We start from the raw sequence: 72,089 nt of genomic DNA on the forward strand, positions 1-72,089 counted from the left end.
AGACCCATTGATAGCCTTGAGCTGTTTTCTGCTCTTTGGTCGAGTTGTTGTCTCTTTGACACATTTCCCATTTCCATTCTCAATTTTATTTATCAGGATGCGTTTTGGTTACATACATACTCAAAAACTAATTACATACATGTGGCCAATGTCATCTGAAGCAAAAGCTATCCATATCTTTAAAACATAAGTCAAAAATTATGACTTTCATCATACAAGTGTACAATAATGATGTGACAACGATATCCTCCAAAGCGGATTTTGTTTAAACTTTTTGCCCGGCATTATAACTTTTTAATTATACTAATTAATAATAACAATTAGAAGGTTAAGAAAACATCTACTCAGGAATAGATTACCCAAGATGTTTTTGGCAAAACTTTTCTGAATTTTGGGTTCGCAATGCTCTTCAACTTTTACTTTATTTGGCCTATTTAACTTTTTTGATTCGAGCGTCATTAATGAGTCTTTTGTAGACGGAACGCGTTTGGCATACACACTCTTAAGACTGGTATATATGATGAGTTTATTGACTCTTGTTGGATCACTTCTCTATCTTATCATTTAAACTGTCATCTATTTTGAAGATGTTTTTGATTTATTTAGTGCATAAATGCATAATTTTATTTAAAATCTAGAAATGTGAAATGTCACAAAAATGTGTTTTCTTAATAACTGCTGTATATGTCTTGCATGTATATAAGTTCTTTTTAAAAGAATTATAATAATTCAAAAAATCAAAATTCGTTTAGACTTAGAAACTGGAGTATATGATTTATTGAGAGCTATCTTCTCATATTTTGTTTTATGTCGGTTAGGTTAAACTTTCTTTTCTATCGATATAAAATTGCCTTTTCCACTACAAAAACTAACAATTTTGCACAACTAATTTGGTGATTTTATTCGATAATAACTAAAAATAATACCATAAAAACTTCATTTGGCAAAGTATGAAAAAAATCCTATCTTGTATCAATAAATAATGCTACATTGTAGGTTATATCCTATTGTGAGATTAACTTGTGGTTTGGCACAAGTAAGCATTATAAGGTCTTTGCTATTTTGGACTAATGTGTAAATGAGTATAGATGAAAATTGTTGATACCATACGTTTTATACATTAAATCCTATTGTCATTTCGCCATTTCACCCAAATTACTTCGTGCACCTGAAAAGTGTTCATGTTGATAATAAATCATCTCTTCGGCGCATAATTTTCGGAAAAGTGTGTAAAGTTCTTAAGTCCTGAAATTTAATTTAATACAATATAGTGTTTCAGATTATAGATTTTTATTGTTTTCATTTGTTAATAATATAGTGCTAGAAATTATTTTATATTTTTATTAAAATGTTTGTGGATTTGTTTTGTTTTTTGCATATTGTAATGTGACTACTATAGCTTCATTTGCGCTAAAAATGAAATACATTTTATTTTATTTTATGTACACCTAAATATTATACTTTTATTAGTTTTCATGTAAAAAAAAGGGTGGATATTGGATCATTATAAACTAATATAAAGGCTATATAAAATGTAGTTTTAAAAAATCATTTACCAGGGATCTGACCTTATTAAATATCTGAAACATTTAATTGTACATTCAACCCATGCAAACATTTTAAAATATAGGTATAAAATGTTTAAAGATATGTTTGAATATAGGTTTAAGTTGAGTTTAATATTCAATGAACAAATCAAGTATTCTGAAAACAGTGAGTTAATCAATTTACACTCAGTTTAAGATAAGGACAACATACTGACACACGAACACACACACATTTAAACTAACGTGTGTATGTTACAATATTAGAGAATGTTTTTTGTTAAGCTTACCTTTTCAACCCTTTTGAAATTGTGAATTTTTCTTTCCGAATTTGTAGAAAATTCTGTACAATCTCATGCTAATTGTAGTATACATATTGAAAGCAACTTTTTTTTATTTAGACAGTGATATAACTAGTGAAGAAATTTTAAGTAGAATAAAAAGTCAAAAAAATAATAAATTGCCAGATGAAAATGGTTTACCTATGGCACTTTATAAAAGAATATCATCACAATCATCACAATCACTGCCAGTGTTATAAAAATTATTTAATAGAAATGTTCATACTGGTGATTTTCCAGAATGTAGCACAACAGTATATAAATAACACATAGCTGAAAAGGTGACAGAGCAGATTGTTACCCCGAGAAAACATTTTCAACTGAGGCGAAGCCAAGGTTGACAATGTCTTTTCGAGGGGTAACAATCTGCTCTCTCACCCTCTCAGATACGTGTTATTTAATTTATTATACTGAATGTTATAGGATTAAACGCCTTTTTAAAGGAATGTATTGGTGTATAAACTCGACCAATGCACTCACAAACAAATAATAGTCCGAAGGACTTTTATGACATGTTTGTGAGTGACTTGGTCCAGTTTATACACCAATAAATTCCTTTAAAAAGGCGTTTAATCCTTATAATTCTTTAAAATTGGAGATAAGGAATTTATTTTTCTACACTCGTAATATCTTTCACACATAAATTGTATATTTGTGTCATTGAATTAGCCTCGCGCACGAACATTTTTGTTGGTTAACGCAAAAAATATGTATTCCATGAAATTTGCTATCTGATAAAATATAAACTACAAAAACTCTTATTATCATTCAAATGAATGTTTTGTGTTTATTATTTGATTTAACGATTAACGCGAAGTGAAAATAAATGTGGTCAACGTCGAGCCGGATTGTGTTATTATCGCCGCCATCTTGTTTACATTGGTTACGAAAAGAAGTTCGGTCAACGTCGTCTATCGAAAAATAAACAACGTCAAGAACAACTTCCGGAAGTTCTCTCGACCAATCATATCAACGTATTCCCAAAAATGCAAATCATATAAGAATTATTTCAGGAATGACTGTAATATTTTTTCTGTCTATTCGAAATAACATCAAAAATGTGGTGCACACTGAATAACCCGCTGCTATTAATTTAATTCTAAATTCCATTTTAAACCGGAGTAAATAAACCATGAAAAAACGTTGATGACGTCACGGTCACATGACAAAATTATGTCTGAGCCGATAAACATAACAACGTCAGCCAATCAGAAGACGCGTTACATCCAAAATTGAATTATTCTGTTATAATTCTTATATGATTTGCATATTAGAGAATACGTTGATATGATTGGTTGAGAGGACTTCCGGTAGTTGTTCTTGACGTTGTTTATTTTTCGATAGACGATGTTGACCGAACTTCTTTTCGCTACTAATGTAAACAAGATGGCGGCGATAATGACACAACCCGGATCGACGTTAACAAAATTTATTTTCACTTCGCGTTAATCGTTAAATTAAATTATAAACACAAAACATTAATTCGTTTGAATAATGATAAGAGTTTTTGTAGTTTATTTTTTATCGGATTGAAATTTCACGGAGTACATACTTTTGCATTAACCAACAAATATATTCATGCGCCAGGCCTATTCAATGACACACGTATACAATTTACGTGTGATAGAGGTTACAAGTGTGGAAATACATTCCTTATCGCCAATTTTAAAGAATTATAAGGATTAAACGCCTTTTTAAAGGAATTTATTGGTGTATAAACTGTACCAAGTCACTCACAAACATGTCATAAAAGTCCTTCGGACTTTGTTTGTGAGTGAATTGGTACAGTTTATACACCAATAAATTCCTTTAAAAAGGCGTTTAATCCTATAATAACTGTCTATTAAATTTCAAATTCAAAGTAATAAACAGTCGTCTTGTACATAATCATCCGTATTTATTAAAACGCACACTTGAGCAAGCGTCTCCGTGAAGGGTAATAGAGTATTTGGCATGGGATAGAGTAAATTGTCTCCCTCGTATTAACCAATCAAAATCTGGCATTTTGGCATATTATTACATTGTTTAACAGATGTGATAGAAATGAAAGTAGAAATTACCGTCCTATCTCACTTTTATGTGTTATAAGTAGAATTTGTATGGGTATTATTTGTAATTTTAGATTAAATTATGGTCAGAATTAATTGAACATATAATAGAAGAGGAAGCAAGTTTTCGCAGTGGTTACTCCACAATAGATAATATCATTCCGTAGTATATTTATAAATATTTAATTTAGAAAAAGTTTGTCCTGTTTTGTGCATTCATTGATTTTTTTTTTTTTTTTGATGGAATCAATCGATCAGGTACAAATTTGTAGGAGTGGTACTTTTAAAATGACCTATCAAAATTTGTAAGCTATTTCAAATATTTCGTAATTTATTTTTCCAATAGCCCGGAACAGACAAACCATTAAGCATGCATTGTGAAAAGCTCTAAACAAGAGTCTCTTTAAAGCTAATGACTGTTAAATATTGAAAATCTTTCTAGATCTACATAGAAAAATAGATGCCTTTTTTTAAGATGAAGTATTGTCTTGGTGACTTTATGAATAATTATAGTATATTTGGTGAATTATTACAAGTATAATATTTTACATATTAATATTTGTGTGTGTATTTATTGTTTGTTTGTTTGTTTCTATTTATCTGTAGATGGCATTATAATTATAAATTGTGAATTTGGTAATTGTAACTTAGGCTGGAGGCCTGTTTTGCAAAATAAACTTGATTTGATTTGATTTATTCCAAATTTTGTTATAATTCAAATTATTTACATAGAAATATTTCAGATTTTGTTGAGTGGCTCCCAGGTTTAATCGGGCGAATAAACCCGATTCCGACTGGTTAAAATGTGATCTATTCATAATAAAATTTACAGTAGAAAAATAATGAGTTATTCCTGTAGGTTAAAATAACGTACTTTTTTAAAAAAAATAGAAAGACTTTTAAAGATATTATTGCATACAACACTCACAACACAGAAATCACACAGTTTAATAACAACTTTTGGTTTCGAATTTAATGTACTTTTCAAACTTAATGCTCCTTGGGTTTTTTCCTTTGACAAGCGGTCACCGTGGTGCTATAAAAGTTCAATAACATAAAAATCCTCCTGTTAATGTGCTACTCTTTAGACAACAACAGTCAATCATTCGAAGGTCAAAGGAAAAATGACCATTCAATTAATAATAATTACAAAAACTTATTATTTTGAGCGTCAATATTTATAATATTATCTAACTGTTTTGTCCGACTACATCATACACGGAAATTTATTTTCCTATTTTTTAATGTAAAAAAACTCTTTATCAAATAATAATTAATTTAATATAAAAAAAAGATGTTTTTATATGAAATAAAATACTCCGCTGGAAGCAGCTTGATATGACCGCAAAGGTTGAACCATGAACAGTTGGGGCAAGTATGGATACTACACATTCAAGCTTGACACCGCTCTGAATTTGGATTGTGATTAAATATTTGACACAGCATACGTTTCTGACACAGAATGAATGTGGTCAAAGAACTGAAAAATTTGAAATTGGACTTTTACCTATTATGGTCCAATATCCATAATCTAGATACACAGTCAGATTCAGCATATCCAAGAACACCAAAAATTAAATTAATCTATTTATAAATGGACAATATTAGCTACCTTTTTATTGGGGTTCCCTTCATCAAAAATATATTTATATATGCATTCTGAAAATTATTTATACAGAATAACAAACAAACCTACCACGAAGTCCAAAACATTTTCAAAATAAAGGGAAAAACAACATTTCCAAAATATCAATCATCATTAATACAATGTCTTTCAAAAATCTATAAAAACTTACCTTGAATTATTTTTCAAAATATCTAATAATGAACAGTAAATTTCAAACTATATCTATACATAATTTCTTCTCTGAAAATAGAATTTGATGCTATATCTATTTCTAACTATGAATCTACTTACAATTTCTATTAATTGTGCAATACAGCTCTGAATTTGGATTGTGATCAAATATTTGACATAGCATGGGTTTCTGACACAGAATGAATGTGGTCTAAGAATTAAAAAAAATTTGAAATTGGACATTTACCTATTATGGTCCAATATCAAAAATCTAAATGTATGGTTAGATTCAGCATATCAAAGAACCCCAAGAATTCAATTTTTGATGAAATCAAATAGAGTCTAATTTTGGACCCATTGGACCTCAATAAGGACCAATTTGATGACGGGGCCTAAAAATTTAAAATCTAAATACACGGTTAGATTCAGCACATCAAAGAACCCCATGTTTTCAGTTTTTGTTGAAATCAAACAAAAAAAGTTCAATTTTGGTCCCTGATTTGGACCAACTGGATAACTGGGCCCAAAATCAAATATAAATACATGTTTAGATCTAGCATATCAAAGGACCCCAATAATACAATTTTTGTTAAAACCAAACTAAGTTTAATTTTGGACCTTAATGTGGACCAATAAAAAAATGGGCCCATAATCAAAAATCTCAATACAGTTAGATTCAGCATATCAAAGAACCCCAAGAATTCAATTTTTGTTGAAATCAAACAAAGATTAATTTTGGACCCTTTGGACCTAGATGTGGCCCAATTTGAAAACGGGCCATAAAATTAAAAACCTAAATACATGGTTAAAATTGGCATATCAAAGAGACCCAATAATTCAATTTTGATGAAACCAAACGAAGTTTTATTTAGGATCCTGAAGACCTGAATGTGGAACAATTTAAAAACGGGACCCAAAATCTATAATCTAAATACATGGTTAGATTCAGCAGATTAAAGATCCCTAAGGATTCAAGACTCCGAATAAACCCTATTGAAATTGGTCAAGAAATAAGCAATTTATACAAAGTATTAAAAATTTATTGTTGTTGGCCCCTTTTTTCCTAAACAGTTAGGGGCATAACCCTCAAAATCAATCCCAACCTTCTTTTTTTGTATGAAACCTTATGGTACAATTTCATAGAAACCCATATACTTTTACACAAGTTATTGTCCTGAAACAAGAAAAAAACTTGTTTTTGACCCCTTTTTGGCCCCTAATTCCTAAACAGTTCAGACAATAATCCCCGAAATCAACCCCAACCTTCCTCTTGAGGTATGGAACTTTGTGGTACAATTTCATAGAGATCCATACACTCAAAAACAAGTTATTGTCCTGAAACAAGATAAACGCTTGTTTTTGACTTCTCATTCCTAAACAGTTAGGACAATAACCCCCAAAATCAATTCCAACGTTCCTTTTGTGGTATGACAGAATGACACAAAAATTTTGCGGTCGTATAAAAATATATTTTTTTAACAGCTTTCAGTAACTGTGAATACTCTTATATTGTTGCTTTGTATCTATTGTTTTTATGTTAGTTGTTTTTTCTTTCCCCTTCCTATTGATCTATTTAGGTTAGCCAATTGCAAATGATTTTTACAGTTTGTTCTTATGTTGAGCTGTTACACCACTGTCCCATGTAAGGGAAGGATGGAGCGCACTCAAACAAGTTTAAACCAGACATGTTCTTGGGGTGCTTGTCCCAAGGCAGGAGCCTGTCATTCAGCGGTTTCTGTTGGTTCATGTCTGTCATATTTGTTTTTCGTAAATTGTTTTGTACAAAAAAGGCTGTTTATTTTCTCATTTGAATTGGACAAAATCGTCCCACATTTTTCATGACAGGGCCGTTTATAGCTGGCTATATGATATAGGTTTTTCTTATTGCTGAAGGCCATACGGTGACCTATAATTGCTTATATCTTCATTATTTGAACTCTGGTTTCATTGGCAATCATACCACATCTCCTTATTTTTATACTAACAACAACACATGGTCCACATTTGGAACATACACACCATGTGGTGCTGTTAAATCAGTTTTACATGCATATATAGAAACATTTCTCTATTGTCTATCTACACCATAAGATGTACAACAAAAAATAAACAATGTAAATCTGCACATCTCAGCTGCATGTACCAATAGGATGACCACTATCTTGAACAAGGAAATACTAAACAGCACATAATTTTGAAAACAGTGTCAAACTGTGTTTGCTACAGACATCTAGCTAAAGTGAATCATATTTAAGTCACTGTGCAACACATTTAACCTACTGAGAAATGAAGCCTATTGAATATTACAATCAAGAAAGGAAAGTCTACAATAGTGAAATTGTCTTGTTTATCAGTAATTGCGTGAGGATTATACTGCCTGAGAAATTAAAATTCTTATGTCTAAAATTTGGGCTCCAGGGAGCATCTATTGCTCACCTGGCATTTTGCACAAAGTTAATAAAAAGGCAAACAAAAATATTGGTGTAGAATGGAAACTGTGAGGGCTTAAATATTGCCTTGTTTGTCATTTTTGCTGGACAGTTTCCATTTTAGTTTTTAATGTACTAAGCAAAAAAGGGGGGGAAATGTATATATTGTGATTACTGATAATTTGCTGTTTAAAGTTTCAGTCTATCTATGATAGGTTTCAATCCTTAGGTAAACACAGTAAAATTGGTCAAAATAATCGATAATAAATGTCTGGGAAAGAACATCGTTTTAAGTAAAAAATATTTTATTATGAACTGAAAAAAATGCAGCATGTACAATACAAATACACAAAATCACAATTAAGTTTCAGAAACAAACATCTAATGCTTAAATTATTGTTAAGTTATCTTTTATCAAAGTGGTCCATTAATAGCTGAAATTAATCATGTTAATATGCAAAATTATAGTATAATTTAATAAAATTTCACAATTTAAATATACAACAAATTTCAAGTATGTGTGTGTTCAAAAATTATCAGGTCAGCATATGAAATTTCAAACATAACAAGCATTCTGAGAGTATTGCATGGCAATACATATTCCCCTACCGGTTAAAAATTAATTGTACTGGAACAAAATGCTAACTTGATCTATAACTTGTCATGGTGTAAACTATATAACAAATATCAAGTCAATATCTTCAAGCATGACGAAAAAAAGTGTGGAAAACTGATAATTTAAGTGAATTTTCTAAGTCCAAGGACCATAACTCAGCACAAAATCATCAAACCGAAACAAAATTCAAACTTGGTCTGTAACTTGTCATGATAAAACTATATACCAATTATCAAATCAATATCTTCAATCATGACGAAAAAAAGTGCTGAAAACTGATTATTTGAGTGAATTTTCTAAGTCCAAGGACCATAACTCTGCACAAAATCATCAGACCGGAACAAAATTCAAACTTGGTCTGTAACTTGTCATGATCAAACAATGTACCAATTATTAAATCAATATCTTTAAGAATGACGAAAAAAAATGTGGAAAACTGAATATTTGAGTAAATTTTCCAAGTCCAAGGACCATAACTCTGCACAAAATTATCAGACCGGAACAAAATTCGAAATAGATCTGTAACTTGTCATGATAAAACAATATACCAAATATCAAATCAATATCTTCAAGCATGCAGAAAAAAAGTGTGGAAAACTGATTTGCCGGACTGACAGAAGGACAGACAGACAAACAGACAGACGGACGGAGTGCAAACCTTAAGTCCCCTTCGACTTCGTCGGTAGGGGACTAATAAAAACAAATCTCATTATGCTGCAGTTTAATTTGTTGTTTCAGAATCTAATGCACTCTGGGTAATATTTTCAAAAATGTACACCAAAGCATTGTGATTGGTTAAAAACGTTCTAAACAATTGAAATTCAACCAGTGAAGTGACGTTATTTTCATTTTGGGGTACGAACAATAAAATTACCCATAGTCCTTTAGATTCTTAAACAGCCTTTTGGATAGCCTTACATTCAGTCCAATAGTTCAGTGAAAAAATACTATAGCACTAACTATCACAGAGCTGAAATTGTCTTAGGAAAACACTAAGCTCATTTATATCTTTTAGACAACAGTCAAAAAAGGATTTTTCAAAGAAAGCTCTATCCAACTTAAGGATGTTCGCTACTCTTGTTTTTGAAATTTTGCCAGATATTCGGTATCCTCTGGTTTTATCCATCTATTGCCAATAACAAATTTTGCCTGCTAACCCCTACTTTTCTTTTCATAATATTATTGCATATAGTTTTAAAAGCCATATTTGAAAATCTTATAAAATCCTTGTTATTTTTTCAAAGTTTTTTAAAAAGAACAAGCATTCTGTGAGTATTGCCTGGCAATACATAGTCCCCTACCAATTGAAAATTCATTGTACTGGAACAAAATGCTAACTTGATCTATAACTTGTCATGGTTTATAAGTCCAAGGACCATAACTCTGCACAAAATCAACAGACCAAAACAAAATTCGAACTTGATCTGTTACTTGTTATGATAAAACTATATATCAATTATCAAATCAATATCTTCAAGTATGACAAAAAAAAAGTGTGGAAAACTGATTATTTGAGTGAATTTTCTAAGTTCAAGGACCATAACTCTGCACAAAATCGTCAGACCAGAACAAAATTCGAATTTGATCTGTAACTTGTCACGATAAAACAATACACCAAATATCAAATCAATATCTTCAAGCACGAAGAAAAAAAGTGTGGAAAACTGACTGACAGACAGACAGACAGACAGACGGAGTGCAAACCTAAAGTCCCCTTTGACTTCGTCGGTAGGGGACTAAAAAAGGTGCCAATGTTAAATGTATGAAAAATCTAGAGAGAATCATTTCCCGCTAAATTTTCAATGGCTTATATCTCGAAAACAAGCACACGGATCCTTCATTTTTTTCTGCTTTTTCAGTTCCTTTATTTATAAACTATTGATTTATAAAAGTCTTTTAAAAAGCTTGTTAGTTTGAAACAGAATAGCGAACATCCTTCAAGGCCAAAAAAATCAAGTAAAACACATGATTATGTTCATAGAACATACAAATGTATACACTAATTATTTAATCTCATCACTGACTGAATCAGAGCATTTCTATCATCTTTAACTAATATGTCTTTTGGTTCTGAATAATACACCGTTGCTTTTTGCTTTCTTACTTCTTTCATATTTATAACCCCAGGTCCAAGAAGAGCAACATGGTCAGAATTTATGTGAAGCAATGTGAAATATATCTGAAATAAAAAGAGTAAAATTAGCATGACTGACACACCCAGTTTTATAATTACTGATCATAGAGAGGTTATACAATTGACAAATCAGCAAAACATTCTTATCTTTTAAATTACACTTATCTACTTAAAAACTTCTATTTTTGTCGAGCCTGCGACTTTTGTCACAGAAAGCTCGACATAGGGATAGTGATCCGGCAGCGTTACCTAACTTCTTAAAAGCTTAATATTTCAGAAGGTAGAAGACCTTGATGCTTCATACTTTGTATATAGATGCCTTATGATATGAAGTTTCCGTCTGTCATATGTCCATTGTCCTTGACCTCATTTTCATGGTTCAGTAACTACTTGAAAAAAAAGTTAACATATTTTGTAATGTTAATTTCTCTCTTATTATGAGTAATAGGATAACTATATTTGGTATGTGCGTACCTTGCAAGGTCCTCATGTCTGTCAGACAGTTTTCACTTGACCTCGACCTCATTTCATGGATCAGTGAACAAGGTTAAGTTTTGGTGGTCAAGTCTATATCTCAGATACTATAAGCAATAGGTCTACTATATTTGGTGTATATAATGATTGTAAGGTGTACATGTCCAACTGGCAGGTGTCATCTGACCTTGACCTCATTTACATGGTTCAGTGGTAATAGTTTAGTTTTTGTGTTTTGGTCTGTTTCTCTAATCCTGTATGCAGTAGGTCAACTATATTTGGTGTATAGAAATATTTTACGATGTACATGTCAGTCTGGCAGGTTTTATTTGACCTTGACCTCATTTTTACTGTTCATTGCTCAATGTTGAGTTTTTGTGTTTTGGTCTGTTTTTCTAATACTGTATGCAGTAAGTCAACTTTATTTGGTGTATGGAAATATTTTACGATGTACATGTCAGTCTGGCAGGTTTTTATTTGACCTTGACCTCATTTTCACAGTTCATTGCTCAATGTTAAGTTTTTGTGTTTTGGTCTGTTTTTCTTAAACTTAAAGCAATAGGTCAACTATATTTGGTGTACGGAATGATTGTAAGGTGTATATGTCTGTCTGACCTTCACTTCATTTTCATGGTTCATTGGTCAATGTTCAGTTTTCCTGGTTAACTTTGTTTCTTAGATACTATAAGCAATAGGTCAACTATATTTGATGGATGGAATGATTTTAAGGTGTACATGTCTGTCTGGCAGGGTTCATCTGACCTTGACTTCATTTTCATGGTTCATTGGTCAATATAGAATTTCCACGGTTTGGTCTTTCTGTTATACTATATGCAATAGGTCATCTATATTCTGTGTATGGAATGATTGTATTAAAGGTGTACATGTATTTCAACCTTGGTTTATCTGACCTTGACCTTATTTTCTTGGATCATAAATGTTAATGTGGTACTTGTAGTAAAACTTTATATGTAGGACTATCAACATAAAATCAATGGTCAGTATAGTAGGCTAGGCATTTCAGTGTGTGCACTCTTGTTTATGAAGGAGAAGGTCCGGTAAGGGCTAGTTTTGACCTATTATTCGAAGTACATCTAATGAAAGATTTTTGACATTTTTTTAAACACTTAAGTGTCTACGTCAGTCGATTCAATTAGTTTATGTAAAAGATTTGGACTGATTTGGTCATTAAAGACGCTCATATTCAAGCTTAATTATGAAAAATCTATCAAATATGCCATAAAACGTCACTTTTCAGATGGTTTTTGTCTAAAATGTGAGTAGCCGCATTTGTGTTCAGTCTCAACCTTTATATATGTTATGTATTATCATCAAATACAACATATATTTAAATATTAAGACTGAACACATGCAACCACTTCAATTTTGGACAAAAACAGTCTTAAAATTAGCACAAATGCTAAAATTGTGAAGGTTTCAGTAATATTGCATGAATTTATGATGCTATTATCTGATGCATGTGCATTATATTGTCAAAAACAGCCCATATTTATATTTCTTTCCAATAAATAGCTAAAAGTTTACATTTTAACAAATTGGTAAAAATGCTTTAATTGGGATTAAAGAATCTGCCAAAATTTTTCATATACTTTGTTGCCCCTTAATCGCGAAATTTTACACCCGCCAAAATAACCCGCTATACGGCATGCTGCACATTTTTATGTAGTGAAGTATGACATCTTCTTCTCTAATAAACTTGTTCACCAGTAACAAATATAAGTTGAACTAATCCAAGGATATGGGACAATTCAGCCCCCCTTCCCATTACAATCTCAAAAAAATCTTCTTTAGACATAAAACACATCAAAAAAGGTTTTTGCCCCACAAATTTGTTCAGCTTTAGCTCCCTCTAATCTCAAATCCTGAATCTGTGCCTAAATGATCCCTAAAATTTGTTTTATTTTTATTTTTTCAAATTCACCTTAAAGGGCCATTAGCTGTCAAATTCACCTCTGAAGACTGCCGACAGTCATATAACCCGATATAAACATAAACATAGATATAAACAGATAGCGAACTCGTGCAATTGGATTTTTCTAGGTCTTTTTGATTTCAAATTTTAGGTTAAAATAATATGTTAACCCTTTCGCCAATGAGTCCCGGTTTACCGGGATTCACGCTTCAGACAGCTGACGATGAGTCCCGTTTTACCGGGATCGGAATACCTCTTTTATATTTCCCGCTCAAAACAGTGCAAACATGAGTTATCTTTCTTTGTTGAATACCCGGATGAAAGTGTAAACATGGCGCTTCCGTTTGTTGAAAACCGTGTCAAAATCAGAGAAAATTTACGGAATTAACGAGAATTTAAAATGAGGGAACATTTTTTTTGAAAGAATATGGAAGAATTGAAGCCAAACTAGTATACTTTTTTGACATAAAATGTCGTTTTATGTACAAAACACTTAGAATGGACATCGTTCAGTGTAAGGAATTTGTACAGCCTCATTAAATTTTTCAAAATTTTGCCGTTTTGGGTTAAAAAAATTACGATTTTGGGTCAAAAAGTAGAATTTTGAGAATTTCACCTAGATAAAGCTGAAAATTTGAAAATTTGAATATTTTATGAAGAAAAAATTAACAAACATGAACAAAACTGTGAACATGGTGTTAGTGAATTAAATAAAGACACAAAATACTACAGACAAGTTTTTGTTGACATTTATTATGAAGATCTCCCACTTGAGTAATAGTAGCCAGGGAAGCCATGGTCTCAGAGTAGCTTCTGTCTGGGCAGCTATCGGTGAAAGGGTTAATCATCGTTTTAACCTGTATAAAAATGAGTTTTGCTAGATCGAATCAGTCAACCAAATGGTTTACCCTTGTTTCACTTCCAATTTTTACATTCATTTCTTTTTAATAACTGCCTAGTTCATGCGTAACCCATCTCTATCTATAGGGATCAATTAAAGTTCACATGAATACGGATTCAATGAGGTCGAATTATTCACTTGCAAGTGAATAATTCATTAGCGATGTTTTTTTGCTTATTTTGACAAAACTGAACGAAACTGGCTGTTAAAAGCGAATTATTGTTTCACTATTTCACTTTCATTAATGATTGAACCAAAAAAAAAAAATCATATTTCATTTTTTTTATATCTCGTAGCTTATGCCCCTTTAATTCAAACACTGCATAAATGTGTCAACTGATGAACTCAACTGGACAATGAATGACATGTTCATACAAATATTAGCAGGACATTTTCTGGAGTCATATACAGATGCTATCTCTGAAAATTGCAAGTCTTCTAATTTAGACTGGCTGTAGCGAAATCCCACATCCCAAAAACTGTAAAAATGATAGGTTAAATGGTTTATTGAAAATTAAGGGTATGTAGGTATGGCGAAAATTTATTAATAAAACTTCACATGCATGTTGCAGTTTTGCTAAAATATATTACTGGTCAACATAGATCTACATGTAAATGTTTCTTCAAAATTCTACCTTTGTTCCTACTGAGATCATCCCTGGAACAAATTCTGTTTCCAAAGAATTCCATGCTAAAAGAAGTTCTCCTCCATGTTGTCCAAGCACTTTATCACTTAGCCAGTGTTGGATGTTTGCTTTTTTGTCTTCTTCATTTCCTTCTCTTTCGTCTGTTTTTGCTGTAACAGAAGCTTTCTTAACCTATGAAGTTTAAAAATAGAAGACTGATATGTTATCCAATCTTTCTTGAATGACAAAAGCTTACCAATAAATCAATTTGCTATTTCTTCATGCAGTTCATGATCATGTTCATTAATCTTTTCTGTTATGGTTATGGATCAACTAAAAAATCTAATGATTTGTGTTTGAAAACCCTATCAACCCTGCAAATATGGAAGCAACTGTTACAGTACACCTTTTGTTGGAGATGTAATCAATTGCTGCCATATGATATGGTGAGTATAAGTTATTCTTATAATGGTCATCGGACACATTTTTTAAACTAGAAACCCCAATGAAGTTAGGTTATATCTATTGATATATAGGCCACTTCAAATAGAATACTTGTTCTTCTGACTTTATATACAAAAATTGGAGCCTTGCTAGCAAAATACTTATTTTTAATTTTTTTCTGAAATGAATATTTAAGCAAGATATCTTAGTCTTGAATGCATGATTTTTTTTATTAGTTGTTATTGGCTTTGAACTAGCTGTCAGTAACTGCAAGTACTCTCAGATCTGTACTTAGTGTTTTTTTTGTTGGAGGGATGTATAAGTACCCTGCCATGTCCGGTCTTTGTTTTTGTTAGATGTATTTCTGATTTGTATCGATCTGATGAGTTAATCCTTTTCAACTGATTTTTAAAGTTTGTTCATTTGTTGTACTGTTACACCACTGTCCCAGGTTAGGGGAAGGATTGACGCCTTCAAACTAGTTTAACCCCACTACATTCTGTATGTGCCTGTCCCAAGTCAGAAGCCTGTAATTCAATTGTTGTCATTTCTTGCTGTATATCATATTTGTTTTTCGTTCATTATTTTGTACATAAATCAGGCCATTAGTTTTCTCGTTTGAATCGTTTTACATTTGTCATTTCGGGGCCTATTATAGCTGACTATGCGGTATGGGTGTTGCTCATTGTTGAAGACCTACGGTGACCTAAAGTTGTTAACTTCTATGTCATTCGGTCTGGTAGAAGGTTGTTTCATTGGCAATTATACCACATCTTCTTATTTTTATATATATACCTGAAATTTGGTGAGAGGATGGTGGATTCAAAATTGCCTTCTAAAAATAATTATTTTAAGGAGGGAGAAATGACATTTTAAAAATGAAACTGAAATTTCATTTCATATAAACGGGTAAATATTCAGAAAATACAAATTATGTGTAGTCGATGATCCAAATTAGTTTAAATGTGTGAAAATGAATCATATACATGTATTTTAAAATTACATCTCATCAACATCTTCATGATCTTGCTAAATGCAAAATTTAAACCTTTATATTGAAGCATAGCTCAGATGAGAAATCTGTCACAAAAAGTATCCTACATGTATATGATATACAGTGAAAATATTCAATAGATGTTGTTAAAGTTAACAATATACATAATCATGTATTAACAAATTTGTCCAAGTTTACCTCTTCAATGGTCACAATTGATGATACAGAATGAGAAGTGATATCCTCATTTTTCTCTAATACAAGATCAGGAGTTGATGTTACTTTCACGCCTGCAATTTGTAGTGTGGTTTCATATAGTTGTCCTGGCCTGAAATTTTAAAAGTGAAAACTATCACAATCTTGAGTGACATCATGATCATAAAAACATTATATAAATAACACATAGCTGAGAGGGTGATAGAGCAGATTGTTACCCTGAAAAAACATTGTCAACTGAGGGGAAGCCAGTGTTGACTGTGAATGTCTTTTCGAGGGGTAACAATCTGCTCTATCACACTCCCAGATATGTGTTATCTAATTTATTATACTGAATGTTCTGCTATTACTGTCGATTAAATTTCAAATTCAAAGTAATAAACTATGTCGTCTTGTACATAACAATCATCCGTATTTATTAAAGCGCACACTTGAGCAAGCGTTTCCGTGAAGGGTAATAGAGTATTTGCCATGGGATAGAGTAAATTGTCTCCCTCGTATTAACCAATCAAAATCTGGCATTTTAACATGAAGTATAATAAATTTAAAATAATAAACAGTTAAGAAATTTACAACTAGAGCAAAATTATTTTTAATAATCCATGCTTCTTTATGAACAGTTTAAACATAGCTTACTACCAAATGTCATCATTACAGGCCTCATTAACTGGTCAATGCAATTTTTTATAAAATGCTCTTACAACAGGTCATTTAAATAAATTAGATCCCACCAAATATGATTCCCTTACAACAGACACATTAAAATATGCACTAAACCAATGAATGCATTTTTCTAAGACTGTGGTATGTGAAACATGGATTTATTATCCTCACCCTGCATGTATGTCATGATGACAAATTTAATTCATACATAAAAATGCCATAGTAATTAGAGGACTGTACCACAGAAATGTCATTGGTATATATCATACTTGGTTTCTGAAAAATTAATCAAAGTGCAAAGATATTCAAACGTGAAATTAAGGTCATGATGACAAACATGTTGCCTAGTACTTACTTGTGCATTGTACATGTTGTACTGTCACTGACGTACATGTAGGTATATGAGAAATAATCATGAAATCCAAAATCTAATCAGATACAAGGGATCAAGTCAGTCAAATAAGGTATGGACCTGTATTGTAAAATGCAGGAATAACATTGTCATAAAATATCATAAATTAAGACCACGACTTATAGAGAAATGAACCAAATAAATAAACTTTCACATATCAAAATTGAAAATTAATATTTACTGATGCATTATAAAAGATGTATTAAATATAAAAGTTTTGTTTTTATAACTGTTTTCTTACACAGGTGTTAAATGACAAAGTCTTGCAAAACTGGACATTAATGATGTATAAAATGCTTCTGGAAGTGTTCCTCTTCCTAAATTGTTGTAATCTGCCATCTTGTAAACCAAACGTGTTACTTCTTTTATAAAGTCTAATGCATGTCTGTAAATCACTGACCTGAAGAAGAAAAAACAATGTGTGTTAATGAGTTGAATTATCAGATTGTATTATATTCATCCTCCATCTAACCTACCTTTCCAAATAATTTAATTTACTCAATGTAAAATTGCCCCAAAGTGAAGATTTACCTTCAGCATTAGGCATCCACCATTTTTTTTTTAGGGGGGGGGATGGGTTTATTCTCCTGACAAATAATTTTGTTCAAATTTAATCAACTTACCTAGGTCTATGTACATATTCAACAATGGATGGACTCTCCAACATTGTAGACAAGAATAGAATTCATGACAATAATCTCTTTTTTGTTAATCTTATATCACTGATCATTTTGTCTGTTTATTTTCTCTTTATCTTCTTTAGGTTTTGCTCAAAACACAAAAGAGGGTATCAAAATTTCTCATTTCAGGGCAATCACTCCTATAAAGAGTGACAGTCTACTAACTATATCTGCTGATCATTTTTGCTTATTTAAGTTTCTTTCTATCTATTATAATTTTGAAGATAGTAGACAAATACGCAAAAAAAATGGTAAAAATCTTCATCAAAGGGCAATAACTCTAATAAGGAGTCGACTCACGATTTTAACAATGCGAAACATATTTGTAGATCATGTCTTGCTGATCATTTTTTCAACTTAAAGTTTCTATCTATTATAGTTTTCAAGATAATAGGCAAACATGGTAAAATTTGTTATTTAAGGGCAATAACTCCTACAAAGTCGCCTGACAGTTTTGACGTCAATGAACAAATGGTAGAGCTCAACATTCTGAACATTTTTTCCTCCGTCAGATTTTCTCTATTTATAATGGTTCTCAAAATTATAGACAAAACTTGCATTTTACCCTTATGTTCAACTTTTAGCCATGTGGGCAATCTTGGTTGGCAGGCAGGGTCATCGGACACATTTTTTAAACTAGATACCCCAATGAAGTTCGGTTAAATTTGGTCCAGTAGTTTCAGAGGAGAAAATTTTGTAAAAGTTAACAGATGATGACACCCGACGTTGGACGCTGGATGCCAAGTGATGAGAAAATAAACTCGATGATGAATATATTTTTTTTTCTAGTTTTGCAATGGATTCAATTTTGTTCTATTCCCTTTTCCTTGAAATTTTGGGAGAAAAAATTACTGTTCTGTTTTCTATACACCAAAAAAATCATCAACAGTTAATGAGGGTGGTAAAGGGTTATTTTCGTGCAACGTGTTTTGACATTTTTATTTCACGTGCAGTCGTGAAAAAGGTTCGTTATTCACCGTGTTTCGTTAAATCGGTAAAAAGATCAACGTGCAAGAAATTTTAATTGTTCGTTCATCGTGAAATGGCAATTTTATTTTGCGTTCTTCCGTGCAGATACCCCCCCCTTTACGCCCCTTGTTAATTTTTTCCCAAAATTCCACCAATTGTTTAAGCTTGATCTTACTTATTTTAGTTGTTCTTACATGACAGAGTACCAGAATGTTATACCAAAAAGTACGTAACCTGTAGAAAATTATATACTCTGGAGTCAAAAGTCATTAAAATGAAAAAAGTCTATTGAAAAATATATGTCAAGCATAGGAGTCACTGTCAAAGGTCAAAGTCAAGGTCAGGTGACTTGAATTTGATATTTGACACATCCAAATCCCATGATGCTTCTGCATACAATGTTTTGTCAATCTAAGTGTTACCATACAAAAGTTAAGCACCCTACACAAATCAGACAATGTTTTACAAGCATAAGGGTCAAAGGTCTAGTTACCTGACTTTGATATGTGACACATCCCTATCCCATGATGCATGACTCATACATTTGTGCATCAGCATACCAAGTTTGGTTATCTTAAGTTCTAAAGTCAAGAACAGAGTGACCCGACTTTGGTAAATATATAACACACACCGTGCTCAAGATACAACTGCATACCAAGTTTGGTTAACCTAAGTTTTACGATCCAAAAGTCATGGGTCAGACATGAATTGAACAAAGATTTACTTTAATAGGGGTCAAATATATATCAAAGTCAAGGTCAGAGTGACCTGATTTATAAATTGAATATGATACACCCAAGTCAATGATGCATCAGCATACCAAGTTTCAATTGCAAAAAAGTTATGTGATGGAAACTTGGCATGACAGACAAATGCACAGACATACAAAGTGACTCATAAAATAATTTATATTTATCATGTTTTTTAGATATGGATATACAAACATTTAGTATAAAGTTCACCCGAAAAAAATTTCAAGAAACATGTGACCTGTCAACAAAAATCGATATCACATATATTTTACTTCCATGGGATAATTGTTACTGCTGCTGGTAGACTATAAGTCCGAGAGTATATCCTGTTGCCTTTCCAAACTTAGTCTTGTCTTGTGCAAACCTGATGGTTGTTCTAGAAACATGCATCACTTGCAAGAATATTGCTTCTCTACGCTTTTTTTTTAACTGATTTCAGATATCTTAATCATTTTGCTGCTGAACATCAATAATATTGCCTAAAATGTAAGATGCCAGTTTGTAACATTTTTTAAATATATTTTTAAATACAACTAAATAATTATCAAACCTTTTTAGTTCAGCATCTTTAAAATTGAACAAAATGATAAGCAGTCATCAGACCAAAAATTGTAATTACATAATACTTTTCCATGGTTTATGGTACATGTAGTAGGTATAATTTAGATAACGAAAACAAAGAGTTAGTAAGTTTGTTTCGTTGTATTTTTTTTTTATGCAATTTTCCTTTATAAGATAACAACTTTGTACTCTTTCACTACATGTAGTTGTCAAATAAATTCTCATAAATTAATTATAATCAAATTCAATAGGTAAATAATCTCACAGAGAATATCAAAATTATATCTATAATATATAAAAATATGCAAATATAAGTAGTTGCCACCTATGAATGTTTGCTATATATTTCATACATGTATACAAATGGACATGCACATGTACAATAGCACATTTTTTTCAATAAAACATTTTGAAGGCATTTAGGTTGGGAATTTTTTTTTAACAACCATATTTTGAAAGACAGAACATAGAATTGTCTAAAGTATATCTGTTTAGTTCAAACATAGATATAATATCTATGGTTCAAACAATACTTATTCAGATGTATCATCACATACAAATGTATTACATGTAATATAATACACTTGAAATAAATCTAGGATTCAGAAACAAGCAAAGTTGCTTTTACAATGTACATTTGTACATATCTATCTATCTACTAGTATATCTGTTTATTTATTCATAATTTTTTCTGCAGTTGTTTTCGTTTTATCCTGATGTGAAAATGTCTAAAATATGTAGCAAATTTCAAGAGAAAATAATACGTGTTTTTTAATGTTTTAAAATCCTCATGATCATGATGATATATCATTGGAAATCACAACAAAATTAACAACCTGTGACAATTCTGCTATTGGTACCAAGTTGATTGAACCAGAAATGACATCGCAATAATTTTTGAAAAAACACAATTTTATATGAAATATATATAAGCAAAACATTGTTGGTGACGAATATTTATCCCATAACTCTGTGTATTTTAAAAACAGTGCATTAAACAGCTGTGATAATGGACACCTTTTTATGGTAAGAGTTGATGATGGTACAAGCTTTCATCTGTAAGACTGCAGTGGTACAAGTGGTATCAGGTCCGTTTGACCTAATAACATGTTCGCACTGGGTCCATTCGCCCTGAGTCCGTTCGCCCATAGAGGTGTAATACCACCATTGATTTTCACCTATTAGTCTTTGTTAAATTTGCACTTTTCAAAAAATTGTGCAGAATTTATCTTTGTTTCAAATAAAGAAATACTTGGCATGAGTAAAGTTTTATCCTGTCCAGTACTATAGAAAAAATTTCACATAACATTTCATTGCATATAAGAAAATAACCATCACTGGAAGTTAACCAATCAAATTTTCCCCCTTTTTTAACCTGTGTACAAGCTTTAATTAGTAACCATGTAACCTCAAGTTTCCAAAATATTCTATAGAAACCCCAAATAAAGAAATAATGGTGCTTTGAAATACCCAAGATATATGTGTATGACTCAGAAATGTTTTACTGCAATGAAATGTAGGATCAATTACCTACAACTGTCAAATTCAAGGGAATATTTTTTTTCGACCTATTTTCGTATGCAACCGGATGTGACGTACTATGATTTGGTGGTATTACACCTAAAGAAGACTTTTTTGTTGAATAAACTGAATGTGACTTTTTTCCTTTGTAATACTGGTTATTTCAAGCATTCCTGTCAAGTTTTGTCATAATCAGTTCAATAGTTTGAGAAAAATCTAGTATAATGTAAGACGACATCTACAGCGATTCGAGCAAAATTTCTTCGAAAAATTCAAACCAAGCCGCATCATGATAGAATATAGTGTGGACCAATAAATGATCAAATATTTATCTCATCTGCCTACAAACAGTTAAATATGATACAAAAGATGACTTTAGGATGATAAATACTACTAATGGACCTCTTATTCTTCCTTATAAAGTCTCTTTTGGTCCATTCATACCTCTCATTTCCTCAAAATTTCTACTTTTTAGGCCAATAAATAAAAATTTTGGGGTAACTTTCACTCATTTATGATAGAAATGTTATTATAAATGATTAATTGAAGTATTCAAGCTGCTTGAACTATCCGTATAAAAGTTTACTGTCTCCAAGGAGGTTTCAATAAGTCCTTGCGTAAAACTTAAATTTACGCCGCGTTCCAGAGAGGGACATAAAAAACTTCTCTTTTGGTGAATAATTTGTTGTTACTGCTTTAAAAATAATTTCATTTACTTAAAACTATATATTTATTAAAGTATTTCTTAGGAAAAATTTTCAAGTATAGCAGAATATAAGAAATAAGGAGAAAAAGCTCCCCAAGACTCTAAGTATGGCTTGTTCTGTCAACTAATATTCATGGTAAAGTCCTATTTCAAGGAAATTTTCTCATAAAATGTATTTTGGAGACTCAATCCACTCAGAATATTTCATTATTTGTAATATTTCACTTAAATAGCAAGAAATTTTAACACATGAGAGTACTCACAAGGTCAAAGGTGCATGTACAGCTTCCCATATTAGGTGTAATACCACCATTGATTTTCACCTATTAGTCTTTGTTAAATTTGCACTTTTCAAAAAATTGTGCAGAATTTATCTTTGTTTCAAATAAAGAAATACTTGGCATGAGTAAAGTTTTATCCTGTCCAGTACTATAGAAAAAATTTCACATAACATTTCATTGCATATAAGAAAATAACCATCACTGGAAGTTAACCAATCAAATTTTCCCCCTTTTTTAACCTGTGTACAAGCTTTAATTAGTAACCATGTAACCTCAAGTTTCCAAAATATTCTATAGAAACCCCAAATAAAGAAATAATGGTGCTTTGAAATACCCAAGATATATGTTTATGACTCAGAAATGTTTTACTGCAATGAAATGTAGGATCAATTACCTACAACTGTCAAATTCAAGGGAATATTTTTTTTCGACCTATTTTCGTATGCAAACGGATGTGACGTACTATGATTTGGTGGTATTACACCTAAAGTCCGTTTGCCCTTGGTCCGTTCGCCCTAATTTTTATAAAAAAAATAATATTAATGGTTTAATTTAAAGTTTTGTAATCTTATTCAGATATTTAATTGGTAAATATTAAAAATATATATCTCCAAATTCATGAATAAACATTGAAATTAAAAAAAAGGTTTTTTGTTTTGGAGCATTAATCCGTCTAATTGGCTTCATTGTTACATCTGTTTTTATTCAGAATTACTTTTAATGACTGTTGATTATAAATCAACTCATCATAGATACCAAGATTGAAATTTTGTTTGCCAGACACACGTTTCGTCTACAAAAGACTCATCAGTGACACTCGAATCAAAAAAGTTACAGGCCAAATATTGAAGTACGAAGTTGAAGATAATTGAGGACCTAAAATTCCTGAAAGTTTTGCCAAATACAGCTAAGGTAATATATTTCTGAGGTGGAAAAGCAGTAGTATTCCCAAACTGAAATTCAAAGTTTTGTAATTTAGAATGCTGATTAGATATGATTACGATGTCTTTGATCTCACTGATTGTTGTAGTTATTGTTTTTGATGGATTAATAATGAAATTGTTTTTTTTTTTAATAAACAAGTCAGCTTGGAATGAGTTAAAACAATGATGTAAGAATTGTACGACAAAGAAGGGAAATTGTTTTCGCTGCTTGGCTTCCTTGATCTCAAGATGTTGAGCGAGTTGGATCTTGCTATACCTGTTTGGATTGTTTTGAAATTGTTACAAGGTTTCAAAAAAGATAAATTCATACAGATAACTTGGTCTCCAGTTCCTGAACACTTCTTCTTCTTCAAAATACTGCCCATATTCAACATGTTGAATATTCTGGCAAGAATATTCAATGCAAATCAAAAGAAAAATAATTAACTGGTAACAGCAATACAACATAAATATTTCAGTGGAATTTTCAACAAACTTTAACATAATTAATTCAAAAATTTATATTATACAAGACAACAAAATGAAATAGAAATCAGGGGGAACAGACTCAGTGCGAACAGGAATTAGGGCAAACGGACCCAGGGCGAACAGGTACTTAGGGCGAATGCTAATCAGGGTGAACGGACCGGGATTCGGTACAAGTTAACATGGTAAAAGTTTACTATCATGACTATGGTATGTCAAAGTTTACTAATCCCTTTTGGGATTCTGTATCAGGAGCGATTTTCTGAGGCCAAATCAGAACATGGCTCCTGACATAGAATCCCAAAAGGGATTAGAGCTTACTATAGTACCACTTAACTTGCTTCCATTGACAGGTAGGTTAATTTTAGACTACAACTTACTGACTAGGTGATGGAGGGGATCCATGTTCCAGTTGATTTTGTATTTTGTCTGCAGTCAAATGAAGTTCATTGATAATTTCCCCTTTAAGGTACTGTTTTCGTTTTAACTTTTCTTTTTCTATAATGAGATTAAAGTCAAGGTGTTCTAAAATTACATCTACAATTTCCTGTTGATCTTTAGTTAAATATCCGTAATCGCCAGTTTTATCTGCAACTATTTGAAGAACATCGTTAGGTGTCGGCTTAGCAAATCGATCATAGAATATGCCTAGCTTGCCTAAATCAAATACCGTCCAATTTGAAACATCTTTGGGCAAATCAACGGACCGACCAAAAGTATTGTCTCCTGAAGAAGAGTTACTTTCTTCGTCGGAAGAATCTGTTTTAAAATAACTTGGAAGTGGGCGTTTTCGAACCTGTTGTCCACTAGACGCCATAAAGATTTGTTTTAACTGTCCAGTATTGCAAAAAATTCTCTGTATCAAATTTTCATTTTGAAAGATTCAAATGGGTAAGGGAAGGAAACGAAGATTTCTGTACTTTCGTTTTGCAAAAAACGAAAATATGACAAGAGAAAAATCAATATTTATTTCTGGAGGAGAAAAGTTAGAGATATAATATGTACAATTTTATATGTCTCTGGAACAGTAAATGTTAATTATATATAAGAAATTAGTTGACTAAAGAAAATGTATATTTCAGTGAAGAATGAATCTGAGACCCTTTATAAAAAAAATATAGTTATTATTTCAGAACAAGATTAAATCAAAGTTCCATAAATAAAATCATTACCTCCACCTGAAACGTCCAGGCCCTTCAAACAATATTAAAATCACAGATGACAAATAAATTAAAAATCAAAAGTAGAAACAAAAGTAGAAACAGTACTGTGACACGTATGTATACTCTAACTAAAATCAAGGAGGTAATATGAGAAGGAGAGTGAACACTCTGCTTGATATAAAGTGAGCATCCCCAGGATTATAGTAATTAGATCAGAGGAAAATGATAAAAATATTAAGAAACCGACATGTTTATCACCCACTTGATATGGCCTTCTGAACTTATTTAACAAGCTTATTTTGTAAAATCTCGATCGGTTTATAACACTTCGTCTATTTCCATTCTTACTCGGATGTGTAATTAGAACAAAGTCTCCCTCTGCGACCTAATCGATCTCAACTTATTAACACCCACTTACAGAAAAGGCGGCAACATTTTATGTGTAATTAGCGTCTCTCGTCCTCTCTCCTTCTAATATAACCTCCTTGCTAAAATTAAATCATTCAAAGAAAGTCACAGTGCCTTTAAAGGGACATTAGCTGTCAAATTCATGTTCACCAATTTGACTCAAATTCTCATATTTGATTTAAAACATACTAAAACGTATATTCAAATAACAAAAATCCCAGAATAAACCGAAATTAACAATGCATGGACTCGATCATATGTATCAGCATTTTGTTCCTTTTTTTTTCTAGAGGTCATCTAATTAACCACTGAGATGACCTCTGAAGACTGCTGACAGTCTTATAATCCGATATAAACATAAATATAAATATAAATAGATAGGGACCACCTGCAATCAGATTTTCTGTTAAGGTCTGTTTGATTTCATATTGTATGTTAACAAGCATTCTGAGAGTATTGCATGGCAATACATAGTCCCCTACAGGGTAAAAATTCATTATACTGGAACAAAATGCTAACTTGTTCTATAACTTGTCATGGTGCAAACAAAAAGAAAATATCAAGTCAATATCTTCAAGCATGACTAAAAACAGTTTGGAAAACTGAATATATGAGTGAATTTTTTCAAGTCCAAGGACCATTACTCTGCACACAATTATCAGACCGAAACAAAAATTTGAACTTGATCTGTAACTTGTCATGATAAAACTATATACCAATTGTCAATCAATATCTTCAAGCATGATGAAAAAAACTGTGGAAAACCTATAACACTCTAACATTAGATATGATTAATACTTCTCTAAAATTAGATATGATGTAATACAATGTATATCTATTTTCAAATTACAATCAAATATAATTAATAGTTCCAAATATTTTTTCTTTCATTTGTCACAAACTAATATAGATTTGTAACTTATCTATAAAATGTCAACAACTTTTATCTGCACAATGTAATGTAATATAATATATACCTTAATAAAAATAGATTATTATCTAATTAAAGGATTTCACTTAATAAAAAAAAATATATATATATATACATGTAAATACGTAGCATTCAGAAAATTAGTTTATACAAAATAACATATAAACCTGCCACAAAATTCCTCAAACAATTTACCAAAGAATGTCTTTTAAGAAATGAGTTATCTCCCTTTGTATAGATATATGGTTTAACATAGTATTCTAACATTAGTTATGGAGTTTTTTTATGGACCATAACTCTGGACTAAATCATCAGACCGGAACAAAATTCGAACTTGATCTATAACTTGTCATGATAAAACTATATACCAAATATCAAATCAATATCTTCAAGAACGAAGAAAAAAAGTGTGGAAAACTGAGTTGCCGGACTGATGGATGGACAGACAGACAGACGGACAGTGTGCAAACCTAAAGTCCCCTTCGACTTCCTCGGTAGGGGACTAAAAAGTATGTTTATCATCATTTTTACCTGTATAAGAATGATTTTTTCGTGGATTGAATCAGTCAACCAAATGGTTCATCCTTGTTTCACTTTCAATGTTGACATTCTTTTCCTGTTAACAGCTGAATACATGCGTCACCCATCTCCAGCTAAGGGGTTAAATTGAAGGTCACATGTTTATGGATTCAATGGGGGTCGAATTATTCACTTGCAAGTGAATAATTCATCAGCGATGTTTCTTAGCTTAATTTGACAAAATTGAACTAAACTAGCTGCTAAACCAAAATTATTATTTCACAATTTCACTTTCATTATTGATTGAAAGAACAAAAAAGTAATATTTTTTTTACATCTCATAGATAATGTCCCTTTAAAAATTGTTTCAAACAATAACTCTCCAGTAATGTTACTCAAAGGAAATTGTTACATATTTTATCCTATACTATTCTTTTGTGTTACAGATATTTTCACTAAAACTTCTTCATTTTTATGTTGTTTCTCTTTTATTGAACGAGGGGACCTCTGTGGCCAATTGGTTTTAGTAGTCCAACATCTGTATCACTAGCCTGTCAACACAAGTTTCAAGTTTCAAGTTTTTATTTTTTCAAAGACCCCAACAGGGGTATGTGAACAATAACACAAATACAATGTTAGTATTCACAATATAACAAAACAAGCATTCTGGGAGTATTGCCTGGCAATAAATAGTCCCCTACCAGTTAAAAATTCATTGTACTGGAACAAAATGCTAACTTGATCTATAATTTGTCATGGTGTAAACTATATAACAAATATCAAGTCAATATCTTCAAGCATGACAAAACTAGAGGCTCTAAAGAGCCTGTGTCGCTCACCTTGGTCTATGTGCATATTAAACAAAGGACACAGATGGATTCATGACAAAATTGTGTTTTGGTGATGGTGATGTGTTTTGGTGATAGTGATGTGTTTGTAGATCTTACTTTACTGAACATTCTTGCTCCTTACTATTATCTCTATCTATAATGAACTTGGCCCGGTAGATACAGTGGAAAATACTTTGTAAAAATTTACAAAAATTTACAAAATTTATGAAAATTGTAAAAAAATGACTATAAAGGGCAATAACTCCTTAAGGGGTCAATTGACAATTTTGGTCATGTTGCCTTATTTGTAGATCTAACTTTGCTGTACATTATTGCTGTTTACAGTTTATCTCTATCTATAATAAGATTCAAGATAATAACCAAAAGCTGCAAAATTTTCTTAAAATTACCAATTCAGGGGCAGCAACCCAACAATGTGTTGCCTGATTGGTCTGAAAATTTCAGGGCAGATAGATCTTGACCTAATGAACAATTTTACCCCCATGTCAGATTTGCTCTAAATGCTTTGGTTTCAGAGATATGAGCCAAAAACTGCATTTTACCCTATGTACTATTTTTTAGCCATGTCGGCCATCTTGGTTCGCGGGCGGGGTCATCAGACACATTTTTTAAACTAGATACCCTAATGATGATTGTGGACAAGTTTGGTTAAATTTGTCTTAGTAGTTTCAGAGGAGAAGATTTTTGTAAAAAATTACAAAAATTTACGAAAAATGGTTAAAAATTGACTATAAAGGGCAATAACTCCTTAAGGGGTCAACTGACAATTTTGGTCAAGTTGACTTATTTGTAGATCTTACTTTGCTGAACATTATTGCTGTTTACAGTTTATCTCTATCTATAATAATATTCAAGATAATAACCAAAAACGGCAAAATTTCCTTAAAATTACCAATTCAGGGGCAGCAACCCAACAACGGGTTGCCTGATTGGTAAGAAAATTTCAGGGCAGATAGATCTTGACCTAATGAACAATTTAATATCATCAGATTTGCTCTAAATGCTTTGGTTTCAGAGATATGAGCCAAAAACTGCATTTTACCCTATGTACTATTTTTTAGCCATGTCGGCCATCTTGGTTCACGGGCGGGGTCATCGGACACATTTTTTAAACAAGATACCCTAATGATGATTGTGGACAAGTTTGGTTAAATTTGTCTTAGTAGTTTCAGAGGAGAAGATTTTTGTAAAAGATTACAAAAATTTACGAAAAATGGTTAAAAATTGACTATAAAGGGCAATAACTCCTTAAGGGGTCAACTGACCATTTTGGTCAAGTTGACTTATTTGTAGATCTTACTTTGCTGAACATTATTTCTGTTTACAGTTTATCTCTATCTATAATAATATTCAAGATGATAACCAAAAACGGCAAAATTTCCTTAAAATTACCAATTCAGGGGCAGCAACCCAACAACAGGTTGTCCGATTCATCTGAAAATTTCAGGGCAGATAGATCTTGACCTAATAAACAATTTTACCCAATGTCAGATTTGCTCTAAATGCTTTGGTTTCAGAGATATAAGCCAAAATCTACATTTTACCCCTATGTTCTATTTTTAGCCATGGCGGCCATCTTGGTTTGTTGGGCGGGTCACCGGACACATTTTTTAAACTAGATACCCCAATGATGATTGTGGCCAAGTTTGGTCAAATTTGGCCCAGTAGTTTCAGAGGAGAAGATTTTTGTAAAAGTTTACGGACGACAGACGACGGACGACGGACGCAAAGTGATGAGAAAAGCTCACTTGACCTTTCAGGTCAGGTGAGCTAAAAAATGAGGAAAATTGATTATTTGAGTGAATTTTCTACGTCCAAGGACCATAACTCTGCATAAAATCATTAGACCGGAACAAAATTCGAAATTGATCTGTAACTTGTCATGATAAAACTATATACCAATCATCAAATCAATATCGTCAAGCATGACAAAAAAAAGTGCGGAAAACTGATTATTTGAGTGAATTTTCTAAGTTCAAGGACCATAACTCTGCACAAAATCATCAGACCGCAACAAAATTCGAACTTGATCTGTAACTTGTCATGATTAAATGATACACCAAATATCAAATCAATATCTTCAAGCGCAAAGAAATAAGTGTGGAAAACTGATTTGCCGGACTGACGGATTGACAGACGGACGGAGTGCAAACCTATAGTCCCCTTCGACTTCTTTGGTAGGGGACTAATAACAAAGTAATGCAGTGAACATTATAAACATTCATTAACATATATACATGTAAAAAAGTAATACGTTTTAAGGAATACAGTAAATTTCAAATGGACATATTAATGGTTGAAACAATATTAATTAACAACAGCTAATATAATTTTACAAAATTTCGCAATTTTAAGAACAACATTGTTAGAGTCAGAATTAAAAAAATACTCATGCTTTCTTATATTTATATGTTATAGTTTGGATTGATTAAAATCATGAGAAATTTATAGGGTCAAATTTAACCATTTGTGAACCTTCCCCTTTACAGAACCAAATGCATCCCAAAATTTACATGTATCTAATCCTTTATACCATCTTGAAATTTAAATTATACATTTTTAACATGCTTGCAAAGGATATCACTCAAAAATAACATAATGTCTGTATTTCATTTGCATGAATCTGATGATCTGATTTTATTGAAATAGGATTTTCTTTTGGTTATAACCTAATATTTGCTATATATCCAATTTGCTGTAAATGATTTTTGTCGAGCCTGCAACTTTTGTCGCAAAAGCGAGACATAGCGATCCTACATTCCGTTGTTGGCGGCGGCGGTGTCCACAAATATTCACTCTGTGGTTAAAGTTTTTGAAATTTTAATAACTTTCTTAAACTATCCTGGATTTGTACCAAACTTGGACAGAAGCTTGTTTATGATCAAAAGCTAGTATTTAGAAGGAAATTTTGTAAAAATTTATTTCCAGTTTTTCCATATATTACTTATAAATGGACTTAGTTTTTCTTCCAGTTAACATTACATACAGTCTTCAGTTAAAGTTTTTAAAACATTTATTAGATTCATAAACCATCATGGTTTTTTTACCAAACTTGGACAGAAGCTTCTTACAATCAAAAGATAGTATCTAGAGGAAAATTTTTAATAATTTTTTACCCATTTTTGTTGAGCCTGCGACTAACAGCAAAATTTGGCAAGACACTGGGTTCCACGGAACCCTTAGGAATTTTTACGATAAAAATAAAAGATTTATTTTACACTTTATATACATATTTCTTACTGGTGGGAAGTTTAAGAAGAAACAGATTTTGCATGATCTACATCAGATGAATAAGCTGAATCCTCAGATGCTGATGGGGTTTCTTCCAATTCATTATAACCATAACTCTTCACATTATTGAGTTTGATGAAATATTCCATCACAATGTTTCGATCTGTTTGATTGAAGATGTCATATGGAATTGAATAGTAAATTAATGCTTTGTCATCATCATCTAACTGTTGGTTCTTCCTCAGCTTCTCCAGATGTGAAACTCTTATTTCTAATAAGGTAAAAATGACCTAAAAAATAATCATATATAACTTATATTTTATGTATCTAACTGAACAGCATTATTATGCAGTGCTGCATGATACCACTTCTGCAGCAATTTTGTCAACCAAAGGCTCCAAGGAGCCTAAATTGCTCACCTAACATTTTAAGGAAATTTCTAAAATGATTCTTTCAGTGTTTTAGAGCAACATGTATTTGGATTTTAAGAGTCAATATAGCCCACTCACTGGCCCCACTGGGACTGCAGTTTGGGCAAAAATGTTAGGTGTCAAATGAAATATCTTGGGGTCACTCCATTGTAAATATGTAATTCTTCCTACATTACTGTGGATTCATTTATTTTCGTGGGTACCAATTTTCGTGGATTGAGGAAAAACTTGCATTTGCGTGGATATTTGATTTCGTGGTTTTGCCAAAGTCTGCATAAATTCCTAAACAAAATTTGTAATTCGTTGGACATTTGAATTCGTGGTTCCCGGGTAACCACGAAATCCACGAAAATTGGTATCCAACGAATAATAATGAATCCACAGTATTGGATTTTAGCGCAAATCTGTACATTTGCAAGTTACCTTAGTGTGGAAATGGAAATGCTGTTTAAATGTATGAAATAAAAAATTTTCTTGAAGTTTCAAAAGCTAGCTGGTGATGAAAATCTTACCTTTCTTGAAATTGTATTATAAACTTTGTTCACTTTTTTGTGCAATAGCAGCATGTAACTACATTTATTTCTTGATCTGTTCATACAGTCATAACAGTACATTTGACATTTTGTATTACTGAACACATTTACTCAAGTGGTTAAGATAATGTAACAAGGACAATGCAGAGGGTAGCATATCCCTTTGCCCTGTCTCTAGTTTGTTCACAACCAAAAATTTCTATGTTCTACCATGATCTCGAACTTTGACCTATGAACTTGTATATCAATGGACTTCTTTATCTTGACTCAGCTGGCTAACCATGTACCAAGTTTGATTAAAATCATTGAAGGATGCAGTCTAGTGTGTTCACAACAAAAAATTTCTATGTTCCACCATGACCTTGACCTTTGATGAAAATCAATAGGCTTCCAGATCATGACAAGGGCTAATCACACACCAAGGTTGGTTCAAATCTATTGAAGGATGCTTTCTCTAGTGTGTTCACCAGAAAAAAAAATTTTTATGTTCAACCATGACCATGACCTATGATCTTAAAAATCAATAGGCTTCTTGGTCTAGACAAGGGCTAACCATGTAACAACTTTGGTTCAAATATTTTGAAGAATGATGTATCTTGAATGTTGACTAGGTAAGCTAAAAAAAGTGTCTGCTTATTTCAACGGGTGGATAGGGGGAGGATAACCTACAAACTTAATCATATTTTTTTTTCTTTTGAAGTAAAAAGCTTCTCAAATTTCATTTCTTAAAAATTTCACCTTTACACCATCAATTATCATGCCAGGCATTCTTCCAACTTTTGCATTTGAGTCTTTTAAACATCTGTTCAGGTCAAATAGCAATTCTCCTGCATGCTTGCCAAAAACCTTATTACTATTGTATATAGGTAGGAATCGTGAGCTGATGGTCACATTTGAAGAACTTTTTTTCTTTCTACAGACTCTTGAGAGATCAGCGGACAAATTGTCTGAGGATGTTGATTCTGAAGATGAACTTTTTGGTTTCAGTTTTGTAAACTCCATTTTCCTAGCAAGTTCATCGACTGAATCCCTTCCAGATTCATTCATAAACTTCAAATCTGAAGGCATATTTACCTAAAAGAAGAAATTATTTGTTGTTATATATTTGCATAAAAGATAGTCAAAACAAAAAAGTGAGCCGATGATTGCCCACTGTACACAGAAATCTGAGCCCAAGCTGTAGCTAAATTTATAGAAGTCCTCAATTACTGTAGAAAAATCAGTCCAAAATGTTTTTAATATGGGTACAAGTCACTAATAAATTGCTTCGCTGGGCGCAGCTGGATACGACCGCAGAGGTCCAACCCTGAACAGTTGGGGCAAAAATGGACACAATATTCGCACTTGATACAGGTCTGAATTTGGATTGTAATTAAATATTTGACACATAATAGGTTTCTGACACAGAATAACTGTAATCAAAGAACTTAGAATTGGTTATATGATTTGAATTTATATTCAATTTTTTGCTTTTGTGCAATACACGTACACAGTGCCTGTGCGAATTGACCCCCCCGCCCCAAAAATAAATAAAAATTAACCCATTCTTTTTTTGCTTTTGTGCAATACACTATGCTGTTGCGTATTGAACCCCCCCTCCCTCCCCCCAAAAAAAATCCCCCCCCCCAAATATGTGAAGAAATTTTATTTAATTTCTGAAATCTGAAATGAGAAAAAATTGTAGTATAATTTCAGAGAGATCCTAACACTTAAACACAAGTTATTGTCTGGAAACTAGAAAAATGCCTTTATGGGCCTCTTTTTGGCCCCTTATTCCTAAACTGTTAGGACCATAACCCCCAAAATCAATCCCAACCTTCCTTTTGTGGTTATAAACCTTGTGTTTAAATTTCATAGATTTCTTTTTATTTATACTAAAGTTATTGTCCGGAAACCAACTGTCTTCGGACGACGACGACGACAACGTGATACCAATATACGACAACAAAATTTTTTAGCGGTCGTATAAAAATCTGTCTGTCAAATTTTCAAACTTCTGCTTCCTTTTTCGGATTTGATTGTAAAGTTGCGTTAAACGCGGGAAATGGAATCATTAAAAAATTGTTATGTCTTATTTACCAACAATTACACTAACTATTATCATGACTATAATACAAATAAGACTTTGTCCTCTTCACAGGTCACACCTGCCTCATATTCCCTACTATTCTACAATTTATATACTGTTGACATAGATATAAGTTAGCAATCTTGAAAACTTTGGATTTCTCAATTGTTACATTAAACAATTCCTAAAAATTATCCAGATTGATTAATTATTAAAATTATGTGAAAGCCATTTTATGAATACTTAACAATTTTTCTGATCTTATTCATTTTTGTACCTCCACAATAGAAACAACTGGCCATTCTGTTTCCTCACAACTGGAACAGAATTCTTCTGGTAGACCTCTTTTCATTAATCGTATATCAGGATTTGAAATTGCACGTTGCAAACCTCTAAAATTTTCCCAAATAGATGGCTCACCTTTAGCATTATAAAGCGTACACCTAAAATATAAAATCTTGTATTCATGGTATTCATGTAGTCAACTGAGGAGATATGCTAGCACAGCAAGTTGACAAAGGAAAATGCTATGTATTTTGTCATTTTGTTATTTTGTGTTCGTGAAGTGCAGATCTATTGAGTTTTCAACTAAGTTTTATTGTTTGTTCATATGTTGTGTTGTTATCAGACACTGTCCAAGGTTTTATAGAGTTGAGTGCTCACAAACATCATGAACATGTTTAACCCCGCCACATACATTATTTGACTGTCCCATGCCAGGAGCAAGTATTTCAGAGTTTTGTCATTGTCTCTGTGTTTATATTAGTTGTTTATTATTTTAATGTAAATTTGATTGTTGTTCTCTTGTTTGACTTTGAATTGTTTCACATTCTGTCTACAAGGGCCTTTTTATGCTTTCCATATGGTGTGAGTTTTTTTCATTGTTTGATATGTTTTTATGTCTGATCTTTGTGGATAGTTGTCTCATTAGCAATCATACCACATCTCCTTTTACATATATATGCATATGAATACACAAAAACATGTTTGATCAATCAATCATCAATGTTCAGACCTTTTTAGTTGGCAGAAAAGGCTTGGGTCTTTGGCCCTAATAAAATCTTTTTACATCTACAAGTATATCTTTATGAAGATACACATGTATTACACCAATAAAATGATTGTACATTTAAATTACACATGTGTACTTTATCCTGGCTGCCATACAACACCATGTACCCAAAAACATAAATACATTTAACTAAAAAATAAAAACTTCTTTGCTAAAAAATAGAAAAGGAATTTTCTGCACAATCATGTACCCTAGGATTAGACAGATGGACAGGGGTATCGCAATATGCCCCCTCCCGACTGTTAGCCCAGGGGGAATAAAATGCATAATTTCTGTAGACAGGAATGCTACACTTAGGCCCTCATAGCTCAGAAACATTAAAATAAACCCCAAAAAATTCAATGTTACCCAATGGATGCAGAATTTAATAAGGAACATTATCAGGGATGATTCTACTATATAGTTTAGGGCCCAAAATAATTTAAGTGAACATAAATTCCCAATTCAGAAAAAAAAAATAGAGATGATCCAAATAATTAAATATTATAATACAATGGTTCAATGCTTACATTTCCTGTTTCTTAGGGTAACAACTAAAGTAAAACTATGGCAACCTTCTACATATTAAACAGCAAGCAACAATCACCAAAAAAAATTGTCAATCAAATAAGTTCTAAATTTTTTGTAATTCCTTTTCTGAATACAACAGTTGGCCAGTCCAATTTGAAATCCATTTAAATCAAGGTAAATTTATAAAGATGACCAGTTGTTGAAAAAATTACCCAATGGATGATTTTTTTCAGTGGTATATGTTAGCTGTTAAAAGAAGTTGTAACATTTGGAATAATCCTGGATAGGCTACTGATTATGATATATATGATTACCAGATCGCTTGACATTTAGTGGATTGAGACCAGAAAAGTTGTTTTATGATCTAATTAAGATCATTGCACATGATGCACTATCTTTTGAAGGCTTGCATCTTAGCTATGGTAACCTTTAACATATATATTATACAGCAGTCAGTGTAAAACTTAATACATTTTCCGTTTTTACAGGAAAATAATGTTATTTCGTCTAAGATTTTATGATAAAAAAATTCCCAATTGGGATGAAAATTTCCAATTTGAAGTTCAAGGCACCCATTCAAAAAAACACCTGGAATCATCCCTGATAATGAAAAAATAAACTGTTGACACAGAGATATGCCTCGCCTGCTGTATACTCAGGGCTCCACAATAACGCTTGTCCGATTGTCCGGTACCAGAGGAAAAAAAGGTCGGACAAGTAAAAGCTATATCAAGCTTGTCCGACGGGACAAGTAAAATTATTCTGCAGAAAATAAATTTAATCCAACTTTGATGAACAAAGTAATTATAAACCAAAAACAAGAAAAGAAGATAAAAACAAGAATTAATTTGACATGTTTACTTGCAATCGATATAATTTAAAACTGGATCTTTGTCAGGTACTATTTAACAGTTCTCGGAAACCAGTCTTACTGATCCGATTCGGTTCCAAGTTTAATAGACAGTTAGTTTGGCACCGTAGGAGACATATTTATTGCGAACCCAATGAAAGTTTTCCACAGTGCCATCTCTATATTGACCAGGTATTTAAACTTTTGTAAGTTCACCTGTCCTATTGAATGAATACAATAGCTATATATTTTTCTCTGTGTAGTTTATTCACTGGGACCTTTAAATTTCTTCTAAGAGAAATCTATCACTCATTGATTAATTTACCTGAGTAAAAAAAAATTCTTATATATTGAACAGATATATCATGTTAAGGAGGGGTATTTGTGAAAAATACCAGTCGAGAGAATGTTAAATTTCGCGAGCCATAAGGAGAGGGAAATTCATTCTCAAGACTGGTATTTTTCGCAAATACCCCTCAAGAACATGCTATATCTGTTTAATTACACCGAATGTTAACGTTCAAAAACACATTGATGATCGTGACATTACAAGCGTCCAGTCGGATAGAGTATTTTTTGGCAAATACCACGGCAGAGAGGGTAAAAAAGGCATATCCTTTTTGCATATACCCCGGCGACGTTAAAAAATGAACGATATTCATTTGATAACAGTAAACTGGTGAAAAATACACTGGCTATCAACCAATCAATACCCAGGATTCTAACATAAGGTGTAATTAAGACAAAAATACTTTTTTTATACTCATTAAATGCGTGTGATGATGTATTTATTCAATATTAATAATATATTTTCATTCAGTTTAATATAAACATTGATTCAATCATAAAAAGTTGATTTCTAACAAAAGTTTTATCAATGTTCCTATTGAAATTTGATTTTTTTTGTTTAGTTATAGAATACATTTAAGAAGATCTTAATTTGAACATCATAATTTTAATGTTTATTTATGTCAAACAAATTTTTTTTTAAAAGGAACAATGTTGAAAGTTTTGTCAGAAATCAACTTTTTATGATTGAATCAATGTTTATATTAAACTGAATGAAAATATATTATTAATATATTATTAATATAACAGAAATCAACGCTAACATGTTTAACCCCGCCACATTCTGTATGTTTGTGTCTGTCCCAAGTCAGGAACCTGTAATTCAGTGGTTGTCGTTTGTTTATGTGTTACATATTTGTTTTTCGTTCATTTTTTGTACATAAATTAGGCTGTTAGTTTTCTCATTTGAATCGTTTTACATTGTCATTTCAGGGCCTTTTATAGCTGACTGTGCGGTATGGGCTTTGCTCATTGTTGGAGGCGGTACGGTGATCTATAGTTGTTAATTTCTGTGTCATTTGATCTCTTGTGGAGAGTTGTCTCATTGGCAATCATACCACATCTTCTTTTTTATATCTTATTAATGTTTGCATCACTGTTTACATTCAACCGATTGAAAATATATTATCAATATTGAATAAATAAAACATCACATGCAGTTTTGAGTATAAAACATGTATTTTCCTCTATTTACAATATTTTTTTCTACTCAGGTAAATTAATCAATGAGTGATAGATTTCTCTTAGAAGAAATTTAAAGGTCCCAGTGAAAAAACTACATGGAGAACAATAGCTATTGTATTTATTCAATAGGACAGGTGAACTTTCAAAAGTTTAAATACCTGGTCAAGATAGAGGTGGCACTGTGGAAAACTTTCATTGGGATTTGCAATAATAGACATAATTAATAGACAGTTTGGTAACGCAGGAGACATTACGGGACCAAGACAAATCAGTACCTCATTTTCCTACCTTATTCTGTTGCTTTATAATAAATACCATACCGGTAATTTTTTTAACAAAAATATTTTTTAAATAAAAATGAAGAAATTATTTACCATAAAATTCACAAAATCATATTTGATCATATGTAGAAAAAAACAATACTTGCAATACGGTGACCTATAGTTGTTAATTTCTGTGTCATTTGATCTCTTGCAGAGAGTTGTCTCATTGGCAATCATACCTCATCTTCTTTTTTTTATTGATTGTATTTGAATAAATTTTTTTCAACTTAAAAAACCAGGATACAAATCCAATGAGTGTACATTGGTAATCCTATCAGACGGTGCCTCATATGCAGAGTCTGATGAGACTTTGGCATTGATGAAAACTAGAACCTAAGTCCTGTGACATGACTAGATTCAGTTGTTCTCGACTCATATTTTTGAAAAGTATTGCAAAAGATATGTTAAAATAAAATTCTGTTCTATTGTTTTAATTCAATCAACTTAAAATGCAAAAAAGGTTATTATTAAGATTTTTTTTGGACAAGTTACAGTTTCATTCGGACAAGTAAGTTTTGGTATGTACTTGTCCTACTGGACAAGTTGAAAAAAAAGTTATTGTAGAGGCCTGATACTTTGGATAGTATAACAATAAATTTTGTAATTTGAATCTTAACATGACAGAGTGAGTGTGGCCAAATAATACCAATGGAAATGAGATGGGCAAATGATTATATAATTGTGTACAATATGTCATTGACTTATTTTAAGTGCCAAAGTGGTTCCCTTTTAACTGAAATTAATTTTCAAAATCAACAGACCATGACATAAGAGACAGGCCCAAAAAATCTTGAAGTTCATGAAAATGTAATGCCCAATGCTTATACTACTACATACCAAACATCTTTGATTTACCATAAGTGGTTCTCCTTAAACTTGTATTAATTTTCAAAGTAAACAGACCATGACTGAGGGGGGAGCCAAATAATCTCCATGGAAATGAGATGTGCAACTGCAAATAAATCTGCATACTAAATATCAATGACTTACCATCAAAGGTTCTTATTAAACTGACCTAATCACAAACTTGAACATGAAAACAATACATAAGTTTCAGATTCAATGGACCATGACTGAGGGGGCGGGGCCAAATTATTTCCATGGAAATGAGATGTGCCCATCCTAATGAAACTGCATACCAAAAATCAATGACATATTACCATGATTACTGGTTTCCCTTAAACTGGCCTAATCAGAAACTTTAATAATTGTCGACGTGCCAGAATCAGCACGCCTATGTCTTGCTTCCGCGAATTTTCGTCCCAGGCGAGACAAAAAACAGAAACAAAATCAGATAAAAAATAAACCTTTTATAAGCAATTAAAAATTGATTATTTTGGCCCCTTTAGCCCCTTACCGCTCAGAAACCATAAGACCTAGTACAAACGAGATCAAAAACAGAGTGTCGGAAATTTCATAAGGAATCCATATAAACAATTAAACCCCATTGAAATCAGACATTCATCAAAAAATTAAAAAATTTGATTGTTGGGGTTTGACCCAACTTTGGCCTTTATAGCTAGGAAACGGTTAAAAAATACAAAAAATCTGTTGTATCCCTATATATGAATGGGGAATTTTATAAGGAACATGATGAAAAAAGCTAGAGGTTCCAAGGAGCCTGAATCGCTCACCTGGCATTTTAAGCCTTCTTTTCTCAAACATTCTTTCCTAAAATTTCAAAAATTATCCAAAAAGATGCTCTTAAGAACACTTTTGCAATTGAAAGTTTCTTTCTGTCTATAAGTTTTTGAAATAATAGCCAAAAAAAATAAAATTTGTGAAAAATAACATTTGGTATCTTTCGCCTCTCTTTTAAGGACAAAATAACTGCAACAAGTATTTGACTGACCATCTGAGTCATGTATATATTTTGTAGATCTATTCTTGCTAAACATTTTTGCCATCTAAAGTTTCTTTCTATCTATTATATTTTTCAAAATAAAAGCCAAAAACCATAAAATTTGTGAATAATCATCATTTAAAGGGTAACAACTCCTCAATATTGACCTAAATAGAAATAAAATGCTCCGCTGGGCGCAGCTTGATACGACCACAGAGGTCGAACCCTGAACAGTTTGGGCAAGTATGGACACAACATTCAAGCTTGATACAGCACTGAATTTGGATTGTGATTAAATATTTGACACAGCATAGGTTTCTAACACAGAATGAATGTGGTCTAAGAACTTAAAAAAATTTAATTTACCTATTCAAACCATATCATTATCATTTGCTTTTATATATAAATCAGAAATAACCAATTTAAAAAGGAAAATTTTAAAGAAAAAAAAGGAAAAAAAAATCCCCCGCCCAAATTTTTGGAACCCCCTTATGATTCATCACCCCCAAACTCAATCCCAGCCTTCCCTTTGTGGTATGGTACCTTGAAGTACAATTTCAGAGAGATCCATACACTTGAACACAAGTTATTGTCTGGAAACTAGAAAAATGCTTGTTTTTTGGCCCCTTTTTGGCCCCAAATTCCTAAACGTTTAGGGCAATTACCCCAAAACTCAAACCCAGCTTTCCCTTTGTGATATGGAATCTTGTAGTACAATTTCATAAAGATCCATACACTTACACACAAGTTATTGTCCTGAAACTAGAAAAATGCTTGTTTTTTTGCCCCTTTTTGACCCTAATTCCTAAAATTTTGAGGCAATTACCCCCAAAATCAATCCCAGCGTTCCCTTTATGGTATGGTACCTTGCAGTACAATTTCAGAGAGATCCATACACTTGAACACAAGTAATGGTCTGGAAACTAGAAAAATGCTTATTTTTGGCCCCTTTTTGGCCCCTTATTCCTAAACGTTTTGGGCAATTACCCCCAAACTCAATTCCAGCTTACACTTTGTGATATGGAACCTTGTAGTACAATTTCATAAAGATCCATACACTTACACACAAGTTATTGTCATGAAACTAGAAAAATGCTTGTTTTTTGCCCCTTTTTTGGCCCCTAATTCCTAAAAGTTGGAGGCAATTACCCCCAAAATCAATCCCAGCATTCCCTTTGTGATATGGAACCTTGTGGTACAATGTCAGAGAGATCCATACACTAACACACAAGTTATGTCTGGAAGTTACAAAAATGCTTATTTTTGGCCCCTTTTTGGCCCCTAATTCCTTAACTGTTGGTACCATAACCCCCAAAATCAATCCCAGCCTTCCTTTTGTGGTATTGAACCTTATGGTAAAATTTCATAGAGATCCATTCACTTAAACTAAAGTTAGAGTGCGAAAAAAACCAATGTGCCTTCGGACGACGACGCCAACGTCATACCAATATACGACCGCAAAAAAATGCAGTCGTATAAAAAGTTAGGTCTAGTTATTCAGAACATTTTTGGCCCTGTCAGATTTACTCTATCTGTAACGGTTTTCAAGATATGTCAATGTTGGCATTTAACCCCCTTGTTCTATATTTAGCCATAGGGGCCAAGTTTTTTGATCAGCAATAATCAAAGACATAATTTTGAAACAAGATACCCTGAAGGAGTTTGTGGCCAAGTTTGGAACAATTGGCTTAGCAGTTTCAGAGGAGAAGATTTTTGTAAAAGTTAAAAGACAAAGGAAAATTAGTAAAAAAAAATCGTCATTTAAGGGCAATAACTCTTACAAGGAGTCATCTGATGATTTGAGTCATATATCTTTAAGTAGATCATGTATTGCTGAACATTTTTACCTTTAAAAGTTTCTTTTTATCTATTACAGTTTTTCAAATTAGAACTGTTTTAGGGAACTAAAACAAATGTCTCCCCTTCTTCAGCTGAATGATATTATTCAATCAAAAGCTAGTGCAGGATAAAAATGTTGTGTGACAATTTTTCCTGCAACAGTTCAAGAACCTACATGTAGTGAAATGGAAATTTGATAATGTCGGGAAAAAGTTTTAAGATAGAAGGATTTATTTCTTCCAAAGTCATCAATGCAGAATGAAATGAATAGTTGATTTAAAACTCCTATAGGTCTACTAAACTGGAAAAAATCAGCGCCTTATCTTCAGAAAAAAAAATTCTGGAAAACCTGTTATCGTAATAAATTTTCTAAGCAAAGGGCTGTAAATCCATCAAATCTCAAAGAAATGGAATGAAAACAATCATTTTAAAAAAAGGGGTGGGGTGGAACTACCTTCTTACACCATTCAATGCACCATGTTGTGAGGAACAAGAAAATGTATGGTTTAGGGGTGGGGATCTCAAGCGTTTACAAGATATTCAATAATTTTGAAAATGGAGGGGTGGGGTTGACCCTGGGGAACTAACTACTTACACTATTCAATGTGCCTTGTTATGGGGAACAAAAAATATGGTTTAGAGGTGGGGATCTCAAGCTTTTCAAGTCATTCAATCATTTTGAAAATAAGGGGTTGGGGTTGACCCTGAGAAACTTACTACTTAAACCATTCAATATGCCTTATTGAGAGGAACAAGAATCTATATGGTTTAGGGGTGGGGATCTCAAGCGTTTACACAAAAGTTATTAAATCATTTTGAAAATGGAGGGGTGGGATGGCCCCTGGGGAACTAACTACTTACACCATCAATTGCGCCTTGTTGTGAGGAACAACAAAATATATGGTTTAGGGGTGGGGATCTCAAACGAAACATAAACTTGATCTGTAACTCATCAAGGTAGACTCACATACCAAAAATCAGCTCAATACCTGCAAGAATGTGGAAAAAAGTGTGGAAAACTAAATGTTGAGAAGAAAAACAAGAACAAGAACAAGAACGAGAAGAGTTCTTGGTAAAACAATATGACTCCTTTCTTTCAAGGGGAGACATAATAATAGCCAAAAACTGTAAAATTTGTCAAATATCTTCATTTAAGGGCAATAACTCCTACAAGGATTTATCTGACGACTTGGTCATAAATATTTTTTGTCGATTTTTTTCATGTTTCTTGCAGAACATTTTAGCCATAAAAAGTTTTTCTATCTATTATAATTTTTGAAATGATAGTCAAAAACTGTAAATTTATGAAATATCGTCATTAATGGGCAATAACTCCTTTTAGATGTAGTCTAACATTTTTTACCTAAATAGAACATTTTTGGCCTTGTCAGATTTTCTCTATTTGTAACGGTTTTCAAGATATAAGTCAATATTGGCATTTTACCCTTATGTTCTATTTTTAGCTATGGAGGCCATGTTATTTGCTAGACAAGAACACCAAACACAATTTTTAAACTATATACCCTGGGGATCTGATGATTGTGGCCAATTTTAGTTACAATCATGACAATTGGCCATGTAGTTTCAGAGGAGAAGATTTTTGTAATAGTTAACGGACAGATGAAGGACACACAGTGATGAGAAAAAGCTCACTTGGCTCTTTGGGCCAGGTGAGCAAAAAACAGAAACAAAATCAAATGAAAAATAAAGATTCTATGAGAAATTAGAAATTGACCATTTTGGCCCCTTTTAACCCCTTAAAGCTCAAAAACCATAAGACCTAGCTCTAATTTGATCAAGAAAGGATGTTGGAAATTTTATAAGGAATACACAGAAACAAACCCCATCGAAACTGGACAAGAAATAAGACAGTTCATTTTTTTAGTTTGGTTCCAATTATACATTGGAGCTTGGAAACGATAATTAATTTAATGATCTGTTGTACCTCTATGAATGCAAAATTTTGAAAAAATGTGATCTAAATTGGACAAGAAATAAATGCTCCACATCAATAATGACACCTTTTTTTGCCCTTTTTGGCCCCTATTTCAGAGACCATGACTGAAGGGACAGTACCTCCAAAAACAATCCCAAACTGTATTATGGTTACCAAACACATGTTAAAATTTCATAACAATTGAGCAAAGATTACTCAAGTTATCGTCCAGAAGTGACCACTTATACCAACGACGACAGACAGGGGCAATACCAATGTATGACCACAATATTTTGCGGCCAAAAATGATCCCATCAAAATCAGGTCAGAAAACTAGATGCTCAAAGGAGCCTGAACCACTCACTTGGCATTAAAGCCTTGTAGAACTTTTCTTGCTGAACATTTTTGCACTTTAAGGTTTCTTTCTATCTAAATGTATTATAGTTTTTTTAAATAAAAGCCAATAACGGTAAAATTTGTGAAAAATTGTCAACTCCAATAAGACTTAGTCCATCAATTTTGGTTATATTAATTTTATAGTAGATCTTTTATTGCTAAACATTTTTGCATTTGAAAGTATCTTGCTATCTATTACAGTTATTTTGAAATAATCATGATAATAGCCAAAAACTGTAAAATCTTGCAAATTGTCATTTAGGGGCAATAACTCCAATGAGACTTTGTCCGACAATTATGGCCATTAAACTGATCTTTTATTGCTGAATATTTTTGCAATTGAAAGTTGCTTTCCATCTATTATAGTTTTTGAAATAATCGGCAAAAACGGTAAAATTTATTAACAGTCAATTAGGGGCAATAACTCCAATAAGACTTCGTCCATCAATTTTGATCATATTGACTTTCTTGTAGATGCTTTATTGCTGAACATTTTTGCATTGAAAGTTTCTTTCTATCTATTATAGATTTTGAAATAATAGCCAAAAATGGTAAAATTTGTGAAAAAGCGTCATTTAGGGGCAATAATTCCAATAAGACTTCCTCTCACAATTTTGACCTAAATAGAAAAAAAGCCAGAACTTGTCAGATTTTCCATATCTGTAACGGTTTTCAAGATATAAGCCAATATTTACATGTTTACCCCTATGTTCTATTTTTAGCCATGGTGGTCATGTTGGTCACTTGGCATGCATATCAGATATAAACTAGAAATACTGTAAGTGAGCTCACAAAAGAATACCCCCCGCATTGGTTCAAGAGTTAAAATCCAATTATCTCCCCTAGTAGCATTAGGACCATCATTATATTTCTTCAAAAAATACATATAAAGCTCTTCTTTTGTGTAGTTTCAATGAGATCCATTGATCGGTTCAGGAGGAGTTGCGCTTACGAGGCCAGTGTCCACAAACATATGTTTAAAAAGTTAAAGTCCAGTTATCTCCCCTTGTAGGATTTGGATCATCATTATATTTCTTCATGCACATCTACATATAATGTTCCTCCTTTGTGCAAAGTTTCATTGAAATCCATTGAAAGGTTTAGGAGGAGTTGCGCTTACAAGACTTATGGACAGACAGAGTGATTCCTATATGCCCCCCCCCCCCCCCCCAAAAAAAAAGTTTGTTTGCGGGGGGTATAATTATAAACTAGACATCATGTTGATGATTGTTGTAAGTTTGGTTATGATTGGCTTAGTAGTTTCAGAGAAGAAGATTGTTTTATAATTGTGGACGAATAACGGACTCAAAGTGATGGCAATAGCTCACCTGGACCTTTGGGCCAGGTGAGCTAAAAATATTTGGTATACTGATTAACAGTAGTCTTTCTAGCATCTTTAAAGCTTTGTAAAAGACATGTACATGTGATACATGTATGTACATTTATATTTTGAAGATTCATTTATGTATAGAGCTAACTCACTCTGGTTTCAAACAGCATAACACAGCAAAATCACTTATAAAACGTGTAAATGTTCCTTCATATATTGTTTTTTTCAAATGTGTTCTGTACTCTTCACATTTTCTAGCAAGTGTCTGGACAGCTATCATAAACTCTCTAATAGTTGATCTTACAAATCTGAAAAAAATTATGAAAGAGCTATAAATCATAGGCTTCTTGAGAAGCTTCATCAGTGATGCATGATTAAGCCGCACCATGTCAACAAGGGAAAAATTAAGAACTCAGAAAGCTCATTCAATAAAGAGCTTTGAAAAGTGCAGCATTATATGGCCATAGATGGCGAACAATTGTTTATTATCTGTAAGCAGTGACATAGTATTATAATAAAATAAATATTCTAGGAACAAACTAGTAGCTCACTATAAGATACATGTAACCCCTCCAAAAAAATCAGTTGAATCAAAATCTTAAATAGGAGGTGCAAAATGGCATTATAAAAATTAAGATTCTGAGAAAGTTTCACTGAAATCCATCCAGTGGTTTAGAAGGATCACTATATATCACGGGGTGGGGCAGACCAAGACCTATTTTACCATGGCCCAGCGGCATGGTTTATAACTTATTATAAGTCAGCATCATGGTCAAAGTAGTGTGCCATGATTTAAATCAGAATTTACTTTAAGTCAGCATCATGGTCAAAGTAGTGTGCCATGATTCAAATCAGAATTTATTTAACAAGCATATATGTAATTTACATGATTCACCTGAAAAACAGTTACTGAAATTGTACTTTTATTAGCGGGTACACATATTTTCAGTGTTTCCTGTACTCAACAAAGGTCGCAGGTATTCAAATTTGCAGATTTGTCAACATAAATGTAAGATACATATTTCTTTTACATTGTATGTATTTGGAGCTGTATTAATATGTGTGGGTATTTATTTTTACCTACCTACAAGTAACATATATTGTACAGATAGAGTTACTCCCCCTTTTCCTTCCATATACATAATTCAGTCTCCAAAAAAGATTATCATAAAAACGTATTATAAAGCAAAATTTATAAATTATATGTAGACTTTTGTATTGGCTAAAATAATAAAACATTACAGAAGCACCATAGGTGTATTAACTGAGTTTAGATCACAATTGATGTGTACTGACAGAATTGTTTTTTTATATTACTTTGGCCATAAAGTGTTTTTAGACTCAAAACTGATTAAAACGTTTTAAAGTAAACAGTTGCAAGTTTTATTTAGTTGCCAAGGTGCCTCTTGTAAAATAAGCATGAATGCTCGAGACTCACCACGACAATTTTCTTGTATAACTGTGACCTTGACCTTAGATTTTAAAACCCTAAAATATATACTGTTGAATAGATATCATCCACATTCCAGAAACGAACAAATTTGTCAAAATTCCAATCTTTTTAGTAGCCACTGTGACCTTGACCTTTGACCTAGAAAACCTAAAATCAATAATCTTCCTCCTCTCCATAAGATACATTTATGACCCAAGTTTGGTGAAGATTGAATATACTGTTCACTAGTTATCATCCCGAAACCAAATTGTCAAAATTTAGGTCTATATAGCAATTGTGACTGTGACCTTGACCTATGACTTAGTGACCCCTAAATCAAAAGGGTTCCTCCTCTCCATAAGATGCATACATGTATATGACCCAAGTTTGGTCAAGATTGGATATATTGCACAGGGTGGATACGACCTAAATGGGAAAATGCAAATTTACCTATCTGGATCTTTCATTGACCTCTCTATAGTGTCCTTTATTACATCTTTCAGGTGTTGTGTAATGCCTGTTGCAGGATAATGAGCCACCGATTGAGATAATATCAGTTCCATAAATTTAATATCAAAATTTAAATAACGCTTCACCTTCTCCATATATTCACTTTGCTTTTCGCTTAATTTTTCATTTGTAATTTTTTCCAAAATCGATGAAGGAGTTACCGCTGTGCCGCTACAAAAAAATTGTAACTCTTTCTCCACATCTTTTCGTGACCATTGTGATACCCAAATATGTAAATTTGAAGAAGGTGATAAATGAGCAGTGCGTTTACTTTTACCGGACCCGCTAGAAGCCACACAATTATCTGACATGATCGGTGTCTGAGCAGGGGAATATAAGTAAGGGGGAGGGAAACCAATGATAATATGGTGGGAAGATCCTATTCGAACCTCTATGTTTTTTTTCTATTAATAAAAGGTCAATACACAGTTTTGTTTACCTAGGCGGCGTATTAATCACAAGCACGCGCCGCTTCGTTCCTCCATTGTAGTTAGTATTATCATTAGTCGGTACTGACAGTGTTCTTTTTTTTTTTAAATTAATTTGTAACCTGCAATACTTCCTGTACACGTTATACCTTCCGCGGTGTATTCGAACTGTTTCATTTTACGTACATATTCCACTGTAGTCTTTTTTCTCTTGTTACACTAGTCCTAGACGTGCACATTATCTTTTTTTTTTAAAGTCTTTTGGTGATATTTTCGTTTTTCTTTCTTTTTTTTTTTTTTGAAAAAGGGGGGGGGGGTGCACTCGGTAGTAAAAACGGTATAGAGTAAATAAAATATAACAAATAGCAAAATAAGTAAAGAATATATCGGAAAAGAAAGTATTGCCCCCGAGGTCATAAATGAGTGGTCTTTTATTATACAAGAATGTAAATTTTATGAGTCCCTTTCTATTTCTTTTTAATAATTGCTGAAGCCGTAACCTTTGATATTGGTATTGTGTTGTTTACCACACGGTTTGCATTGCCTTTATGGTTTATTCCTATTCAAAGAGATTGTAATTTTTCTCATTATGGATTTAAAATTTGAACTCTCGGTAGTTGGTACTTTGATGATCCAGCCACAAAACTCTATCTAAAACTCAAGGATACGCAGTGTACGAATGAATATATTTTGTATAAATTCATGATTTCATTTAATACGTTATTTCATATGTTACTTTTTTTATTACACGTATTGGCAAGCGATCCGATAGTAATTCATTTTTCTTTCATTGGATAAATAATCCTACTTACTTGTATCTGAGACTACTATGTTATAGTAGTCTCAGTTTGTATTGTTGAAATGTAAAAACTACGAACAATCGTTTAATTAACTGGCCATGCGCCTCTACCATGGCAACATGATGACAAAAGGGGATTTTACCACAGATGTAGGCCTGCCCTACATGCATTTTCTCCAGTTCCAATGTGTGTTTTCAATATTTCTCCGTTTTCATCTTCAATCAATGTTCCATATAACATACCCGGTGCGGATCCAGGATTAAAAAAAGGGGGAACCACAAAAACGTTAGGACTGGGGCATACAAAGTCTATATGCAAGAGACAAGTAGCCCCATAAGGTAGGGCGGTTACTCTTGTCCACCCACCCCTCAATCCAACTCTGCATTTTTAGCATAAAATCGTATAAGCAATCCTAGATCTGGACCGGCCCCAAATTCTTTTGATTCTTGTTTTGAAAACTCATAATCAGAATCAGCGAACGACAATCACCGAAATACAGGAGCACCTGTGTTGACCCATTGGTGGCAATGGGCTGTTTTCTGCACTTTGGTCGGGTTGTTGTCTCTTTAACACATTCCCCGTTTCCATTCTCAGTTTTATCCTCGATGACATGGGACAAACGCATACAGAACCTGGAAGGATTAATAATGTTTGTTAGCGCCCAGTTCTCCCTATGACTCGGGACAGTGGTCAATTTTATTCATGACCCTCTCTTTAGGACATTTTAAAGATAAACAAGACTTCGTCAGAAAGCCACAAAAAAGTATCAAAGACATATAACACAATTGCATTATTTGTCTCTGAAAGTATATAAGCTCAGCACTGATCTTTGATATGAAGCTGTTATCAGTGAGCACAGCAAAACGGTTAACTACAGGATCCATGAGCCTAAACGCTGATCTATTTTTGTTTCAACTCGTCTTTAAGGACAATAACTCGCTGTATTACACTTATATGATCATGTGTAACTGTCAGAGATATATTCTGCCAGAGACATATATATATGTCTCTGGTAACTGCTGATTAATTTTGCTGTGTACTTTTGAGCATCTTCATTGGGTTTTTGATTATGTGATTACTTGGCCGTTTTTAGTGATTATTTGATTACCAGACCAATATTTCATGATTATTTGATTATTTGATAATCTAGGACTGTATTTTTGATTATTTGATTATCTTGTTTTAAAAAAATAATTAATGATTATGTGATTATCAGATTGGTAAATAATTGTGATTATATGATTACTTGGACACCCCATGAGGGGCCTCACTTTTAATCCTGTCTATTATGTTTTCAGGTAAATAGACAAAAACGCTATTGTTGTTGGCAAAAATGAGTCATTTAAGGTAAATAATTCCTGTAGAAATAAAATTCATGTATGTCTTTTTTGACACCACAGACACATGTTTCATCCGATGATGAAGCCATCTCTCTCTTTATTAAAGGTGCCTAAGTTTGAGATTCTGAAAATATTCCATCTAGTGATTACACAATTTATTCATTTTACTGTTCTATCATGGGCCAAGTTGAGCAATGAATTGACATACAATAATGAAGCAATATTTTACACACCACTTAGGACCAATCTATCCGAAACTTTGGTTTGAATTGGTTCAGTAGTTTCAGGGAGGTTCTTTCAACTACAGTCAATAGAGAGGTCTGTGTCACTCACTTGGATCTATGTGCATCTTCAACAAGAGTGCACACGCTGAAATGTCTCGCCTACTATACTGACAATTGATTTTATGTTGATAGTCAAGTACATATAAAGTTTTACTACAAGTATCACATTTACATTTATGATCCAAGAAAATTAGGTCATGGTCAGATAAACCAAGCCAGAAATACATGTACACCTTTAATACAATCATTCCATACACGTAATATAGATGACCTATTGCTTATAGTATAAAAGAAACAGACCAAACCATGGAAATTCTATATTGACCAATGAACCATGAAAATGAAGTCAAGGTCAGATGAACTCTGAGAAACAGACATGTACACCTTCAAATCATTCCATGCATCAGATATAGTTGACCTACTGCTTATAGTATCTAAGAAACAAAGTTAACAAGGAAAACTGAACAATGGCTAATGAACCATGACAATGAGGTGAATGTCAGATGATACCTCCCAGACAGACATCTACAACATATACACCTTACAATCATTCCATACACCAAATATAGTTGACCTACTGCATACAGTATTAGAAAAACAGACCAAAACACAAAAACTTGACATTGAGAAATGAACCGTGAAAATGAGGTCAAGGTCAAATAAAACTTGCCAAACTAACATCTACATCGTAAAATATTTCCATACACCAAAAATAGTTTACCTATTGCATACAGTAATAGAAAAAAACAGACAAAACACAAAAACTTAACATTGAGCAATGAACCATGAAAATGAGGTCATAGAAAACCTGCCAGACTGACATGTACAACGTAAAATATTTCCATACACCAAATATAGTTGAACTATTGCATACAGTATTAGAAAAACAGACAAAACAAAAAAGCTTAACATTGAGCAATGAACCATGAAAATGAGGTCAAGATAAAATAAAACCTTCCAGACTGACATCTACATCGTAAAATATTTCCATACACCAAATATAGTTGACCTACTGCATGCAGTGTTAGAAAAATAGACCAAAACACAAAAACTTAACATTGAGCAATGAACTGTGAAAATGAGGTCAAGGTCAAATAAAACCTGCCAGACTGACATGTACATCGTAAAATATTTCCATACACCAAATATAGTTTACCTATTGCATACAGTAATAGAAAAACAGACCAAAACACAAAAACTAAACTATAACCACTGAACCATGAAAATGAGGTCAAGGTCAGATAACACCTGCCAGTTTGACATGTACACCTTACAATCATTACATACACCAAATTTGATCAAATTTAGTAGACCTATTGCTAATGGTATCTGAGATATGGACTAGACCACGAAAACTTAACCTTGCTCACTGATCCATAAAATGAGGTCGAGGTCAAGTGAAAACTGTCTGACAGGCATGAGGACCTTGCAAGGTACGCACATACCAAATATAGTTATCCTATTACTCATAATAAGAGAGAAATTAACATTACAAAAAATGAACTTAATTTTTTTTTTCAAGTAGTCACTGAACCATGAAAATGAGGTCAAGGACAATGGACATATGACAGACGGAAACTTCATATCATAAGGCATTTATATACAAAGTATGAAGCATCCAGGTCTTCTACCTTTTGAAATATTAAGTTTTTAAGAAGTTAGTCAACGCCGCCGCCGCCGCCGCCGGATCACTATCCCTATGTCGAGCTTTCTGCGAAAAAAGTCGCAGGCTCGACAAAAATGGACACTGTCTTACATTATAGACTAGAATCTAATTCATCACTCATATCTTATTTGTTAATCGAGTCTATTGCTGATCATTTTGGCTGGTTACAGTTTCTATTTAACTACTATTGAATTTGCCCAAAATGAAAATAAAATTGAGAATGGAAATGGGGAATATATGAAAAAATGGATTAAATCAGCATTTAAGGATAATAATTCCTTAAAGACTCATCCAATAGTGTACTGACCAGAATAAAAAACAACAAAGTTTATACTAGACATCATAAGAACCATTCACCTCAAGTTTGGTAAAAATTTTACAATGGCCAAGTAAGGTAAATAGCTCAGTGGCTTTACGGGGATGTGAGCTAAAACGTTTACAGACGACATACAATGAACTGAGTATGATGGCACATTTAGTCGCTTTTGCTAGATAAGCTTAGAAAAAAGATTCTCTCATAAATTATGTATTTTTAATGTCTGTATGCTGGAATATATACATTGTTTATTGTATTAATTTGCGTATGTTCTTGATCCAAAACAAACTTGTTTCATAAGTTTATGACACTCGCCTTCATCATGTTAGGTCAACCTTGATATCATTATGATGCCAATGAAAATTGCTAATTTATTCAAAGTCACTGAACCATGTCCTAGGTGGCAGGGCCTCAAAATAGTCGTCAAACTAAAATTTAAATGTACTGATAGTAATACAACCTTATATTAAAACCCCACAAAAAACCGGGGGTGATATCAGGTGCTCCGGAAGGGTAAACAGATCCTGCTCCACATGTGGCACCTGTCGTATTGTTCCTGTAAGTACAAACCCGTTGATAAGTATAGTTTGGTGGGTCACATTCTAGGAAGAGGACGGGATTGTTGTTACGACAATTGGAACATATCCGGCGTCATCTATGAAACAGATATTCCATAACGATTAACCAACTCGTGGTGGCGTCCGTAAAATATTCGAAGGAATGATTTCAACTTCACCACTTGAAACTCTTGGTTTAATAGCTTCCTTGTGAGCAGCAACACTCTATCAGGAAACCATGATAGGTAACGCAAGCTCTGGAATATCGTATCAACTGGGAGAGTAACATTAAAATACAATTGGCAGGTCCTGTAATAGGGCATCGACCGGGATGAAGAGAGGGAAATTTAGAATGATTGAGAAAAAATGGGAATATATTTGATAGGAACAGTAGTTTGTCCTTGAACAATGTAAAATGTCACCTACGGTCCACTCAAAGAGATGTTAAAGGGGTTCTTAAATAACGTGCATGCAGAAAGTGGTGGTACTCTCTGCTCGAGGCATCGTATTTTAAAGTCCTTATTCTGACCGGACTTGGTTGTGAATTTATACATCCCACACAGGCAAGATTTGCTATTAATGTACTTATTAGAGGGCCAAAGGATTATTATGAATAGCCATTAATTCTTCTCAACTAATATTGTTGAATTAACACATGATGAATGAATTTCTCAATATACAAATACAGAGATGTTGTACGATATGTAAGATTATCAATGAGACAACCGCCAACCAAGGAACAGACACGAGGATGTAAACAACTGTAGGTCACCTTTAGTCCTTTAACAATGAGCAAAACCTAAACCGTATAGTAAAATATAACATGCCAAGGCATGAAAAAATGTGAAAGAAATCAAAAGAGAAAACCAACAGTATAATTTATACTTAAAAACAAATATGACATACAGCAGCTAACGACAGCAACTTCACTATCATGTACTTCCTTCCAAATACGAGAATCTGGATAGGGTTTACAGAATTGGAGAATAATGTGCAAAAAGTGCAGAATAAATGGCTAAAAAATTAAAGAATAGAGAAAAATAGGCAACACAAATAAAAATTAGAGAATAATGGGGTGCTGAAATATAAAGAATAGAGAATAAGGGTCAAAATAAATAAAGAATAGAGAAAAATGGTATGAAAAGTTAAGAGTAAACAATACTTGTTGTAAGATTACATTTATACTATAATGCTTTATTTTCATCCTACCGACGAAATATTTACTTGTAAATTTTTATAAGAAGTAATATCAGTGGTTTGAAAGTCTTGACCTCTTTCTGTATACCCTTCAGCTCCTGGACCAGATCGTGACATAAACACACGGAATTTAGGATTATGTTCATATGTGTCACCATAACTGCTGTTGTCAAGCTTTGAGTCAAATATACTGGCAGCTACCTTTACAAATTCTGGGTTATGTACCGGAAGAGGCTCATTAAAGTGACTTATTTTTATATTCGAGTTGAAAATGTCTGTTGATGTCATTGCACGACTGTTTCTTTCAAATCCAGACATTGGTGATTTTGTTGACGAGAAAATTATAGTTTTATTTTTCAAAAAGATGCTGTCACCACGTGTCAAGTAATGTACCATGACATTGGTAATGCCGTAGGAATTATACTTTACTGTTATATTTGACTGGGAAACATCCGCGAAAAATACGCCTTTGTACCCAATTACCTGAAATCAAGAAGAAATTCATAATGATAAAACATAACTGAATTTAAATTTGTAAACAATTATAAACACTGCACATAATGTTTTTTCTCTCATTATTGACGGTCATATCATGTTTTCCTTACTTTTTTACTTTTCCTCCTTTTTGACTAACAATAGGTGACTATTTGTCGCACTAGCAATCATGCCACGTCTGATTTTAAATTAATATTTAATATAAATGAAAAGTTCTTTGGCCCTGATACAGTAAAGTAAAATTGAAAATAGAATACAGTATAAATGCGTTTAAGTGCTTGGCGTGCGGGGTAGACGGCTGAACATGGTGTTGAATATCCCTCTTTAACTATACTGTTAGTAATCACCCAATCCAAATCTTCTTACATTTTCATGACAACGAATATTTTCGAATTTTCATAGCAAAAATGTCACATTTCATTCCGTGTTCATGATATTTCACCAAAAAACCCTTCATCAATGTTTACTTGTAATCAGCAATACGCTTAGTGTTACTAATGGAGAAAGAACTACCTACATTTACGAAGCACCTGAGTGTAATTGTGGTTTTAGAATTTTCGTTTTCTTCCATTATTTATTTTCATGTAAATTGCTTGTGGAATATTGTTTAATTTTGTGTTCTTTCATTAAGTAATTGTATTTTCTTTGCGAATTTGAAGAGCGTTGAAAACCAAAAAAATCCAAATAGTTGTGCCAAATACGTCATTTATGCACTGGGGTAGCAAAACCTCAGTATTTTCAATAATGAAACATTATATATATATATAGTAATTTATAGAAAGTGACCATATGAATGATATTTCACATCAAAACAGAAGTGCTGACTAATGGACTGACAATAGCCTCAGAGCGAATCACCCAACAGCAGTAGCATCGTACCAGTAACAACTCATAAAAGATACCAGCTTTTTGATTATCTCTGTTGTTTTCATTCTCAACTTTTTTATGAATTGACGGAAATATTGACTATTCTATATGGATTTACAAAACGATATGAAAATTTCTCCAGAGGTCAAAATAAGACAAAACTACTTTGGAATCACGGAGTGACGTATAGATGCCGATTTTGACAGGGAAATTTGATGGAGATAAATGGTGCTCTCTTAAATATTACTTCAGCTTTTTCGTCTTCAGTCCCAACATTGGTAATTACTATGGCTGTGTCTTCGTCAATGCCGAACCCCCAATCAGTACCATGATGTAAATGACGAGTGTCCGATAAAAGTCGTATTAACCGTCCCTCTCTTCCTCGTTCACTATAGATAAATATGAGAGCATACTAGATAATGAAATACAATTGGTATTATTCATAAACTTATGTTCACTAAGACTTCTTCTTATTAAGAATACAATTAATAAGGGCGAAATAATATATTTCCAAAGATAAGACACTTAACTAGAAGTTGAATTGTGAATATTTATTGATTGATTGTTGTTCGATATGACGACATTAGATGATAAAACTGGTAGATATAATTTGCAACATGTGTCAACCGGGATCTTAGACATAGAATTTTGACGTCTTTTGGAGTATCAAAAGAACTAGACATCAGGGGGCAGATCCCGGATTTTGAAAAGGGGTCCGAATTATGATAATTCGTGAAAATGGAATGTTAACTACCGAGCGGAGCGCAGCGAAATTTTTTTTTCGTCTATTTTATGCTAAAAATGATATATTTTCCCCCTGAGTCTGCCACTGGATATTATTACCTAAAATGTGCATCAATAATAAAACCATCCAGTAGTCCCACTCCACCATCTTTGTCATACAACTGATAATCTCTATCACTCACTTCTGATCCTTCATATGTTCCAAACTGTAGTGCATTGTAACTAGATCCAGCTGTAACACAGGGTAGAAATATAAAGTATAAAATAATGATCTAAACGTAAGTGTAGTTCTTATCTAGAATTAGGTTTGGTAATGTCAAATAAACACGTCGCTTGCTTTGGTGGTTATTGAAATAAAAAAGAACAACAAACTATCTGCATTTCGAAATAACATTAAATAAATCATTGAATGTATATACGCGCATGAAAAAGCATATAGCATTTTAAGTGATATTCCTCACATCATGTTATTATGAAATGCACATGGAAAGGTGTTTTAGAAAAACATCATCTTTTAAAGATCATATCCAATTACCGGCTATCACTCCTGTAGATGCAGATGCAATATTGGACCAGTATTCCCGATTGCCATTTAGAACAGTTATTTTTGTCCCCCGCGCAATGCTTTGAGGGGCATAAAAATACCGGGCATCCGTCCGTCCGTCCGTCCGTCCGTCCGGTCTTGTTAGCGCTTTCACGTGTACAATTCTTGCCAGATTTTTATTAAATTTTTATCATAGGTTTATATCAGCAATGTTTCGAATAAGTTCGAAAATCATTACCGCCGATCAAATATTTTTAAAAGAGTTATGCCCCTTGGAAATATTAATTATATGGAAAATTGCATTGTAAGCGCTCTCATATGTACAATTTTAGCCAGATTTTTATTAAATCTATTTCAAATGTTTATATAAGCAATGTCTCGGACAAGTACAAAAATCAGTGCCGATCAAATATTTTTAAAAGAGTTATGCTCCTTGGAAATATTTATTATATTGGAAATTGCATTGTATTTACTCTCAAGCCTTCATTTCTCTGACATTTGTAAAAAGTTTTAAAGAACAAAAAAGAAAGAAGTTTTTTAGTTTTTGCCCTTAGATAGATAAAATATGTGAAACGCGGGGGACATTGGAATTCTGTTTTTTTTTTTTTTTTTGCTATCATGTACAGCAGGTTTTTGTCTGCAGTTCCGATTGCCATTGCAGTACAATGATTTTGATATCGTGTTCAGCAGATTTTGTTTCATTTTTTTTTACATATTGCATCTGCAGTACCGATAGACCGTTATAAGGTGTGAAGATGGTTGGTAGTTTTTTTTTTCTTCATCTTAATTGTAATCGCACTAGGCGAATGGTAATGTCAATTTTTACTGAACTATTACATGGGGAATTAATTAAACTAAAAAGACAAGCAACACGATGCTCGAGAGTTACACCATAAGTTTGTTTTTTTTTTAAATTGTAAAACCTGCTTATTATATGTGTATATAACTGTTATTTTTTTATACTAATTTAAAAACTGAGGAACACTGATGAAATGCATGCATGAAAGTATTCCTCAATAATGTAGTCCTGGACCAGTATAAATTATGTTAGAGTCTGTATGGGGGGGGGGGGGGGGGGGGGGGGGTTCGTCATTTCTTTATTCTTTAGACTATCTTTCTCTATTCTTTCTTTATTTTGCCCACTATTTTCTCTTTTTTTTATGTTTTAGCACCCCATTATTCTTTACTCTTTATATTTTTGCCCTTCATTTCTGCACTTCTAAATCCCATTCAGACCTTCTTATATTATAAATATTATAGTATATATATGGCAAGCCGTTTTACTATTCAATTGAAATTCAAGATATCTCATATAATATATAAGATATCTTATATAATATATAAAATATCTCATATAATATATAAGATATTTTATATAAATCTAGTTTTTATAAGATATCTTATTAACTTTACAACATATCTTATATACTTTATAAAATATCTCATAAACTTTATAAGATATCTCTTATACTTTATAAGATATCTTATAAAGTTTATAAGATATCTAATATAGTTTAAAAGATATCTCATACAATTTATAAGATATCTTTTAAAGAAAATTATATGAGATATCTTATGAACTATATAAGATCTCTTATAAACTATATAAGATATCTTATAAACTATATGAGATATCTTATATAACATATACGATATCTTATATAATATATACGATATCTTATATAATATTGAGATATCTTATATAATCTAGTTTTTATAAGATATCTTAAATAGTATATGAGATATCTTATATATTATATAAGATATCTCATATACTTTATAAGATATCTTATATACTTTATAAGATATCTTATATACTTTATAAGATATCTCATATATTTTATAAATATCTTATATAGTTTATTAGATATCTCGTATAGTTTATAAGATATCTCATATAATTCATAAGATATCTTATAAAGAAAATTATATGAGATATCTTATAAACTATATAAGATATCTTATAAACTATATGATATATCTTATAAAGTTTATTAGATATCTTGAAGTTAGAATAAATAGTAAAACGGCTTGCAATATATATATAATAGATAACTACACAAACGTACTTACTACCACCCCACGCCATAACAGCTGATGGCATACATTCTGCCCCAGCACTGCTTCCTGATACGAGAATTCCAGCATTAAACATCTCTTTTATAGCAAGAAGCGCTGGTGACGGAATATGATTTTTTAAAAACAACCTGAAAGGTGATAAAATTGTATATTATCCGTCAATATGGTGTGAACTACAATAGCATGCTCTTCTATATATTTCTCTTATTTTTCAAACATACAAAACACTGGTATTGATTTGGTATGCTTAAACAAAGGAAGGTTGTTTTGGTTGATAGTTGCATCTTTTCCAATTATAACAGATCTCCATATTTTTTTTAGACTTTACTACATCGTTTTCAACGAGAAACGCGATACCAAGTTGAAAAAAAAAAGCATTCGAATGAGTACAGAATCACTAGCGGAAAATCGCTGCCGTTGAGCTATATCATTACAACCATATTATCCGCTAATTTAGTCACTTTATCAATAACATGGAGGTAATGAGGGGATACATGATGAAGAAAATATATACATAATGTTGTTAACAAAAAAGCTAATATAATAATCATATTTATTTATTCTACAAAGGGCCTTTTGCTTTTACCAATTTCTAATGCATATTTCGCTTTCAAAGCATTCGCCTCGAAGATCAATATATCCAAATACGTGTCCAGCGTAAAAAAAAGTTTTATCTTGCAGTATCTTAGTATGAAACTAGCCATTTTGAGCTTACGAGTCAAAAAATAGAACAATCTTCGTTACTTGACATAATGTTTGAGGGTCTGGAATCTATGGATGGGGTTTGATGAATAGAGAATGATAGATTGAAATAGAGAATAGAGAATGATATATTAAAATAGAGAATATTGGGCAAATAAATAAAGAATAGAGAAAAATAGACCACCAATTATATGAAATAGAGAATAATGAGATGCTAAGATATAAAGAAGGGGAATAATCAACAACAAAAAAGAATAAAGAAATGAAGACGCCCTCCTCTTCCAATTCAGACCATCATGTATTTTTTAAACTTACGATTCTATCACCTTTTCAGGTTCACCACCAGCAAAGAATATACCTGTCTGTTGTTTGATCTCTTCTGTGACATGAGGATCAGAATTCCCGGATGTAGTATTGACGTTGATTGGGATACAGTAAATTGAGCGAGCATGGTACATATTCACAAAAATATTAGAATAAAATGTACAGGTGGCATTAAAATCACCGGAAGCAGCTAACACTATACCAAGCTTTGCATGGTTTGCACCTCCCTGAAAAAATAACTGCATAATAAGTGCCTTCAAAAGAAAAAGTTCTGAAAAATGAAAATAATGTCTCAACGTAAAAGGATAGAATTACGGTTACATGTATATCGAAAACTTAAGTGAGTATAAGGCAATATAACACGTTTAATTTTCTTGTTCTGACTAACATCTTATAGTGGAGTGACAAATCAAGTAAAACTGCTTATTTCAAGAGTTTATTGGACCGACATACCTCACGCATGATGATAGGGTAATTGAAACATTAATAATACTATCATTTTAGCCCTGTCGTAGAGTTTCCCATGGTACATTTTTATGTAAAATCGCGATTAACCGTGACTTTCCGATTGTTTTCTTTTTTCTTCTTCAAACACGGAAACGCTTAATAATTTTAATATAATTAATTCCTGAATGAATATATCAGCAAATATTTGCTATAAAATGAAAGAGTAATGTATCAGCTTTCATTTAATATCAAACTTAAATGTCATATGAAAATACATATTGAGCATGTTCAGTGAATGATTTGAAGAATTGCAATTGCATTCGACATTTTTGTCAATCTTACTGTCTGTCAAAGTATATTAAATTTCTTGCATATATCACTCGTAGTCGGTTCTGACATAAAATAACGGAACAACATTGGCTTAGCTTACGTTGAGGCAACCGAGGCAGTTGCCTCGGTAAGTTGCCTCGGTAAAAAAAAATCCTTTATGATCTTTTAAACGATTTCCACCTAATACTAAGCGCTAATATACCGACTTGTATCGTCTGGTTGCCGTTATTGATTCATCCCTTTGCGAGTTCAAGACTTATGGAAACATTTCCCTCCCCTAGTTGGAAATTCCTTTTGCGGTAGTTTTCTGTAATCTAAATATGTCGGAGTAATAAAAATTGACACAATTGAAGCCGACAAATTTATTTAATCCTACCCCATTGCAAGCAAAAACAGTAGAATAGATGATGACCCAACTCACGAGTCTTCCCCGATCGAATCACTTGACCATTGATTTGAATCAGGTAAATTATTTAATTGTGTGTGAGAATAATTTCTAGTATATGAGATTTATAGAAAACAGAAAAATGCCCTGAAAATAATTTTAAAGAATAGAGATTTAAAATGGTGCTAAAATATATAAAAAAAAATGAAAATCAAACTTTGGGCGAAAAGAATTCAAAATAAATATTTGAAGACCTCCATTAAAACCCTTATATATAACTGGTAACGTCTAAAATTGAAACATCATTGTGTGTTGACATTTTCCCCCTACGTGTAGGGCTTCAAATACACAGAGTTTCATTGACTTTGGTACCAATCAAAATAAAATATACATCAGAAAATAATTTATATGTTGCGGTTCTCAAGTTTTTTCTTTCTCGCTATTTTAAATTTATATTTTTTCACTAGCAGGGAATTTAAAATATTTAAAGGAGTCACTAATTCCAGAGAAATATTTATTATATGTCAGTCAGTTCATACATAATGTCAGTTTATATATAAAAATGTCAACCAAATACTGTTTTCGTTTATTATGAAGACTTCAGAATAAAGTAAATGTTAGTATTTCGCCTCTTCTCATTTTCATAATTCTACATGTAGAATGTGTTAAGGATGTTCGCTACTCTGGGTTTTTGAATTTTTGTCAGATGTTCGGAATCCTCTGGTTTTATCCATGTAGTGCCATTAAACAATTTGCCCATTAACCCCTACTTTTCTTTCCATAAGTTTTGATGACTTGACTCAAGCTAGCGAACAATTGTAGCGAACAATTAGCCAGCGAACAATTAGGATGTATAACTAAAAATTTTCACATAAGACAATCACGTTTTTTTTGAGCTAGCGAACAATTACAGAAACCTAGCGGACAATTATGAGAATATTCAAAATATTAAACAAAAACGAATAAAAAAAATTAAAACAAAAGGGATACCATGAAGATTTTGACCAATTTATAGAGATTGTGACAGGCAACGACTGTTAACGTAACATAGAGGAGACATTATCGTGTCTAATGGTTTATGTTTAAAAATCTGAAGTTAAGTTTAAAAAACTGAAATTGTAAAAACGAAAAGGGAGGAAGGGGCATACATTAAGTTGATTTTTTACCCATTTATAGAGATTGTGACGGTACACGACTGCATAGGTGATGCGGCTGAGACATTAGCGTATCTATTAAGACAAACTCCAGGATGGTTTATATTAAAAAATCTGAAGTTAGGTTGAAAAAATTGTAATTAAAAACGAAAAGGGGGGATACCTTAAGTTGATTGTTGACCAATTTATAGAGATTGTGACGGGCAACGACTGCCTATAGGTGATGTAGAGGAGACATTGGCGCATCGTTTAGGAAAATCTCCAGAGTGGTTTATGCGCGAAAATCTTAATTTACGGTTAAAAAACTGAAATTGTGAAATTGACAAAATGAGATTAGGGGGGTAGGGCACTAAAATAAAATTTTGGACCAATTTGAAGAGATTGTAACGGGCAACGACTATATAGGTGTTGTAGAGGGGACATTGACGCATCGTGTAAGAAAATCTCCAGAGTGGTTTATGTTCGAAAATCTGAAGTTACGGTTAAAAAACTGAAAATTTTATTGTGAAATTGACAAAATGAGATTAGGGGGGGTAGGGCACTAAAAGAAAAATTTGGACCTTTTTAAAGAGATTGTGACGGGCAACGACTATATAGGTGTTGTAGAGGAGACATTGGCGCATTGTTTAAGAAAATCTCCAGAGTGGTTTATGTTCGAAAATCTGAAGTTACGGTTTAAAAACTGAAAATTTTATTGTGAAATTGACAAAATGAGATTAGGGGGGTAGGGCATTAAAAGAAAATTTTGGATCATTTTAAAGAGATTTTGACGGACAACGACCAAATAGCTGTTGTAGAGGAGACATTGGCGCATCGTTTAGGAAAATCTCCAGAGTGGTTTATGTTCGAAAATCTGAAGTTACGGTTAAAAAACTGAAATTGTGAAATTGACAAAATGAGATTAGGGGGTAGGCCAATTTAAGTTAATTTTGGACCAATTTCAAGAGATTGTGACGGGCAACGACTATATAGGTGTTGTAGAGGAGACATTGGCGCATTGTTTAAGAAAATCTCCAGAGTGGTTTATGTTCGAAAATCTGAAGTTACGGTTAAAAAACTGAAAATTTTATTGTGAAATTGACAAAAAGAGAATAGGGGGGTAGGTCACTAAAAGAAAAATTTGGACCTTTATAAAGAGATTGTGACGGGCAACGACTATATAGGTGTTGTAGAGGAGAAATTGGCGCATCGTTTAAGAAAATCTCCTGAGTGGTTTATGTTCGAAAATCTGAAGTTACGGTTAAAAAACTGAAATTGTGAAATTGACAAAATGTGATTAGAGGGGTAGGTCAATTAAAGTTAATTTTGGACCAATTTCAAGAGATTGTGACGGGCAACGACTATATAGGTGTTGTAGAGGAGACAATGGCGCATTGTTTAAGAAAATCTCCAGAGTGGTTTATGTTCGAAAATCTGAAGTTACGGTTAAAAAACTGAAAATTTTATTGTGAAATTGACAAAAAGAGATTAGGGGGGTAGGTCACTAAAAGAAAAATTTGGACCTTTATAATGATTGTGACGGGCAACGACTATATAGGTGTTGTAGAGGAGACATTGGCGCATCGTTTAAGAAAATCTCCTGAGTGGTTTATGTTCGAAAATCTGAAGTTACGGTTAAAAAACTGAAATTGTGAAATTGACAAAATGAGATTAGGGGGTAGGCCAATTAAAGTTAATTTTGGACCAATTTCAAGAGATTGTGACGGGCAACGACTATATAGGTGTTGTAGAGGAGACAATGGCGCATTGTTTAAGAAAATCTCCAGAGTGGTTTATGTTCGAAAATCTGAAGCTACGGTTAAAAAACTGAAATTGTGAAACTGACAAAATGAGATTAGGGGGGTAGGGCACTAAAAAAAAAATTTGGACCATTTGAAAGAGATTGTGACGGGCAACGACTATAAAGGTGTTGTAGAGGAGACATTGGCGCATCGTTTAGGAAAATCTCCAGAGTGGTTTATGTTCGAAAATCTGAAGTTACGGTTAAAAAACTGAAATTGTGAAATTGACAAAATGAGATTAGGGGTGTAGGCCAATTAAAGTTAATTTTGGACCAATTTCAAGAGATTGTGACGGGCAACGACTATACAGGTGTTGTAGAGGAACATTGGCGCATTGTTTAAGAAAATCTCCAGAGTGGTTTATGTTCGAAAATCTGAAGTTACGGTTAAAAAACTGAAAATTTTATTGTGAAATTGACAAAATGAGATTAGGGGGGTAGGGCACTAAAAGAAAAATTTGGACCTTTTTAAAGAGATTGTGACGGGCAACGACTATATAGGTGTTGTAGAGGAGACATTGGCGCATTGTTTAAGAAAATCTCCAGAGTGGTTTATGTTCGAAAATCTGAAGTTACGGTTAAAAAACTGAAATTGTGAAATTGACAAAACGAGATTAGGGGAGTAGGCAAATTAAAGTTAATTTTGGACCAATTTTAAGAGATTGTGACGGGCAACGACTATATAGGTGTTGTAGAGGAGACAATGGCGCATCGTTTAAGAAAATCTCCAGAGTGGTTTATGTTCGAAAATCTGAAGTTACGGTTAAAAAACTGAAAATTTTATTGTGAAATTGACAAAATGAGATTAGGGGGGTAAGGCACTAAAAGAAAATTTTGGATCATTTTAAAGAGATTTTGACGGACAACGACTAAATAACTGTAGTAGAGGAGACATTTGCGCATCGTTTAGGAAAATCTCCAGAGTGGTTTATGTTCGAAAATCTGAAGTTACGGTTAAAAAACTGAAATTGTGAAATTGACAAAATGAGATTAGGGGGTAGGCCAATTTAAGTTATTTTTGGACCAATTTCAAGAGATTGTGACGGGCAACCACTATATAGTTGTTGTAGAGGAGACATTGGCGCATCGTTTGATAAAATCTCCAGAGTGGTTTATGTTCGGAAATCTGAAGTTACGGTTCAAAATGAAATTGTGAAATTGACAAAATGAGATTAGGGGAGTAGGCCAATTTAAGTTAATTTCGGACCAATTTCAAGATATTGTGACGGGCAACGCCTATATAGGTAGTGTAGAAGAGACAATGGCGCATCGTTTAAGAAAATCTCCAGAGTGGTATATGTTCGAAAATCTGAAGTTACGGTTAAAAAACTGAAAATTTTATTGTGACATTGACAAAATTAGATTAGGGGGTAGGGCACTAAAAGAAAAATTTGGACCATTTATAAGAGATTGTGACGGGCAACGACTATATAGGTGTTGTAGAGGAGACATTGGCGCATCGTTTAAGAAAATCTCCAGAGTGGTTTATGTTCGAAAATCTGAATTTACGGTTAAAAAACTGAAAATTTTATTGTGAAATTGACAAAATGAGATTAGGGGAGTAGGGCACTAAAAGAAAAGTTTGGACCATTTTAAAGAGATTGTGACGGGCAACGACTATATAGGTGTTGTAGAGGAGACATTGGCGCTTCGTTTAAGAAAATCTCCAGAGTGGTTTATGTTCGAAAATCTGAAGTTACGGTTAAAAAACTGGAAATTTTATTGTGAAATTGACAAAATGAGATTAGGGGTAGGGCACTAAAAGGAAATTTTGGACCATTTCAAAGAGATTGTGACGATCAACGACTATATCGGTGTTGTAGAGGAGACATTGGCGCATCGTTTAGGAAAAATCTCCAGAGTGGTTTATGTTCAAAATCTGAAGTAACGGTTAAAAAACTGAAATAGTAAAAACGAGGGATGGCGTACCTTAAGATGATTGAAAACCAATTTGTAGAGATTGTGACGGGCAACGACTGTATATGTAACGTAGAGGAGACATTAGAGAAGACATTGACGTATCTATTTAGAAGAACTCCAGAATCGTTTATGTGTGGAAATCTGAAGTTAGGTGAAAAAAAATAGGGGGGGTTTACCTTGTATAATGGAATGATGTTACTTTTTATACTTGTATAAAAAAGTACATTAATATTTTTCCCGCGAAATTTATCCGACAGTATGTATACACCGTTTACAACACACTTTGTTGAAATCAACATTCTCTTGAGTCGGTAGTCCACAAACACGACAATGAAGTAAGTATTTTTTTATATTGAAATAACAGGGTCCTAAAACTTTGACAATGTCATTTTATATTCTTTTTGCATAAATCTTTCTGTCAACTCCTTCGCCGTCCACATAAAACATGGATGATTGTAAACGTGCACATTATTACATATTTGTATACTGCACACAACATAATTGATAATAATGGTCCCCAAAAATGGAAAGAAATATAATACTGTCCTATTAATTTTATTTTACTAATAAAAGAGAAGTGATATGCTGAAATAAAGAAGTAATTTGTCTGAAAGCTTTGGAATTGTCTTGTTGAATGACCAAACCACACCCCTTCCCTTTTTTCGACGAGTCAACGGTCGTTTTTAAACGTTCTAGCGGGTGAACGTATATTTATCTCCGAGCTTCGTTGAGTATAATAGGGTAATAGCTAAACTTCTGATAAACTTTGTCAAATTATTTGACTGAGACAATTTCAATTTTTTTTTACAAAATAATGGAAAATATGAGAGAACAGTAATACAAAAACGAAATTTAAAACACAACTTTGATTTGAATTTAAAATTTTAATAGATGTTTATATCAATGTTTATTGTTTTCTCTGTCCGAACTCAGCATCTGTCAAATTCATAAATGTTATGGGGACGATACGCAAGTTTATGGTAAGAGTTGATAGATGTTCGTCTGTGGTAGCTAATAACGGTTTATTATCTTTCTCGTGAACTAGGTTGCACGTGTTCCAATTTTAGTGTTTGTCAACTTTTATGTTAATCAGTTGTTTCTAGATTTTAGAAGAATTAGCTGTGCGTATCGAACTTATATTTTTTTTAGAAAATAAACATATTTACATTTACTCGCGTGTGAAATAATTCTAGTGAAAAAAATATCACAAAAAGGAATTCTATAACCTATCAATATTTTAAGCTTATTATGCCCCCGCCGTAGCGGAGGGGCATTAAGATTTACCCTTGTCCGTCTGTACGTCCGTGCGTCTGTACGTCCCAAATAATGCCAATGCTAAATATAAGGTAAAAGTCCAAGTCATCCTTTTCCCCCAATTAATAAAAAACATATATCACAAAAAGGAATTCTATAACCTATCAATATTTTTAGCTTATTATGCCCCGCCGTAGCGGAGGGGCATTAAGCTTTACCCTTGTCCGTCTATACTTCCATGCATCCGTACGTCCCAAATAATGCCAATGCTAAATATAATGTAAAAGTCCGAGTCATCCTTTTCGCCCCATTTAAAAAAAATATCATATATCACAAAAAGGAACTCGATAACCTATCAATATTTGTTAGCTTATTATGCCCCCGCCGTAGAGGAGAGGCATTAAACTGTACCCTTGTCCGTCTGTACGTCCGTGCATCCGTATGTCCCAAATAATGCCAATGCTAAATTTAATGTAAAAGTCCGAGTCATCCTTTTCGCCCCATTTAAAAAAAAATCATATATCACAAAAAAGAACTCGATAACCTATCAATATTTTTTAGCTTATTATGCCCACCGTAGCGGAGGGGCATTCAACTTTACCCTAGTCCGTCTGAACGTCCCTGTATCCGTACGTCCCAAAATTGGTTTCCGTTCTCTAACTTTAGTTTGCCTCAACCAATTGTCATAAAACTTGTACACAATATATAGATATAAGAAGATGTGGTATGAGTGCCAATGAGACAACTCTCCATCCAAGTCAAAATTTATAAAAGTAAACAATTATAGGTCAAAGTACGGTCTTCAACATGGAGCCTTAGCTCACACCGAACAGCAAGCTATAAAGGGCCCCAAAAATTACTAGTGTAAAACCATTCAAACGGGAAAACCAACGGTCTAATCTATATAAAAAACGAGAAACGAGAAACACTTATGAACCACATCAACAAACGATGCTTATTACCACAAAACACAGATCAAATTTTAATTTTGGTGGCGTCACTTTTACCGTTCTAGAGTTATACTCCTTTACAAATAGAAAAAATGCTGAAATTTTCATTTCCGTTCTCTTTAACTCCAATTTGTCTCAACCAAATGTTATTTTGTTCCATAACTTATGCTCTTCTGACTTAAAGTATCAATTTTAGATCGGTTTTTATGTTAGAATTTCACCTACCTACACCCTACAGATGGCTTTATTACACATTTTTGAATATTCAAAAAGAGCATTCTAAGGATAATTTTATATTCAACGTGTATAACTTCAATTGATGTTTTTACCTTTGACGCTTTTTTAAAACTTTTATTTCCCGTCTTACCAGAGAAGAAGTCTGTTTGTTAAAATTTTACACCATATTCACACGAAAAAAACATGATGACACTCGAAAAAGACCGATCAATTCACGCTTTAAAACGATCCAGGGCACAAAATCGTCTATTTTGTCGTCGTGAACTTTTCTTTTGATTTTTGTCGAGCCTGCGACTTTTGTCGCAAAAGCGAGACATAGCGATCCTACATTCCGTCGTCGGCGTTGTCGTCGTCGTCGTCCGGCGTCGTCGGGGGCGTCCACAAATATTCACTCTGCGGTTAAAGTTTTTGAAATTTTAATAACTTTCTTAAACTATTCTGGATTTCTAATGAACTTGGACAGAAGCTTGTTTATGATCATAAGATAGTATCCAGAAGTAAAGTTTGTAAAAAAAAAATCCTGTTTATCCGTATTTTAATCATAACTGGACTTAGTTTTTCTGCCAGTTAACATAACATTCACTCTGTGGTTATAGATTTTCAAATTTTAATAACTTTCTTAAACTATCCTGGATTTGTACCATACTTGGACAGTAGCTTGTTAATGATCATAAGATAGTATTCAAAAGTTAATTTTGTTAAAAAAATAATCCTGTTTATCCGTATTTTACTTATAAATGGACTAAGTTTTTCTGCCAGTTAACATTACATTCACTCTGTGGTTAAAGTTTTCAAACTTTTAATAACTTTCTTAAACTATCCTGGATTTGTACCAAACTTGGACAAAAGCTTGTTTATGATCAAAAGCTAGTATCTAGAAGGAAATTTTGTAAAAAAAAAATTCCTGTTTTTCCGTATATTACTTATAAATGGACTTAGTTTTTCTTCCAGTTAACATTACATACAGTCTGCAGTTAAAGTTTTTAAAACATTTATTAGATTCATAAACCATCCTGGATTCCTTCCAAACTTGAACAGAAGCTTCTTACAATCAAAAGATAGTATCTAGAGGAAAATTTGTAATAATTATTTCCCCATTTTTGTTAAGCCTGCGACTAACAGCAAAAGTAGGCGAGACACTGGGTTCCATGGAACCCTTACGAATTTTTTCGTATGAAACTGAAATGTAATCATATGTCAAAGTCTGCAAAAAGCAAAAGTATAGCTGTTTATACAAGTATTTCTTTTATTTAAAGTAAGTTCTCTGGGGTAAATTTCAGCAGTATGATTAGGGAATTCTTTATTATTTGAAGCAAAAATGCCATCAAGGTAACGGTAAGCGTTATTAAATGTATCTATTAAATGGAATTTAGACGAATCTTCACTAAGAAATTGGCCATTAACTGAAATTCATAACAATACAGGAACAAGTTCTGAAGTAAAGTATCATAAGGATGAAAATTAAGAATTGAAAAAAAATATTTGGTATTTCAAAAGTAGTTTTGTAGATAAATTGACGTGTGATTACAATGTAGATTTCAATCATTCCAATAAAGAGTTGGACCAAGTGATACCGGAGCGGACTGTTGTTATTTTGTTATGTTATATTAAACATGTAATATCACTTTTCATTCAATATGTGTGTCCCCCCCCCCCCCTGTTTCTTTAATAAAACATGAATTTAATTGAAAACTAGAGACACATGATAGATTATCATGATAATGATTATAGAAAGCCATTCAAAACAATTTACCAAATCTCTAAGGTTAGAATTTTATTGTGTGAACCATCAAGTTTTAAGGTGGATTAATTGGTTTCAGTGACAGATTTCCTCTTACAATATTTTATAACAAGTTTAATTGTTTCAAATGAAGGATTTATGCCCATCTGTCCAAACTCATTAAAACAAAAGTAAATAAGATGTAATTATAGTTATGTGCAATTCAGTATCCCTTTGCATTTTCATCCTTAAATTAAATGAAGTAATTAAGAACTTGTATCTGTCAAGACCTATTGTTATTGTTATTGTAAAATGAATGAGTATTCATTTGGTATAAATAAAACCAAATGAAGTGCAAATGTCAATCATTAAGCAACCCAACAAAAAGTAACTAAATAATAAGAACATACATTTCAAATATTAACAGAAGTATACATAATTAAATGTTTAGAAAAACCTCATTTAATTCCATTCCTATTGTTAATTCTAAACGTAGAATGAGAGGAAAATATTTATTTGTTTGCATGTATATGTTCACGAATACGTAGTAATCTTAAGAAAAGGGAAAACGTAAGCATTTCATAATTGTGACTTTCAAATTATGTCTATTTTTGTTATTGTAATAAATAAACCATTTTTGGCCACTTGCTCTCTTCTGTTTCCGTATGTTTTTTCTTTATTATTTTGTGATATTTATTTATTAAAGATATGTTTATTTAGACAAATTACGAATTTTCAATGACTACTACAAAAAGTGAGATATCGAAAAAAGAAAGCACTATCAAGCCCATTCAAATACTTAATCAAATGATCACTTTAAAATTACTGCCAATACTACTTCAAGTGATCTGAAATATAATGTACATGTCAATAAATGTCTGAAGGTATATAAATTTTCACTTTGATTAACTGGGAAATAATTAATTTTAAACATTAAGGATGAGTTTTGGTCTATTTTTCAAGATTTTAAATATGCATGAGTCAACTTCCACATACAGTTGAGACCGTTTTGTGGTAATAAGCATTGTGTCTAAGTTTCATAACATTTGGTTGAGGCTAACTAAAGTTACAGAACGGAAACGAAAATTTCATCAATTTTTCCGTTTTTGTCAATTTCACAATTTCAGTTTTTTAACCATAACTTCAGATTTTCGAACATAAACCACTCTGGGGATTTTCTTAAACGATGCGCCATTGTCTCCTCTACAACACCTATATCGTCGTTGCCCGTCACAATCTCTTGAAATTGGTCCAAAATTAACTTAAATTGGCCTATCCCCCAATCTCATTTTGTCAATTTCACAATTTCAGTTTTTTAACCGTAACTTCAGATTTTCGAACATAAACCACTCTGGAAATTTTCTGAAACAATGCGTCAATGTCTCCTCTACAACACCTATATAGTCGT

At 32.6% G+C, this 72,089-nt stretch overlaps 3 protein-coding genes and 1 long non-coding RNA gene across 5 annotated transcripts; 1 reads left to right on the top strand and 3 right to left on the bottom strand.

Moving 5' to 3' along the window:
• Positions 1–8,447: 8,447 nt before the first annotated feature.
• LOC127711684 (uncharacterized) lies at positions 8,448–25,338 on the bottom strand. Its single transcript, XM_052217795.1, has 5 exons — positions 24,833–25,338; positions 17,815–17,973; positions 16,481–16,610; positions 14,854–15,036; positions 8,448–10,955 (listed from the first exon to the last, which is right to left on the bottom strand). The coding sequence occupies exons 1-5, from the start codon at positions 25,267–25,269 to the stop codon at positions 10,776–10,778; spliced, it is 1,089 nt and encodes a 362-aa protein (XP_052073755.1). The 5' UTR covers positions 25,270–25,338; the 3' UTR covers positions 8,448–10,775.
• A 4,764-nt stretch (positions 25,339–30,102) lies between these two features.
• Positions 30,103–48,484, bottom strand: LOC127711681 (uncharacterized). Its single transcript, XM_052217791.1, has 5 exons — positions 48,102–48,484; positions 46,372–46,527; positions 34,865–35,030; positions 33,258–33,593; positions 30,103–31,845 (listed from the first exon to the last, which is right to left on the bottom strand). The coding sequence occupies exons 1-5, from the start codon at positions 48,470–48,472 to the stop codon at positions 31,576–31,578; spliced, it is 1,299 nt and encodes a 432-aa protein (XP_052073751.1). The 5' UTR covers positions 48,473–48,484; the 3' UTR covers positions 30,103–31,575.
• Positions 48,485–54,714: 6,230 nt separating this feature from the next.
• On the bottom strand, positions 54,715–60,725 carry LOC127711685 (cyanophycinase-like). Of its 2 annotated transcripts, XM_052217796.1 has the most exons (5): positions 60,496–60,725; positions 59,473–59,606; positions 56,955–57,087; positions 56,359–56,500; positions 54,715–55,232 (listed from the first exon to the last, which is right to left on the bottom strand). In XM_052217796.1, the coding sequence occupies exons 1-5, from the start codon at positions 60,636–60,638 to the stop codon at positions 54,753–54,755; spliced, it is 1,032 nt and encodes a 343-aa protein (XP_052073756.1). In that variant the 5' UTR covers positions 60,639–60,725; the 3' UTR covers positions 54,715–54,752. The 2 variants fall into 2 exon arrangements, with proteins under 2 accessions (XP_052073756.1, XP_052073757.1); XM_052217797.1 differs by lacking the exon at positions 56,359–56,500.
• Positions 60,726–63,616: 2,891 nt separating this feature from the next.
• LOC127711691 (uncharacterized) lies at positions 63,617–66,389 on the top strand. Its single transcript, XR_007986847.1, has 3 exons — positions 63,617–63,792; positions 64,727–64,845; positions 66,349–66,389. It is a non-coding gene; the product is annotated as an uncharacterized LOC127711691 (long non-coding RNA).
• Positions 66,390–72,089: the final 5,700 nt, after the last annotated feature.

This window comes from Mytilus californianus, unplaced genomic scaffold (genome assembly GCF_021869535.1).
Source record: "Mytilus californianus isolate M0D057914Y unplaced genomic scaffold, xbMytCali1.0.p SCAF_8, whole genome shotgun sequence".
In the NCBI taxonomy this organism is placed as follows: Eukaryota; Metazoa; Mollusca; class Bivalvia; order Mytilida; family Mytilidae; genus Mytilus; species Mytilus californianus.

Bases quoted from the DNA above. Each gene is read 5' to 3' on its own strand.
- LOC127711684 (XM_052217795.1), bottom strand. From the start codon at position 25,269: ATGGCGTCTAGTGGACAACAGGTTCGAAAACGCCCACTTCCAAGTTAT. The intron at 17,974-24,832 runs GTAAGTTGTAGT...TTTCTTCTTCAG, and splicing joins TCCCCTCCATCACCTAGTCA to GTCAGTGATTTACAGACATG. The intron at 15,037-16,480 runs GTAAACTTGGAC...TAAACTTCATAG, and splicing joins CAATTGTGACCATTGAAGAG to GTTAAGAAAGCTTCTGTTAC.
- LOC127711681 (XM_052217791.1), bottom strand. From the start codon at position 48,472: ATGTCAGATAATTGTGTGGCTTCTAGCGGGTCCGGTAAAAGTAAACGC. The intron at 46,528-48,101 runs GTAAATTTGCAT...AATTTTTTTCAG, and splicing joins TCAATGAAAGATCCAGATAG to ATTTGTAAGATCAACTATTA. The intron at 33,594-34,864 runs GTACAAAAATGA...TTCTTCTTTTAG, and splicing joins CAGTTGTTTCTATTGTGGAG to GTAAATATGCCTTCAGATTT.
- LOC127711685 (XM_052217796.1), bottom strand. From the start codon at position 60,638: ATGTACCATGCTCGCTCAATTTACTGTATCCCAATCAACGTCAATACT. The intron at 59,607-60,495 runs GTAAGTTTAAAA...ATCACCTTTCAG, and splicing joins CCTGAAAAGGTGATAGAATC to GTTGTTTTTAAAAAATCATA. The intron at 57,088-59,472 runs GTAAGTACGTTT...CCTGTGTTACAG, and splicing joins TGTTATGGCGTGGGGTGGTA to CTGGATCTAGTTACAATGCA.